A 60,680-nucleotide genomic window follows, 5' to 3' on the forward strand; every position below is an offset into this window, starting at 1 on the left:
AGGTCAGTAGAAACATTTTATTGTTCCAGGCTTTCTGTTTCCACTCTGGTTTTAAAACAGAGCTTCCAACAAACAGAGAGATCGTTTACGACACTAAACACATAATGATGATTTTAGCTGCATTTTAATTGTGAAAAGTTTATTTTATCCCCAGAGTGACAGCTGACAGTTTGGATGGTTTTACTCTCTGATTCCATCACTGCAGCTCAGAATAACATGAGACAACTGTGTGATGATAACTGGAAATAAAAACCAAAGATTGTCTTTTATTAGAAAAAATAATGATTATAAATGCAATATTTGGATCAGATGAACCCCATCAGTCATTAACTACTTTTACACTCTTTGCTTCGGTAGCAGAAACAGTCTGACATTACTTTTAAGGTTTTTTAATTTGACATATTCAGAATGTTTTCTTCATCATCCAACTAAATAGCAAAAAATACTCCACTACGCCCAAATCCTGCTTCGTGGTACAGGTCTCTGGACTAGCGCAACAAAGTCTTCTTTAGGACCTTCTTCCTGTGTTCATGCCACCCCAGACACACCTGACCAATGAGCAGAGAGAATGATCTCACCTGGCTTTTAATGCATTTTCTCATTGTGAGAAGAAACTGAACAAGGTTTACAAACTCATCCACTGATTCAGACCAAAGCAAACAAACTATAGGTTTGAAAACACCATAACAGAAAGCAAAATGTTGGACTATTGAACTATTCCTTTAAGTCACAGGAAGTGAAATGTTTCAGATCATCATCAGATCAGATGTATTTTGGTCATTTCATGCAGCAAAATCTGATTATTGCATGTATTTGAGTGAGGTTGGGAGGCAGCTGTGTATATGTGAGGTGCTAAAAATCACACTGATAATTTATAATCAGCAAAGTGTTTGACAAACTGTTGTGGTAAAAGTTGTGGCCAGAGCAGAGGAAATAAATTTAAACCTAAACTGGTGTTAGACTTGAGGAAATGAAAACCTTTTCACAGATGTATTTGTAGTACATGAGGGTAGTTTCTGGTGTGAACTGTATTCATCTTTGTGAGATGCTTTGAAAATTTCGTATATGTGATTGGAAGTTGTATAGAGGCAGTTAGACCTTGTTTTATGTTCTCTCTAGGTTGATCATTGTTTGACAGGCACCTGTGCTGGTTAGTGGGGCTGAGTCTGTATAGGCCGGTCCTCTTTGTTCAGCTCTCTCTCTCCATCCTGCTGCAGCAGCACCTTTTTTGGTGTTAGGTATCCGGCCTTCCTTTATTCATTCATGTTTCATTAAGTTTCTGTAATAAATTCACATGTAGCACTTTACTACTGGTGTGGTCTCCATTATTATGTTCGGTGTTTGAGCCAGCCGTAACAAGGGTAACAAATGACCAAATTTATTTTCTGGTTTGAAATTAATCTCTGATTTGAAAAACTGAAATTATTTATGTCCTCATTAAATATGCAGAGATAAAGTTGCTGAATTTATGAATTATATTTCGCCTCTACAATAACACCTCACCCACAGTGAGCTTGATCAGTGTGAGAAACTCGGCGACATCTTAAATTGAACATTCACACATACGTGTCATTTTGAAAGAGCTGATGCATTTATACTCACATCATAAGTGTATGTTCTCAGAGGAAGTGCGGCTACGTGATATAGCAAAGTATATAAAGTGTATAAAGAAAAGAGTTTCTCAGAGTGTGGCTTAACCAACATCCTGACATCAAATGGTATTCTGCAAGTTATTCTTGGTTCAGTTTCAGTCAACCTGCTGCAGAGACGGACGAGCTTTACGCACCTATGAGTCTCGCTGCCTTCAGGAGCGATGAGTTTTATGTTTTGCTGTTGTTTTCCCTGCAGATCCTGCAGAGCAAAAGGTAAGAAAAACTGTTTACACTACAACAATAATCAGGTTATTAAAGTTATAGACAGGTTGTATGGAGGTTACATGTTAATACTGATCAAAAAACACATAGTCAGTGATGACGAACATGGCGAACATGGCACATGGCCCAATACTCATGTAAAAATCATCAATAAGATTTTTAACACACTAGCACTTATTGCTTATAAGATTTATGAAATCAATCTGCATAGCTTAATATTGTCTTTAAGCACACCAATGACACTTAATGAAAATACACCACAGATGCTAGATGATGCTTTGTGTTATGATTTAAACAGATTTAATTAATTTATTCACCTTATTGATTTTGATAGAAACAGTAACAGTTTTATTACAGATTTCTCTTTTAATATGTTTTCATTCAACTTTTTTGCTAAAAAAAAAAAAACTAAAGTGTTTGTTAAGGTTTTATTTTTTAAAATAACACAGGAAGCAACTAATGATAGGAGTGTTAGTTAATTGTTTAGCTAAATTTTAAGCTTTCTTTCTATTTAAAATATGAGAAAATACCTTTATGTAGTCATTTCAAGGACCAGTGTGTAAGATTTAGTGGAATCTATGGAACGGTCTTGGCAGAAATGGAATACAATATTCACAAGTATGTTTTAATTAGTGTATAATCACCTGAAAATAAGAATCATTGTGTTTTCGTTACCTTAGAATGAGCCCATTATCTACATAGGGAGCAGGTCCTCTTCCACAGAGCTGGACATGATGCACCGCCATGTTTCTACAGTAGCCCAAAACGGACAAACCAAAACCTGGCTCATTGTAGGTTCTCCTACACGCTTTGAAACGGGAGGGGTATTCAGTTGTTTACAATCTGCAACCTCTCTGCTAGATGCCACTATATCCTAAAAACTGGTCCTTTAAAGATGCAAAGACGGTATTCACAATTTTAAAAATAGTTAATTAAAATATTGAAAAATGGAAAGCAAGTGTATTACACAAAATTAAAATAAAAACTAGCTTAGAGCTTAAAGCAGTGAAACTAATTACAAAACACGTGCAACATATGCTTAAGTCATAGGTTATGCCGTTACTCCATTGCTACTGGTGTGACTTTAAAATGGTGGATAAATTGTTTTGGGCGCAGCCCCCATGAAATTTAGCCGGAAGTTAGCCGCTCGGCCAGCAGAAGTCTCTGGTGTGCATGCTTTACCCATAGAGCATGCTCAGGATGCATTCATCCGGCCACAGCGGGAATGTCAAACTCGACACCAGATTAAACACTCTGTATACTGTGAAAAGAGAGATTTACCTGGCTGTGATAGGCTTAATCAGCATTGTGTGAACTCATTTTGCAAGGGTTTGAATGTAATGGACGTTCATTTATATGTAAAAGTTCCGCACTGCAGGTTTAAATACAACTTGAAAAATATCCCATTTGTTGCTTTCTGATGTTCCTTGTGAATAATGACAGTTAGCCAGGTAAAATATTCACATATTTCTTAAGTTTTTCACTTACTTTTTATTTTTTATTTGGCGGTATTTTGTCTCCACAGATTTGACAGCACCTTTCTCAGCCTGCTGGTCGAGTTTCTTGGCCTGGAGAGCAATGAGGACCCACTCAGACTCAATGGAGACGGATGGTGCCACGGTCAGGTCTCCCCTCAACCCAAGTGGAGGCCCTGCAGGAGGTTGTTTGAATGGGATTAGAAATGTTTTAGCAACAGAGATAAAGTTAGATAATGTTAGATTTCTGTCTCTACAATAAATATAGTCTTATTGTAACGTTTGTATAGTGTAGAAAATAAATGATAAATTATAGATTTTTTTTTTTTTTGTAGAGACAGAATTCTATATAGGAATGAGACAACTGGATTTCTTTGTATTAGAGAAAGAGTGGAAAAGCAAAGTGAATCAGAGATAAATATAGTCACCCTTCATGAAAGTGAAAAACATTCCATCATTCCTAGAAGCAAATAATAGTCAGCAGCTAGCCCATTGTTATTACATATCATGCATATCATGTTTCTTTCCTGGGGAGCCTCCAGGTACCTTCCCACAATCTCTTCTCTACACTTTGGCCATGGCCTTTCTAAACACTCAATAGTCAATTCCCTGCTTGCACTCCCAAGGACTGAGACATTGTCTGTGTCTTCTCACACTTCATGTCCCTTCTGTTACAATTACAGAACTATATACTATACTGTATGATATAATCAGGCTAAGGTTCTCCTAGTTAAAAGTTACATGGAAAGATTCTGAATAATTGACATAGTGGAAATGAAATGTGATTACATGTGCAGTAACTATATTCAGATGTGTGCAGTAGTATATGTAATGTACCTCACAGACCGATCAGACGCCTCCCTGATGTTATTGCATAATGGATAGCAAAGCAAGCAAGCAAGCAAAGTTTATTTATATAGCACCTTTCACAAATCAGTTTACTACCATGAATGATAAAGAAGTAAATCTTCACAATAAAGGAGCTGGAAACAATGAATGTTTGGCATTTTTGAGCCTTAACCGAGTAATCAGTTATCAAAATAGTTGCAGATTCATTTTTTGTCAATTGAGTAATTGATTAATCAATTTGTTGTTTCGGCTCCAATCTTCATTATCATTAATGTGCCCATTATTTTGTTGATTTAGCTAATTAATTGCTTGGTCTCCATATTTGTGAAAAGCCTCTGTCACAGAGGCAAAAGTGAAGTCTGTGCATTGGATGTTTTGTCCAACCAACAGTCCAAAACTATATTTAAGACAAAGAAAGAATACAGTTGAGAAGCTGGAACCTCTGGATTTTTGTTTAAAAAATGTTAAATCGATTGTCCAAAGTGTAGTCAGTAATCTTTATAAAAGGTACTATACAAATATCGCCAATAGATGAACTTTGACAAGGGGACTGCAAACCACTAAATATCATAGACTGACTTCAACATTTAAGTTTTATGCCACATTTTATTGTAAACACCATCTCCAACAGTTCAAAACAAGGTCTGCTCTTTGCTTTTCTAACTCAGTACTCACATTTGAGGAACTCCTTGAGGCAAACCATTTGTTTGAGGCCAGCCAGCTGCTGATAGAGAGAGAGGAGCGTCTGTTTGGGGAGATAACAGAAGCAGAGGCACTTAAACATCGGGAGGAAGAAGTAGACAGCCTTGATGTGGACCGCAGAGCCCTGAAGGACCTTGTAGTACAGATTCTGAAACAGTCTCTCAGCACAGAAGTCAATGTTGTGGCTCTAACATCTGCTGTGAAGGCCATCTGCCAGGAGGAGGAGCAGGACCAGCAGTGGAAGCAGAGGGATGGGACACCGCCAGCCTGGAGGCCCAGTGGCTGGAAGAAGCTCCACGATTCAATGCTCTGCAGCTTGGTAGAGGAGCACATGGACAACACCTCCTCCAGCCCTGAAGACCAGGTGGAGAAGTCTCTCCACATCCGCAGCATGGGCGTGCAGCTGAAGCAGGACCTGCTGTTGGTGGTGGAGGTGGTGAAGAGCTGCTACCCACCAGAGCTGAACATCTGTAATTCCTACGCCAGGTGGTACCACCAAACCTTCAGCACCAGACTCAAAAAGATTGCAGAGTTTGGTCTAGATGACAAGGACTGCACTGCCCTCCTGCGCTGGGTGAACGAGTATTATCCAGAGTAAGTCATTAATTCAGTTTATCTTATTATTATAAAACAATAACATGGTTCAAAATCAACTTTTGGTGAATAATCTTATATTTCTGAATCCATTCTGTTCTATATTGGTGTATTTTTGTTCTGGTGGTGGCAGTGCCCAAACATGATGATGTCTGTCCATGTGTTGGTCCATCAGTCCATCCTCTGTCCAACGTATTAGACCAAGATTTCTCAACAACTACTTGACAGATAACAGTAAATTTATTGGTGGAATAAAGTATACAGTATATAAAGTATCCATTTTCCAGCTTTATATTTGCATTCCACTATATGTTGGAGGCAAATATTGTACTCTTTTACTCCACTATGTTTATTTGTCAGCTTTAGTTAATGGTTACTTTGCAGATATATATTATTAATAGAAATATAATCTACAACTAAATTAATATATATTATTATAGATTACATAAAGTAATTAAAATTGGCCCTACTTTACACATACATCAATAATTAATAATCAGACAATATATTATTTAATTTTATTCTGGGCCATTATTTATTGGGCCACTCTGCATAATGAGTACTTTTCCTTTTGGTACTTTAAGTATATTTTGATGTAAATACTTGTGTACTTTTCTTTCAATAAAATTTTGAATGCAAAATTTTTACTCGAAACTTTTACTGAAGTAAAAGATCTGAGTACTTCACCCACCACTGGTAAATTTAGCATCAATATTCATGATCTCCAGAGGATGATTCCCAATAATTATCTGACATAATGATTGTAACTTCCTGTTATCTGGATGTGTGCAAAATTCCCATGAAATCCTAATCTGTAGAGTTCATGTTTCTTGAATTGTTAATGACTGTGAATGTGATGTCTGCTCTCTGTGTCAGAGTCCTTCGAAAGCCAGAGCTGGCCAGTGAGATCGATCACGAAGCGTTGGGAAAGCTGCTGCCTGAAAAGTTACTGAAACCTCTGGAGGAACAGTACCTGAGCAAACAACAGGTAGATTCATTACATTTTAGTTATGTATAACAGTTTATAGTTTTAGTTTGTTTGGGTTTGGTAGTTTTACTCAAACCTCAGTCAGTCACTATAATCAACACTTTTGTGCAGAGTGAGATATCGCAGCAACTACAGGTTAGATTGTTGTTATACTTGTCATGTATTCATGATCCCCAGTAGATGAATCTCAATGTTTTACAATATAGTATATACAACTTTATTAATCTCACTAGGGGCAATTTGTTTGGAGCAACTTGTTGTTAACACAACACAATAACATAGAAATAAATAATGCAATATACAATACACAAAAGGAATAAAAAAACACAAAGGAGCTGTATGTGGAATCCATAAATGAATAAATAAGCTTAACAGACACAACAAAAAAGATCAGATAAAACATCTACCAACAATGACAATGCTAAGACCTATGGAGCATTTAGTAGTCGGATTGCAGAAGGAATGAACAATTTAGAATAGCAGTTAGTTTTACATCAATGGCCAAAGTGCAAAATCTCCTATCTGCAGAATTTTCTGATTGGCGGATTTCACTTTGGATGATGAGAACAAGGAAGGCTGCTCATATTCAGTCTGTCTGCAAGATAATCCCACCCTTCGTTGTGACAGAAAAGTCACACAACAAAACAAAAACACAGCGCACAGTCCCTGGGTGTGTAGAGAGGCAACAGCACTAGTGGGTTACACAATCACTGAACATTCATTTCCAGTGGACAAGGAAGCAAATACACTGAGTTTAAGGAATTTCCCACTTAAGGAATTCTGACCCTAGTGTACTAGAATGTAGTAACTATTACATTTACTACATCTTTTTACCTGAAAACAAACTTAATTTTATTTTTAATTTAATTCTAATTATTAACTTAATTTAGAGCATCGTTTTGTAGAACCTCTTCCAATTTGCACCAAGTGCAAAAGCTCCTATCTGCACTTTGCGAGGCATTAATATCTAGTCAGTATTGTGAACACATAATATGATAATATAGTCCAAAAACAGTGTATTATGTTTTGGGTATCCTTAACAAATAGCATTCTGCAAGAAAACAAGTTTTTTTTAGTTTTCTCAAAAAAGTGCATTTTTCAGATAGGAGGTTTTGCTCTTCAGCCATCAACATGCAGATAAAACATAACAATGCCCTGATGGCAACAGAGAACATTCACTTTCTAGAACAAGCCCAGATGAAATTATAATACTTGGGGCTTTCTGGAAGATTTTAGATGATCTAATCTCGAGCTCCAGCATCAGGCCACATTTTTCTGCCCTCTAGACAATAATCAATTTTAATTTGATTGACCTGATGATATTTTCGCTAGTGCCACCCTGATAGAATCATAGAAAATTGTGCTTTAAAGAAAAAAGTAGTAGCCAAGAACATTAAGTGCCTGTGAAAGAGTGTCATGTATGTTAAACATGAACAGCTGCATGTTGTTTTTTGTACATCCAGAGTGAGCTGACAACTTGCATCGACAACGTCCTGGAGGAAGCAAAGCAAAAGTGGGAAGATGGAGAGGAGCCGTCAAGAGAGGACGGCTGCTTCGTCAGTCCTGTGGCCTACGATCTCATTCCGGTACAGTATTATCAACACAACATAATGTTAAATCAATTATCATTTTTAAATGCAGTAATTCATTCGTGTCCTCTATCTGTCTTTAGATCATCAATGGTATTGTGACTACAACTGTAAAAGTTGTGGGAGACCAAAGCAAGGCCCAGGATTTAACGTACCAACTGAAAGATTTACTACAAAGGTAACAAGACTGATTACTTGCTTCTAAATATTAGTTAGTTCTATGCTTAATGATATCAGCACTTCATTCAAATACAAACTCCTGCAGGTTCAAGATCTTCCAAGACGACATCATGAAGCGAAGCAAACCGAACAGCAAGCCGTTCATCAAGGCGATACTCAGCTGTGTTGAACATTTCAGGTACTTTTCTGACTTTTAGACAAACTCACAGCTTACATCCACAGTGTGTCCACACAGTCATTTGAAAGTTGATGTGAAGCTTATATGAGGCTTCAGCAGTCTGAGTTAGTCATATCAAGTGGATATCTGACACATTTACAGTCTTTTTAGCATCAAATTCCCTCTTTGTGTTTACTTGGACAGTGTTTCCCTGTTGAGCTGCAGTGGTAGTAACAAAAAGAGGGACTTTGGCACTAAAAACACTGTAACGTTGAAAGATATCTACTTGATTTGACTCATTTGGATGCTGACGCTTCATATTAGCTTCAGATAAACTTTTATATACATTTTTGCAGAGAAGGAGGACTGTGGATTTTGTCCCCCATCACATACATTGTAAGTGCATTATGAAGGGATCTTCTAATGGTCAGTATGAACAGGAGGAATGATTACAGCAAGAAAAACATGTTTCACTGTTCATTTGGGCTTCTGACTGTATTAAGACAGACTTGAAAAATTGCGAACCTGTCCTTGAACATCAGCTAATTTGAGGGTTTTCCTGTGGTCTGCCTGCAGGGACTTCCTCGTTAAGAAGAGTGATCTGTTCTCAGAGGATGTTCGGGAAAGCTGTTTGTCTGTTCTGATGGACATGAAACAATCTGCTCACATGTATTTACTAAGCCCTGTGCACAAGGTCCTCAAGGTAAGTTTATTTACAACCGATTTAAAGGCTAAGTCTGGTCATGTTCTATATTTTTCTTATAGTTAATTAATCCTATGAAAAGATTTATGTTGTCCAAAAACTATTAAAAACACATCAATGAACCACACTGACACACTTTAAATGTTTAACAAGCCACAGAATCAGGAAATTAGCCAAAGCTGACAGACTAAACATATTTTTACTGACTGCTTTCTTCTTCAAACTAAGCTCATTCTTCGATATTACTATATTTCTCTAAGAACAGCATCAATTATAAATACCTACATTTAGACAACAATTTAGACATTTAACTTTTTTTTAATGTGTTCTTGCACCAAACAATTCTTTTCATTTGTTTTCTTTGTTTTTCTATCAAAGAAACTGTCTTGGTAGTGTAATTTAATATAGATATATATATTTATATGGATATTTATAGTAACAAAGTGCAAGAAAATTGAATTCACAAAACAGAAATAACATAAACAAAAAAGCAAAACATCAATTAACAAAATAATTAATTGAACAAAAGAATTAACAAAAGAAAGAAAAAAAAGGGAATAAAGGTGAGTCTTGTTAAGTTGTTTTTTGTTTTTTTTCAGCAGATGTTTCGTCTCCCTCAATTTTTATTTGAGCTCTGGGAACAACCACATTCACAGGGATATGCAGAGTTTTAGTTACTATTTACACAACAATTCACAAAATGTGCTCATGGGTGTAGATGGATAATAAATAAAAAAATTATAAAAATACATTTTAACTCTAACCCTGAGCTGAAGAATTTTTACCAAAAATCCTGAGCAACTGTGGACGATCTGTTTTGCGGTAAAAGTTAGAGATATAAGTATATATAGATATAAGTATTTTACTGTCTCGTGGATTATATTTGTATCTCACACAGCCACAGTACCGCAAGCTGGGAACCAGTGACTGGCTGAATAAGTCAGTGTTTGAGAATCTGCTGGTCAGCATTGAACAACAGATTCAGGATCTTCAAGGTGCAGCTGAATTGTGTCACCAGGTAAACTGAAGAAACCATGACACACACTCTTCAATTTATATTAAAGGACGAGCCACTGTTTTTTTTCTTCAAGTTTTAGCTCCATAAAGGTGCAGTGTGTAGAATTTAGTGGCATCTAGCAGAACAGTATAATATCCAAGTATCCAAGTATGTTTTACTTACTGTATGATTACTTGAAATAAGAATCATTGTGTTTGCGTTACCTTAGAATGAGCCCGTTTTATCTACAAACGGGAGTGGGTTTTCTTCCACGGAGACCATCATGTTGCAACGGCATGTTTCTACAGTAGCCCAGAACGGACAAACCAAACACTGGCTCTAGAGAGGGCCGTTTGCATTTTTCGTAAGTTTCGTGGCCACCGTAGGTTCTCTGCTTGGAAGGGGAGGGGGGGAGGGCTATTCAGTTGGTTGCAATCTGCAACGTCACCACTAGATGCCACTAAATCCTATGCACTGCACCTTTAACTTCATGTTAAATCATGTTAAATCATGTTAACTTTACATTACTACAGAATATATTTAAATATATTTTACCTTTTGGACAGCCATTGGTTTCCATTAATTTATATACAGAGAGATTTTACATTTACATACAGTATGAAAATCAATTAGCAGACCACAAAAATTGAAGTTAACTTTTAAGATTTTCAAACTGTACAAAAGTTAATGGAACCTAATGGCTGCCTGGATGTTAGGAAAAATGCATTTTACAGTATGGTTTGCAAAACAGTTACTAATACGTGAAATATTCATAATTTATGTAGTAAAAGGAGTAAAACATGGATAATTACTGGTGTAGTTCTATAGATTCACAAATTATCTGGTAAGTCAAGTAGTTCTTCAAACAACAAGCACAAAATAGTTTAATTTGAAGCTAAAATAATGTTGTTTTTTATCCTGATTACTGATTTGATTGCAGGATCTGATGGGCCAGCTTCACCAGGAATTGACAGCAGAATATGTGAAGAGGCTCCTGAGAGGGGAAGTCAAACTGAAGGACAAGGAGCGTCAGGAGAAGGCCTACATGACTGTGAAAAACAATGCGGAGAGTTTGCACAATTTATTCGTGAAAATGGTGAGACTAAAGCACAAAATCTAAAAGTATTAGATTTTACAAAGCATTCATTTTTAGTTGCTTATGTTCAACATCAGGAATTCCAAGAAAAAAATACATCACTGAACTAAGTGTGATTAACGTGTTCCTGGGGAAATCCACTTTAAAAACAATTAACACTAAAGATAAAATCCTCCCCAAAACACGTGGCTTGTATATTACTGTTGAAGTAAACTTGAAGACTAAACTTAATTACTTCACAGGGATCAAAGGAGGACTGGTTGAAGGAAATCCTGAACAAGATTGCAGAAGTGCTGAAACTCCAAGACCTCCCTGCCATAAAGTTACAAGTAGTATCACTGGGAACTGATTATCCTGACCTTAGGTAACCTTTACAATCTTTATTATTATTATTATCAAAAGCGAATGTGCACTGTCCTTATTTAGCTGTGATTGACCTGTTAAAGACAGAATCATTAAACCTGGTTTACTTGACATTAGGGTGAACATTAACAAACATATTTTCAGTAAGAGCTGACGGGAAGCAGGGAGTGAACTGAGCTAAAACTTTTCACATGAGTTCAGATGTTTCCGGGCAGCAGGATGATATTATGATATTATTATGAAAGGCTGAAGCTTAATTCTCTGGAGGAGTAACCAAGAAAAACATAACTGAAAGAAAGAGAAGTGCTGCTGTAAAAGGAAAGCTTGTTATGACAGTCTGTAGATGTAGTCACTAATGTTCCCAGTGAGATTCAACAGTTTACAGATGATGAGGTTTACTTCCAAATGTTTCCAAACTGTGACAGTAAACTGTCTTGTCTTTAGTCCTCTGCTCTCTGAGTCAGTGTTGTTACATTTTCACATGCAAACCAAAGAACAAAATCGTTTGACATTTTGGGAAAGACACTTTTTTGCTTTCTTGTGGTTTGCTGACAAGATTCATACCACTTTCACTATACGCTGGATGTGAGGCTAGAGCTGGCAGCTGGTTAACTTATGTAACCTGGGTCACAAAGAGTTAACACAACACAACACAAAAGTGCCTTAGCCAACCACAACACAGGTCCACAGCACTGTAGGCAGGCTACACAGCATATGTTAGTCAGATGCTGGGTGACACTGTTGGGAGAGGACCTGCTGCTGAACACTTGTAAATATGTGTGTGTGTGAGTGGCCTGCTAACTGAAACCTGCCGAGTGACACAGAGGAACTCCCAAATTGGTCAAGTTGATTTGAAGTTGATGGTGAGCCAACCCAAACAAGACCATGAGATCCCTGGATTGAAGAACCCTGAATCGAAGAGCCCCGAGCCGAGAACTGCCAGCCTTACCCCTCTCCTGCCACGGCGGTAGGGTAAACATCCTAAACTGCACAAGGCCAGCACCACTTTCACACTCAACTCCCAGCCCCACTTGCTAAACCCCAAATCCCAGACTTTGACTTTACCTTTCAGTTTATGACCTGACTTGGAAAAGACACTTACCTTCTTCATTCTTCTTCAAACATATTCCCTGTGCCTGTGGAAGGACTGAGTCATAACCATCACTGGTTTAAATGAGTGGACTGCATATTCATGATATTGATATGGTGTATTTTTGTGATTTGGTTAAAGTGATTTTGTTATTGTTGAAGCAGTGAATAGGGAACTATTGTAAGGTTGAAGTGTGTTGTGAAGTGATAATGTTGAATAGGGTATTGTTCTAATATTGTTACCTACCTGACGTTAGATCCAAATATTGGGAATTGAGATTAACTACAGAAGGGTGCACCCAGTCAAACAGAAAAGTATTTGAAAAGAACTCAGTGGTTCAAAATCAAAGAAAAAGTGACAAAAGAAATAATTTGTTGTTGAACTGAAACTTAGGTATCTTTGTGGAATTTAACTATATACTGAACTTAGGGTTATATCTAATTTATTTTGTTTATTTTCAAAAAAACAATACCAGCTCACAGCTCCTTGTCTCATGTGGTCATTGAATATTGCCAATATTATCATGTCTGCCTCCTGTTCGAATCCTCTGATTCTGGTCCAGGATTACAAAATTATTGTAATCCTTACTAACTAGTAGTATTAGGAGGTGTGTGCTACACTTAGCACAAAGACTGGGAACAGGGGGAAACAGCTAGCCTAGCTTAGTCCAAAAGTACCAGCACCTCTAAAACTCACAAATTAACATTAACATATCTCCTTTGTTTAACGAGTGGTTTCACACGTCATGTGTTTGAACTAGTGAGTTTAAGAATCAATCAATCAATCAGCCAAACTTTATTCATATAGCACTGTTCATACAAGCTGAATGCAATTCAAACTGCTTCAGGATGGTGAATATGGACTGGGAGACTAATGCACACCAGGATACAAGTAAGACAGCAAAAATTAAGACAAGGTGTCTTGTAAAATGTAAATGAAATAAATAATACAAGATAATAATAGATTAGACAGAAAAAGATTGAATGAAACCTACTTTAAAAGAATGAATTGAATAAGACAACAATAAAAGATAAATGAATGGTAAGAGAACAGTTAAAATAGTAAAGGAAAGTACGAGAAATAAAAGACACGTAAATAGAATAATATACTACATAAAAGCCAGGCTAAACAGGTGGGTTTTTAGTCTACATTTAAAAATATCAATATTTTATTATTTTTACCTTTGCACAGTCTGATTGCTAAACCAAGAAAACTGTCTACTGGCTCTAGATTCATATTTAGAATGAAGACATGAAAACAGTATCAATCTTCTCATCTAACTATCAGCAAATATGTGAAGGAGAAGGAATATACTGTATACTTCCACACCATAATCTCCTTTATTGTTATAGTAATCCTCTAATAATTAGATTAATGTTGTCCTGGATTAAAAAAGTTCATTTCTAATGTTTCCCTTCCTTCATCCACAGTGTAAAACATGTTTCGGCTCTGCTCAAGCTCAAGACTAACCTCACCAAGGCCGAGAGGAGAACCGTCAAGGCAATTCTGTCAGACGCTTTGAAAGAAACCAACGTCGTCAGCGCTCGCCCTTTTTTCTCCAGAGTTCCCATCAAATGAGACGTTCACTCCAGTGATACATTCTCCTCATTTCAGTCGTTTAAAAGTTGGGTTGTCCAATATAATGTATCATAATGTTTGTTTTACATTAGTATAATGAACACATTGATATGTACATGATGGTATCACAGTGTCTGTACGAAGCAAATGTCATCTGCAGTGAAAGTCTGATCTTGGATTAAATGTTACGTCTATAATGAAATTAAGCTGGAAAAACTATTGTGTAATATAATATATAATAATAATATAAAAATAATGAGAATCACTGTATAAATGTGTACGCTAGACTTAGACGTTAGTGCTGGGAAACGTGGTGCTTCTCCTGTATGTGTGCTTGTGAGTTTTGTTTTTTAGGGAAATGAGAACCAGGTCAGTGTTCGTATGTGTAATATTTTGAAGATGTATTTTTATATCAAATCAGCGTTACTGTATTTTTATTTAATGTACTGTACATTTTGACTCACATGTACAATGAAGGGAGACATTGAGCTTTGATGTTTTAAAAATGTTTGTTTCGTGTCATCTGCTGTACAAAGTATCGTTAGATAAAGTGTTAAATATAAGTTAAGTTTATACATAAAATTTGCTGAAACTGCTGTGTGATTTGACAGTGATTTCCTAAAAATCTACATATTTTCTGTTCATCTGCTCATCTGTTCATCACCTTATCAGGGTGATTAAAGGAATACAAAACTTAAGGTTATGGATATAACCCTGGTTCTCTGATTAGCATGAGTAAGTGTCTCACTATGGGAACATCTCCTGCGTGATCTCATCAGAAGCTCAAATAAGATTACGCCAGCTCTAATTGGCTGGCACCAGTGACGCCTATGTCAGGAGTGGATGGGACCCTCCTCCTATATATTGGGCTGACATAGTGTCATTTGTCATTCAAAACAAGCTCAACTCTTCCTCACTTCCATAGCAAGGAGAGTGGTCTGGTGAGACACTCATTCATGCTTATCAGAGAACCATGGTTATATCCATAACCTTAAGTTCTCTTTCATAGCATTCATTTTGTCTCTCCTTATGAGAAAACATACTGACTCCCGGATTGCCAGACATGCCTGAAAGGAAGACAATGGTCCTCAGTGGAGCTTAACAAAGGGGGAGCCACTTTCTCAGAAGAGCCAGTACTAAGGATTGAATGTGCCAGGGTTGGTGCCATGACATCCAACCTATAAAATCTAGCAAACAAGTGGACTGGGGTCCAGCATGCAGCCGCACAGACCTCTTGAATAGAACCTCCCTTAAAGAGAGACCACAAGGTTGCTAAACCTCTGGTGGAGTGTGCACGTAGGCCAGAGGGAGGCTGGAGACCCTTGCTACTATAAGCCAGGTCAATAGCCTCCACTATCCAGTGGGACAAACATTGCTTGTACACAGGCTTACCCTTGTGTGATTTTGTTCAAGACATGAATAACTGGTCACCCTTTCTAAAACCCTGAGCCCTGTCAACATAAATTTGCAGCGCACAAACTGGACACAAAGTATGCAGACGTCAATGCTCCTCAGAGGAGAAAGGCATGATAAAAAGCATGCCTGACCATGGGATAAGTCTAAGGACCGCACACAGGGGGTGAGTGTCCCAGTTAGAGGTTTTATTGCTGCAGGGGTAAAGCTTTTTTCCAACTTTGCTGGAGTTGTTAGCCATAGCCATGGTTAGCCAGTGGGCTATAGACGCAAGCAGGATCTCTAATTCGTTAAACAGATTGTGCAGCTATAGGCAAGAGTGAGGAGTGGGGTGGTAACATTGCTATTTTCCCCACTAGTGTAGGAGCGAAAAGTGGTGCTACTTTTCTCGAGGTATTGTGACTTGTTGTGTGGTATTGCTACCTTTATTAGCAAAATTATTACTACTTCTGTGTCAGAAAGTATCGCCACTTTCTGAGGTAAAAGTATTGCTTCTTAACTCTTAGACGTAGACGTAGACGTTGCTACTGTTCGTGAACTAGTTTGCAACTGTACAACTGGGAACAAAGCGTCCTTTGACCGAGTTGTGCACTCAAATCCGTCGACAATTTAGCTCAGCACCCAAAAGCGCAGTTGGTGACAGGCTTCTGTGAGAAGCAAGAAGAGGTTTTTGAATGACAACTGACGCCATGTCAGCCCAATATATAGGAGGAGGATCCCACCGCCTCCTGACACAGGTGTCGCTGGTGCCAGCAAGTCAGGGCTGGTGTAATGTTAGAGTTCATGAATTTAAGTACAAGAAGAAACAAATAACTGAGTTTTTAAGGGTTTTAAACAAAACAAGAGCAATTCTAATTACCAACAAAATCAATCTAAATAAAATTCACACACAAAGTCTTTGAGTAGATGAGGTTTTTTTGCAGGTTTATGAAAACATGTTCTTACTCATTAAAATTCATGAGTTAGAGCACAAAATACATGAACATTTAGTGCAGGCAACGACAATGTAGACCTGCATTTTGACACTAAATGATATAAACAGTATTTTGGAAGTTAGCAGACAAAACCTATCAGGGTGAGTTGTGAATGAAAAACAACATGGCAGTTAAAGAATCTTTTTGAAGAAATGTTCCTAAATTGACGTCAGTGGTCAGGGCTTGTAATTCAGGTTCTTCAGATTCTTGATCAGAGGTTGTGCAAGGAAGTGTAAACCACCACCGATCATGTGACTCACCAACATCATAAACAGCCAAGTCAGTCTTGTACAATAGCAGGAAATTATTGACCCTTGTTTGCAGGAACAGAAGCACCCTGGATTGAGGTGTTTCCTAGTTTATTATTATTCAGTTGTAACTGCAGTTAATGGCTGTTGCTCAAAGCAGGGAAGTACATGAATCCGCCGCACATTACCGGTGGCTTTTTTCCCTGAAAGTCTGTCAGTGTTTGTACATCATCAAAAGAAAAGGATGTGCTCAAGAAGACGGGGGTCATAGCTACAAATTCACATTATTCAAAGCTGTGGATGGTAAACTGTACTGGGAATGACCAGGCTGATAAATAACTGGAAGCTGGTTGGTGGAAATCCACGGTGCTTTCCTGCTGTGAGCCACCAACCCAGAGATGACTACTGTTATGTTTACAGTAATCAGGACCACAGCCAAAGAGATGTTTGAGGTTTATCAGCCTGACATTGGGAATTTATTAAGTTTTTAGTTTTATCAGTTTTTAATTATTCATATTTATTGACTGAGCTTAAATTAAAAAGAAATTCAAAGCAATACTGGAAGAAGTACTCGGATCCTTTACTTCAGTAAAAGTACCAATGCAGCAATGTAAAAATACTCCATTACAAGTATTATGAGCTTGATGTAGTTAAAGTATTGCAGTAAAAGTAGTGGTTTGGTCCCTCTGACTGATATATTATTATATATGACATCATTAGATAATTAATACTGAAGCATCAGTGTTAGAGCAGCATGTTACTGTTGTAGCTGCTGGAGGTGGAGCTAGTTTTAACTACTTTATACAGTTAGTTAGTTTAGTCCAGTGGTTCCCAACCTAGGGACCTTTCTGATCAAAGGTCAGGTTGTGGAGTTTTAGCTGAATATTAAATATGATGGTAATTACCTAACCTGTGCAATGAAATATCAATTTCAAGACCTTTTCTGTCCAAGTCAGAAAGTGGGATGTGTCAGTGTCAGTGTCAGTGGTGTGGAGCATTTCCCATCAAGTCTTATTTTAGTAAGTGGGTGTTAGTCTCCATCTTGTGGTAGCAGGATGAACAAACAGCCAAAAACAGACTTTTTACTGAATTGTACTGAAGTTTATTAATTATATTGCTGACTGAAAAAGAGGAAACTGTCTTCCTGCAACCCAAACTGTAAGTTTCTGAACATAAAGAAATCACCGAAGAAGAATACAGCATATAACATTTAAAAAACACACAAACATCAACTTTTACATTGAGGCTGAACTTATTGAGAATAAAGTCAGAATTAAAATAAGTAAACCAGCACAGTATACTTCACAAAAATAGTTTCATCGTTCAAAAGTCAAAAACTCAAATGTCAAAAAGTAAACTCTATTGTACCGCAGATTAAACACCAAAACACTCAACTTAAACAAGTTAACAAAATACCCGTAAATATCCCCTGAAATAGAGGAAAACAGAGATATTGTTGCTTTTAACAGTAAAGTTTGATATTGTGTGATTAATCGTAACTTGGTGAAAACTGGAACATTTTTGCAAAATGTATGTTGTACATTCATATCAATAAGTAAATTAAAACTTAATAAATAGCATAAAAATAATTATAATAATGTAAAAATTTCAACAACAGTGGATAAAGAGTGCATCTTCATCAGTGCAGTTATTTTTTTACTTTCAGTACCAACAGTACACAAAGCAAAAGAAAGTAAGTACAAAAGTAAACAAAAAACTGAGCAAGAGTGCAAAACAAAGCTAAGCTTACCTTTAATTTAACCCAGTTAAATTGTTTGTGCTTGTTTATGTTCTTTTTAGCATTAGATAGGGCTAAACATACAAATCTTTTCTTTTATAAATATAATACAGCTAAAGTTCAGCTAAAATATCACTTTGGTCTTTTGCACAAAACCAAATTTTACTGTTAAATCCTTAAAAACTGAAAAACATCCTGAAGCATCATGTCATATTTCCCTCAACCATAAACTACCTAAAGACTTAAAAAAGAACTTAAATATTTAGAAATGTACATAAAACTTTAACAACATATAAAACCAACGTATATTTTGTTTATTCTTCTGACGTTTGTGTTGATTTTTAAGCTATAGGGAAAAAAACACCTATCACCTATCCATGCATAGCTTAGCTTCGTAGCAATTCCACTGCGTTGTGATGAGAAGATAAATCAGGAGATCGGAAGATAAAATTGCAGTGACAGAAGCACTGAAATACAGCATGTGTTTTTCTTTTTACATAAAATGTAAAAGGAAACTTTGAAAAAAATTTTGGCAAGCAAGATTTAAAAAAAGAAAATCTAGTTTACCTTTCCTGAAATGACAACAACATTTGAAATGAAATCAGTCACATATAGGCTAACTCATTAGCAGCCTCTTGTGCACAATATCAACCACAGTTGTGTCAAAGCTTATAAAAAAACCTCTGTCCACCCCGTCTGCTTCTCTTTTATCTACATTTCTGTCAAAAAATTAGATTTGGGGTTAGCGAGTTAACTTCAACGACGGTGGTTCACTTTTAACGGGGTATATCACCATGGTAACAGTTAACCTGCTCTGGAGCATCAGATCACAGTCTGTCAACACCCCGATCACTGACAGATCAGATCACTGAAAAAAAGGAGTCATTATTGCTACAGGATCTCAACATGAACAAAAGTCCTGAATTACAACAAAGTGACAAGTAGAGAAGAGCAACATACATTTTTGTGGGTCAGTAGAAACATTTTATTGTTCCAGGCTTTCTGTTTCCACTCTGGTTTTAAAACAGAGCTTCCAACAAACAGAGAGCTCGTTTACGACACTAAACACATGATGATGATTTTAGCTGCATTTTAATTGTGAAAAGTTTATTTTATCCCCAGAGTGACAGCTGACAGCTTGGATGATTTTACTCTCTGATTCCATCACTGCAGCTCAGAATAACATGAGACAACTGTGTGATGATAACTGGAAATAAAAACCAAAGATTGTCTTTTATTAGAAAAAATAATGATTATAAATGCAATATTTGGGTCAGATGAACCCCATCAGTCATTAACTACTTTTAAACTCTTTGCTCAGTAGCAGAGACAGTCTGACATTACTTTTAAGGTTTTTTAATGTGACATATTCAGAATGTTTTCTTCAGCATCCAACTAAATAGCAAAAAATACTCCACTACGCCCAAATCCTGCTTCATAGTACAGGTCTCTGGACTAGCGCAACAAAGTCTTCTTTAGGACCTTCTTCCTGTGTTCACGTCGTTGCTGCTACCCCAGACACATCTGACCAATGAGCAGAGAGAATGATCTCACCTGGCTTTTAATGCGTTTTCTCTTTGTGAGAAGAAACTGAACAAGGTTTACAAACTCATCCACTGATTCAGACCAAAGCAAACAAACTATAGGTTTGAAAACACCATAATAGAAAGCAAATAAGTGTACTTTCCAATGTGTTGAACTATTCCTTTAAGTCACAGAAAGCGAAATGTTTCAGATCATCATCAGATCAGATGTATAATGGTAATTTCATTCTATTTGAGTGAACTTGGAAGTCAGCTGTGTGTATGTGAGGTGCTAAAAATCACACTGATAACTCATAAATCAGCAAGGTGTTCAACAAACTGCTGTGGTAAAAGTTGTGGCCAGAGCAGAGGAAATAAATTTAAACCTAAACTGGTGTTGGACTTCTCTGTTTTCTGAGGAAGTGAAAACCTTTTAACAGATGTATTTGTAATATATGAGGGTAGTTTGTGCTGTGAACTGTATTCATTTTTGTTAGATGCTTTAAAAAAGTTTGTATATGTGATTGGAAGTTGTATAGAGGCAGTTAGACCTTGTTTTATGGAGAGTAACAAACGACCAAATTTATTTACTGGTTTGAAATTAATCTCTGATTTGATTTGAAAAACTGATCACCCTCACCCACAGTGAGCTTGATCAGTGTCAGAAACTGGCCGACATTTTAAATTAAACATACACACATAGGTGCAGTTTTGAAAGAGTTGATGCATTAATTCTCGCATCATAAGAGTATGTTCCAGAGGAAATGTGGATACGTGGTAAAGCAGAGCACAGTTTCACATGGTGTGACCAACATCCTGACATCAAATGGTATTCTGCGAGTTATTCTCGGTTCAGTTTCAGTCAACCTGCTGCAGAGACGGACGAGCTTTACGCACCTGTGAGTCTTGCTGCATTCAGGAGCGATGAGTTGCAGAGCAAAAGGTAAGAAAAACTGTTTACAACACAATAATAATCAGGTTATTAAAGTTATAAACAGGTTGTATGGAGGTTACATGTTCATACTGATCACAAAACACATAGTCAGTGATGATGAATATGGCTGATGTGATTTTACTGCGACTAACTGACAAACATATCATAATCTATATTAGAACCATACATACTGAAAAATGTCATTACTACATAGGACCATTATAACTTTAATTCTGATTTAGTTTAGTTACAACATTATAATCATTATCCCATGTTTTCTAAAAATACTGTATACTGTATGATATACTGGTCTAGTACATTAATTACTCTATTGAGTAAGCATAATGTACAAAATCTGTATCTGTATGAAATGATAAAATACACAGACATTGTATGTTCATATAAGTGTATCATAAGATATATGTGTAGCATATATATATGTGCTAATAGATTATTTTCTATGTGTTACTTTTAACACTAATTATTATTTAGTTGTTTATTTTTACAGGAACAGATATAAGAATGACATTTTCACTAAGCAGACTAATGCCGTATATACTAGCAATCAGACGCATTGTGGTGCTGCCTCCTTAAAATATTTGAGATTGTATGACATCATATTATATAAACTACAGCCGCTTTTCTGTATGTTTTAACTCTGCCTGATACACACATTACTGGTGGTCACTTTTACTGTACAACATCCTTAAAAAAACCCAAAAGTACTCCTGTTGATACACATAAGTGTTGTGGATATTTTGAGTGATGGTCAGCACCTCAGTGGAGAAAAGCGCACACGAGCCTTTGATGTCTTAAAGCTGAAAATGTTTATTGAAGTACTTGGCCGAGGAGAACTGAAATGGCGAACATTGAAGTCATCTGCAACTCGGATGCTGTCTCTTTCTGTTTTACCCCTGAAAGTCTGAGCCTTAGTCTTTAACCTCAGCAGATCAACCTACAATATGAAAATTAGTCTAATTGGTTCACTAGTTTCTAAACGGGGAACTGTATTTTACCCGTGTCAGTTCAGGTCACGTTGCATGGAACTTCAGGTCGCTGTCAGGTCACACTCTGGTTACGCGTTCACCTATCTGTGTTGTCTAGGAAGGCCTCCCCCGACCTTGGTGACCATGGCAACGCTGATTTACCCTCTATCAGAGTGGTTTCTGGTTTCCCCAAAACATCACAGACAGCTGGACTCTCAAGGAGAGGAGAAAATGTCCCCTTTCTGCTTAAGAATTACAGTGTGACCTCAAGGCCCAGGCTTGACCCAGTGTAACTCAAAAAGATGGAAAATTCCCTAACAATCCCCTCTTATTGATCATAAGATCAATACCAACTAATCATTAGATTTACAGACCGTCAGAGTGCATCTACAGAGCAGAAACAACATGCACATTACAGAATCATTCTGCCACCGAGGGCAGTTATGAGGCAAATCCTCAAAGAAGATCCCCTGAAACACCAAGGTGTTAAAGGAGGTCATGACAGAGGTCACCGGTCACATGAACCTACAGACAGAGGCCAAGACACTTTCTGCCTCCTACTAGATGAAACCCTGGCAATGTAAAGGGGGTTCACACAAACATACTTGATTACATCAGAACAATAAAACAAATGATTAAACAATCGAGATGACCAACTTCAATCAAATACAAAATCAATCACAATAATCATCATCATCATAATCAATCACATTGTGAAGTCTTCAACCCATATGCATTACGTACAGTAGAGGGTCACCACCATGGAGAGGTTACTAGCACATACGATGCATGGTCCATCCTCGTGGAGCAATCATCTTCACGTTCATCAACTATCAATCACAAACATTTCACGATAATCAAGATACAATCATGTCTATGAAAAATATGAGTTCTAGATCTAGATCTTAAACAGATTACTAAAATTACTAATCCACTTGATTACTAGACTTACTTTCTTTATTCAGATCAACAATTACACACACCATCAAAGCAAGAATCATCAAAAAGCTATGTTGAGATGTTGCCTGCAAATAGAAAATGATATGTTTTTTTTTCAACTTTATTCAGTACAGACAAACATACCTCTATTCTATTCAGCTCTCTGTTTAATTTCCACTTTTTTAGAAGTGTTTTTTACAGGTTTGAAGTTTCCTCCTCCTCATCTTCCTCCTCTGAAGGAATGTCATCCAGGTCAAGGCGCTGAATCCACTCATGGAAGTCTGCAAAATCATAATACCTCGTACCCACATTATTAGTAGCTGTAGTGTCCACAGTTATACGCACCTTTGGTTCAGATTCAGCTGCTGCGATTGTGTTTATGGATGCAAAGTAACCACTCCAGAGATAACTATCATCCTCATCAGTTTCATCATTCCCACTGATCTTACAGCTTTTCAGCTCTCCCGTACCCTCTTGAAAATTAACACCTCACAGTCTACAATCAGGATAACTTTTCAGCTACTGTTTGGAGAAATACCACAATTCCAGAGGTCTGGTCAAAGATACAGTAGGTGTGAACGTTACCTTCATTAACCTGGGTGCACTCTGCTTTGTCTTAGTTAGGGCTTTATCATCCGTGGTCCATCACCATTTACCTCGAGAAAAAGTTAAGGGATATGCAACATAACATTTACTTTACATCTGTCAATGGGACATTCAAACACAACAGAGTTCACAGTTCGTTTTGCTCGGGAGAGAGCTGGAAACACATGTCCATCAGTCTTTTCTGACTCTTTTTCTTCAGACTCTCTCACTGCAACATTGTCAATATGTCTCTCAGTTTTGTCTGGACTTACAGTGATGCTGAGTCCAGAGGGACTCGTTTATCTGTCTTTACATTTTTTATTAGCAACATTTGGTGGTATTTTGTCTCCACAGGAGAGGAACCAAGTGGCAGACCTGCAGGAGGAAGGTGGTTGAGGAAACAGTTCCAAAAGTTATTTAGAGGCAACAGAGCTCAAGCTGGTCCAAACACCATCTCTGTAACTGATGGACACCTCTCACCTGGCGATAAGGAACCCCAAAACGGTCAGTTAATGGAGCTAACATCAGAAACATCCAGCCATTAGCTAGCCATTAGCCAGCCATTAACCGTTAATGTTTGAATAGGACTGCACTTCCCTGCAGAAAACAGGAAGAAACAGAAATATTTTAGGAACAGAGATAAAGTTAATGGTTGAATTCTGTTTCTACAATAAACATGTGTTCAAGGCCACAAACACTATATGTATACATACATACTGAGAAACATTTTACTGGTACTGCTTTCAAAAATAATGCCATGAATAGTTTTTATTCATACCATATCTTTGAATTTTGGACTGTTGGTCACACTAAAAAGCAATTCGAAGGGTTTGTAATGAGCATAAATATCATCTGTATTTTGGAAAGTTATCACAGGAAGTTTTATGCCACACTTTATTGTAAACACCACCGCCAGCAGCTCAAAACAAGGTCTGCTCTTTGCTTTTCTCCCTCAGTGATACTCACATTTGAGGAACTCCTTGAGGCAAACCATTTGTCTGAGGCCAGCCAGCTGCTGATAGAGAGAGAGGAGCGTCTGTTTGGGGAGATAACAGAAGCAGAGGCACTTGAACATCAGGAGGAAGAAGTAGACAAGTTTGATGCAGACCGCAAAGCCCTGAAGGACCTCGTAGTGCAGACTCTGAAACAGTCTCTCAGCACAGAAGTCAACGTTGAGGCTCTAACATCTGCAGTGAAGGCCGTCTGCCAGGAGGAGGAGCAGGACAAGCAGTGGAAGCAGAGAGATGGGACACCGCCGGCCTGGAGGCCCAGCGGCTGGAAGAAGCTCCACGATTCAACGCTCTGCAGCTTGGTGGAGGAGCACATGGACAACACCTCCTCCAGCCGCCCTGCAGACCTGGTGGAGAAGTCGTCTCTTCAGGTAGACATCTGCAGCATGGGCAGGCAGCTGAAGCAGGACCTGCTGTGGGTGGTGGAGGTGGTGAAGAGCTGCTACCCACCGGAGCTGAACATCTGTAATTCCTACGCCAAGTGGTACCACCAAACCTTCAGTGCCAGACTCAAAAAGATTGCAGAGTTTGGTCTAGATGACAAAGACTGCACTTCCTTCCTGCTCTGGGTGAACGACTATTATCCAGAGTGAGTCATTAATTCAATGTATCTTATTATTATAAAACAATAACATGGTTCAAAATCAACATTTGGTGAATAATCTTATATTTCTGAATCCATTCTGTTCTATATTGGTGTATTTTTGTTCTGGTGGTAGCAGTGCCCAAACATGATGATGTCTGTCCATGTGTTGGTCCATCAGTCCATCCTCTGTCCAACGTATCAGACCAAGATTTCTCAACAACTACTTGACAGATAACAGTAAATTTATTGGTGGAATAAAGTATACAGTATGTAAAGTATCCATTTTCCAGCATTTTCCAGCTTTATATTTGCACTCCGCTATATGTTGGAGGTAAATATTGTACTCTTTTACTCCACTATGTTTATTTGTCAGCTTTAGTTAATGGTTACTTTGCAGATATATATTATTAATAGAAATATAATCAACAACTAAATGAACATATATTATTATAGATTATATAAAGTAATTAAAATTGGCCCTACCTTACACATAATAAATCAATAATTAATAATCAAATAATATATTATTTAATTTTATCCTGAATTGGGCCATTCTGCATAATGAGTGCTTTTACTTTTGGTACTTTAAGTATATTTTGATGCTAATACTTGTGTACCTTTCTTTCCATAAAATTTTGAATGCAAGATCTGAAGTAAAAGATCTGAGTACTTCACCCACCACTGGTAAATTTAGCATCAATATTCATGATCTCCAGAGGATGATTCCCAATAATTATCTGACATAATGATTATTCCTTTATCCTGTTATCTGGATGTGTGCAAAATTCACATGAAATCCTAATCTGTAGAGTTCATGTTTCTTGAATTGTTAATGACTGTGAATGTGATGTCTGCTCTCTGTGTCAGAATCCTTCGAAAGCCAGAGCTGGCCAGTGAGATCGATCACGAAGCGTTGGGAAAGCTGCTGCCTGAAAAGTTACTGGAACCTCTGGAGGAACAGTACCTGAGCAAACAACAGGTAGATTCATTATATTTTAGTTATGTATAACAGTTTATAGTTTTAGTGTGTTTGGGTTTGGTAGTTTTACTCAAACTTCAGTCAATCAGTATGATCAACACTTCTGTGCAGAGTGAGATATTGCAGCAACTACGGGTTAGATTGTTGTTACACTTGTTGTGGATATCCATGGTCCCCAGTAGATGAATCTCAATGTTTTACAATACAGTACATAAGACTTTATTAATCTCACTAGGGGCAATTTGTTTGGAGCAGCTTGTGGTTAACACAACACAATAACATAGAAATAAATAATGCAATATACAACACAAAAGGAGTAAAAAACACAAAGGAGCTGTATGTGGAATCCATAAATAAATAAATAAATAAGCTTAACAGACACAATAAAAAAGATCAGTTAAAACATCTACCAACAATGACAATTGCAGAAGGAATGAACAATTTAAAATAGCGGTTAGTTTTACAAGCAGGTAAAACATAACGATGCCCTGATGGCAACAGAGAACATTCACTTGCTAGAACAAGCCCAGATTAAACTATAATACTTGTTGCTTTCTGGATGATTTTAGATGATCTAATCTCGAGCTCCAGCAACAGGCCACATTTGTCTACCCTTTGGACAATAATCAATTTTAATTTGATTGACCTGATGACATTTTCGCTAGTGCCACCCTGGTAGAATCATAGAAATTCATGCCTTAAACAAAAAAGTAGAGTAGAGTAGTAGAGTGTTATGTGTGTTAAAAGTAACAGCTGCATGTTGTTTTTTGTACATCCAGAGTGAGCTGACGACTTGCATCGACCGCGTCCTGGAGGAAGCAAAGCAAAAGTGGGATGACGGAGAGGAGCCGTCAAGAAAGGACGGCTGCTTTGTCAGTCCTGTGGCCTACGATCTCATTCCGGTACAGTATTATCAACACAACATAATGTTAAATCAATTATCATTTTTAAATGCAGTAATTCATTCGTGTTCTCTATCTGTCTTTAGCCCATCAATGGTATTGTGACTACAACTGTAAAAGTTGTGGGAGACCAAAGCAAGGCCCAGGATTTAACGTACCAACTGAAAGATTTACTACAAAGGTAACAAGACTGATTACTTGTTTCTAAATATTGTCATTTATAAATGCAATTAGTTCTATTCTTTATGATATCAACACTTCAAATACAAACTCCTGCAGGTTCAGGATCTTCCAAGACGACATCATGAAGCGAAGCAAACCGAACAGCAAGCCGTTCATCAAGGCAATACTCAGCTGTATTGAACATTTCAGGTACTTTTCTGACATTTATACAAACTCACAGTTTAAAGGACAGGTTCACTTTTTTTCAAGTCTGTCTTAAAACTACAGTCAGGTGTCCATATGAACAGTGAAAGAGGTTTTCCTCGCTGTAATCATTCCTCCTGTTCATACCGGCTATTAACCATTTATTGTACTTCCATATCTGTGGTGTACTGTGGTTTTATGATGATAAAAACTGTATATTAGCAATAGCTATAAACTCTCTGATGTGCAGCACATCAGTTTCATGCTCTGTATTGGAACTATGTAGAATTGCATTGTCCATATCAAAAAAAATAAGGAAGATCCTTCAAATGTGCTTTCAGTGTAAGTGATGGAGGCCAAAATCCACAGTGTGTCCACACAGTCATTTAAAAGTTGTTGTGAAGCTTATATGAGGTTTCAGCAGTCTGAGTTACTCATATCAAGTGGATATCTGACACATTTTTCAGTCTTTTTGGCATCAAATTCCCTCTTTGTGTTTCCCTGTTGAGCTGCGGTGGAAGTATAGTAACAAAAAGACTGTAACGTTGAAAGATATCTACTTGATTTGACTCATTTGGATGCTGAAGCTTAATATTAGCTTTAGATAAACTTTTAAATACATTTTTGCACAGAAGGAGGACTGTGGATTTTGTCCCCCATCACTTACATTGTAAGTGCATTATGAAGGGATCTTCTAATAGTCAGTATGAACAGGAGGAATGATTACAGCAAGAAAAACATGTTTCAATGTTCATTTGATCTTCTGACTGTTTTCAGACAGCCTTGAAAAATTGCGAACCCGTCCTTGAACATCAGCTAATTTGAGGGTTTTCCTGTGGTCTGTCTGCAGGGACTTCCTCATTAAGAAGAGTGATCTGTTCCCAGCGGATGTTCAGGAAAGCTGTTTGTCTGTTCTGATGGACATGAAACAATCTGCTCACATGTATTTACTAAGCCCTGTACATGAGGTCCTCAAGGTAAGTTTATTTACAAGTGATTTAAAGGCTGGTCATGTTCTATATTTTTCTTATAGTCCACTAATCCCATGAAAAGATTTGTGTATCCAGAGTCTGATATATCTTAGTCCTCTGTGTAATTTACCCTCATTGTTGTCCAAAAACTATTAAAACACATCAATGAACCACACTGACACACTTTTGTTTAACAAGTGTTTAACAAGCCACAGAATCAGGAAATCAGCTAAAACTGACAGACTAAACATATTTTTACTCACTGCTTTCTTCCTCAAACTAAACTTATTCTCCTGTTGCCCTGATATTATATTATTTCTCTAAGAACGGCATCAATTATAAATACCTACACTTAGACAACAATTTAGACATTTAACTTTTTTTTATGTATTCTTGCACCAAACAATTATTTTCATTTGTTTTCTTTGTTTTTCTATCAAAGAAACTGTCTTGGTAGCATAATTTTAGCTTCAGTGAGATATTCATTGTAACAAAGGGCAAGAAAATTGAATTTACAAAACAGAAATAACATAAACAAAAAAGCAAAACATCAATTAACAAAAGAAGAAAATAAGAAATAAAGGTGAGTCTTGTTAAGTTTTTTTATTTAATTCAGCAGATGGTCTCCCTTAATTTTTATTTGAGCTCTGGGAACAACCACATCCACAGGGATTTGCTAAATTTTAGTTACTATTTGGACACAACAATTCATAAAATGTGCTCATGGATGAATTTTTACCACAAATTCTGAGCCACTGTGGACGATCTGTTTGTGGTAAAAGTTAGAGATAAAATATTTCACTGTCTCATGGATTATATTTGTATCTCACACAGCCACTGTACCGCAAGCTGGGAACCAGTGACTGGTTGAATAACTCAACGTTTGAGAATCTGCTGGTCAGCATTGAACAAGAGATTCAGGATCTTCACGGTGCAGCTGAATCGTGTCACCAGGTAAACTGAAGAAACCATGACACACACTCTTCAATTCAAATTAAGAACAAGCCACAGTTTTTTTTTTTTTTTTCAAGTTTTAGCTCCTTAAAGGTGCAGTGTGTAGAATTTAGTGGCATCTAGCAGAACAGACTTGGCAGAAATGGAATATAATATGCATAAGTATGTTTTAATTACTGTATGATTACTTGAAAATAAGAATCATTGTGTTTGCGTTACCTTAGAATGAGCCCTTTATATCTACAAACGGGAGTGGGTCCTCCATCATGACGCCATCATGTTGCAACCCCATGTTTCATTTCTACAGTAGCCCAGAACGGACAAACCAAACACTGGCTCTAGAGAGGGCCTTTTGCATTTTTCGTGAGTTTTGTGGCCACCGTAGGTTCTACGCTTGGAAGGGGAGGGGGAGGGGTATTCAGTTGGTTGCAATCTGCAACGTCACCACTAGATGCCACTAAATCCTACGCACTGCACCTCTAACTACATGTTAAATCATGTTAACTTTACATTACTACAGACCATTTTCCAAAGCGGACTGCAGTTTAAATGTTTTGAATATAATTTTTACCTTTCAGGTGGCCATTGGTTTCCATTAATTTACATTCAGAGAGATTTTACATTTACATACAGTATGAAAATCAATTACCAGAACACAAAAATGTAAGTTAACTTTGATGGATTAAACATCTCAAGCAAGATTCAAGAGTCTGCCAAAGATTTTCAAACTGTACAGAGGTTAGTGAAACCCAATGGCTGCCTGGATGTTAGGAAAAATGCATATTACAGTATGGTTTGCAAAACAATTAGTAATATGTGAAATATTCATAATTTATGTAGTAAAGGGAGTAAAACACAGGAAATTACTGGTGTAGTTCTATAGATTCACAAATTATCTGGCAAATCAAGCGGTTCTTCAAACAACAAGCACAAAATAGTTTAATTTGAAGCTAAAATAATGTTGTTTTTTATCCTGATTACTGATTTGATTGCAGGATCTGATGGGCCAGCTTCACCAGGAAGTGACAGCAGAATATGTGAAGAGGCTCCTGAGAGGGGAAGTCAAACTGAAGGACAAGGAGCGTCAGGAGAAGGCCTACATGACTGTGAAAGACAACGCGGAGAGTTTGCACAATTTATTCGTGAAAATGGTGAGACTCAAGCACAAAATCTAAAAGTTTTAGATTTTAACAAAACATTATTTTTTATTGCAGCATGTTATGTTCAACATCAGAAATTCCAAGGAAAAAATACATCACTGAACTAAGTGTTAACGAGTTCCTGGGAAAATCCACTTTAAAAACAATTAACAATAAAGAAAATCCTCCCTAAAACACGTGGCTTGTATATCACTGTTGAAGTAAACTTGAAGACTAAACTTAATTACTTCACAGGGATCAAAGGAGGACTGGTTGAAGGAAATCCTGAGCAAGATTGCAGAAGTGCTGAAACTCCAAGACCTCCCTGCCATACAGTTACAAGTAGTATCACTGGGAACTGATTATCCTGACCTCAGGTAAGCATTACAGTCTACTTGTTGGATTCATTTTATTATTATTATTAGCAAAAGCAAATGTGCACTGTCCTTATTTAGCTGTGATTGACCTAATAAAGACAGAATCATTAAACATGGTTTACCTGACATTAGGGTGAACATTAACAAACATATTTTCAGTAAGAGCTGACAGGAAGCAGGAAGTGAATTGAGCTAAAACTTCTCACGAGTGCAGATGTTTCCTGGCAGCGGGATGATGTTGATGACAGATGACAAGTGCTGCTGTTAAATGAAAGCTTGTTACGACAGTCTGTAGATGTAGTCAGTAATGTTCCCAGTGAGAGTCAACAGTTTACAGATGATGAGGTTTACTTCCAAATTTTTCCAAATTGTGACAGTAAACTGTCTTGTCTTTAGCCAGGTTGGCTGTTTCCCCATGTTTACAGTCTGTTTGCTAAACCAAGATAACTGTCTACTGGCTATAGTTTCATATTTAGCATGAAGACATGAGAATAGTATCAATCTTCTCATCTAACTATCAGCAAGTATTTGCAGGAGTAGGAATATGTTGTGTACTTCCACACCATAATCTACTTTATTGTTATAGTAATCTTCTAATAATTAGATTAATGTTGTCCTGGATTAAAATAGTTCATTTCTAATGTTTCTATTCTTTCATCCACAGTGAAAAACACGTTTCGGCTCTGCTCAAGCTCAAGACTAACCTCACCAAAGCCGACAGGAGAACCGTCAAAGTAATTCTGTCAGACGCTTTGAAAGAAACCAACGTTGTCAATGCTCGCCCTTTTTTCTCCAGAGTTCTGGTGAAATGAAACGTTCACTCCAGCGATACGTTCTCCTCAGCTGGGAACAAAGCGCCCTGTGACCGAGTTGTGCACTTGAGTCCGTCGACAGTTTAGGTTAGCACCTGATAGCACAGTCGTCGACAGGCTTCTGTGAGAAGCAAGAAGAGGTTTTTGAATGACAACTGACGCCATGTCAGCCCAGTGTATAGGAGGAGGATCCCATCACCTCCTGACACAGGCGTTGCTGGTGCCAGCCAATCAGGCCAATCAGTGTAATTCATGAATTTAAGTACAAAAAGAAACAAGTAACAACAACAACAACAACAACAAATCACCAAAGAAAAATACAGCATATAACACTTAAAAAATACACATATGCATTGTGATGAGAGGATAAATCAGGATAAACCTGCAGTGACAGAAGCCCTGAAATACAGCATGTGTTTTTCTTTTTACATAAAATGTAAAAGAATTCTTTGAGAAAAATTTTGGCAAGCAAGATTTAAAAAGAAAATTTAGTTTACCTCTCCTGAAATGACAAATTTTACTGTTAAGTCCTTAAAAACTGAAAAACCTCCTGAAGCATCATGTCATATTTCCCTCAACCATAAAGACTTAAAAAAGAACTTAATTGTTTAGAAATGTACATAAAACTTTAACAACATATAAAACCAACGTATATGACGTTTGTGTTGATCTTTAAGCTATAGGGACAAAAACACCTATCACCTATCCATGCATAGCTTAGCTTCGTAGCAATTCCACTGCGTTGTGATGAAAAGATAAATCAGGAGATCGGAAGATAAAATTGCAGTGACAGAAGCACTGAAATACAGCATGTGTTTTTCTTTTTACATAAAATGTAAAAGGAAACTTTGAAAAAAATTTTGGCAAGCAAGATTTAAAAAAGAAAATCTAGTTTACCTTTCCTGAAATGACAACAACACTTAAAAGGAAATCAGTGACACTTAGGCTAACTCATTGGCAGCCTCCTGTGCACAATCCTAATCACAGTTGTGTCAAAGTTCATAAAAAACCTCTGTCCACCCCGTCTGCTTCTCTTTTATCTACATTTCTGTCAAAAGATCAGATTGAGGAACTGAAATCAGTAAATAACAGACTTGGTTTTAATGGAATTCATGTGATCAGAAAAGTTCATGAATAGTCCAGAAGCCTGTACTACGAAGCAGGATTTGGGGTTAGCGAGTTAACTTCAGGTTTAACTTTCAGTTTTCAGGTTTTCGACGGTGGTTCACGTCTTAACGGGGTACATCGCCATTCATTGACATTTAGGCTAACTCATTAGCAGCCTCTTGTGCACAATCCTAATCACAGTTGTGTCAAAGCTTATTAAATAAACCTCTGTCCACCATGTCTGCTTCTCTTTTATCTACATGTCTGTCAAAAGATCAGATTTAGGAACTGAAACCAGTAAATAACAGACTTGGTTTTAACAGAATTCACGTGATCAGAAAAGTTCAAGAATAGTCCAGAGGCCTGTACTACGAAGCAGGATTTAGGGTTAGCGAGTTAACTTCAGGTTTAACTCTGTGTTTTCAATCCTAGAACGGTGGTTCACTTCTTAACAGGGTACATCACCATGCTAACAGCTAACCTGTTCCAGAGCAGGTTAACTTCAGAGGATCGGATTACAACCTGTCAATGCCCTGAACACTGACCAATCAGATTCACTGGGAAAAAAGAGTCATCATTCCTACAGGATCCTAACATGGACAAAAGTCCTGAATTACAATAAAGTGACAATATATATATTTTATAGGTCAGTGGAAACATTTTATTGTTCCAGGCTTTCTGTTTCCACTCTGGTTTTAAAACAGAGCTTCTAACAAACAGAGAGATCGTTTACGACACTAAACACATAATGATGATTTTAGCTGCATTTTAATTGTTTAAGTTGATTTTATCCCCAGAGTGACAGCTGACAGTTTGGATGATTTTACACTCTGACTCCATCACAGCAGCTCAGAATAACATGAGACAACTGTGGGATAATAACTGGAAATAAAAACCAAAGATTGTCTTTTATTAGAAAAATAATCCACACACTGTTAATTGGCTCCCATGATTATAAATGCAACATTTGGGTCAGATGAACCCCATCAGTCATTAACTACTTTTACACTCTTTGCTTCGGTAGCAGAAACAGTCTTTACTTTTCATTACTTTTAAGGTTGTTTAATGTGACATATTCAGAATGTTTTCTTCATTATCCAACTAAATAGCAAAAAATACTCCACTAAGCCCAAATCCTGCTTCATAGTACAGGTCTCTGGGCTAGTGCAACAAAGTCTTCTTTAGGACCTTCTTCCTGTGTTCACGTTCTTGCTGCCGCCCCAGACACACCTGACCAATGAGCAGAGAGAATGATCTCACCTGGCTTTTAATGCGTTTTCTCTTTGTGAGAAGCAACTGAACAAGGTTTACAAACTCATCCACTGATTCAGGCCAAAGCAAACAAACTATAGGTTTGAAAACACCATAATAGAAAGCAAATAAGCGTACTTTCCAATTTGTTGAACTATTCCTTTAAGTCACAGAAAGTGAAATGTTTCAGATCATGATCAGATCAGATGTATTTTGGTCATTTCATGCAGCAAAATCTGATTATTGTATCTATTTGAGTGATCTTGGAAGTCAGCTGTGCGTATGTGAGGTGCTAAAAATCACACTGATAATTTATAAAGTAGCAAGGTGTCTGAGAAACTGTTGTGATAAAAGTTGTGGTCAGAGCAGAGGAAATAAATTTGAACTTAAACTGGTGTTAGACTTCTCTTTTTTCTGAGGAAGTGAAAATCTTTTCCCAGATGTATTTGTAGTACTTGAGCGTAGTTTGTGGTGTGAACTGTATTCATCTTTTTTAGATGCTTTGAAAATCAAAGTTCATATATGTGATTAGAAGTTAGACTTTGTTTTATGGAGGGTAACAAACAACCAAATTTGTTTTCTGGTTTGAAATTAATCTGATTTGAAAAACTGAAATTATTTATGTCCTCATTAAATATGCAGAGATAAAGTTGTAATCATCGTAAGATTTCGCCTCTATAATAACACCTCACCCACAGTGAGTTTGATCAGTGTCAGAAACTGGGCGACATTTTAAATTGAACATTCACACATATGTGTCATTTTGAAAGAGCTGATGCATTCATTTTCACATTATAAATGTAAGTTCCAAGAGGAAATGTGGATACGTGATATAGCAGAGTTTCTCAGAGCATGACTTAACCAACATCCTGACATCAGATGGTATTTTGCAAGTTATTCTCAGTTCAGTGTTCAGCCGACCTGCTGCAGAGACGGACGAGCTTTTCACACCTGTGAGTCTTCCTGCCTTCAGGAGCGATGAGTTTCAGAGCAAAAGGTAAGAAAAACTGTTTACAACACAACAATAATCAGGTTATTAAAGTGATAAACAGGTTGTATGGAGGTTACATGTACTAACCACAAAACACAGTCAGTGATGATGAGCATGGCTGATTTTACTGGAACTAACTGACAAACATACGATATTAGAACCATACACACTGAAAAATGTCATTACCACATAGGACCATTATAACTTTAGTTATAATTCTATTTTCTTTTTACTTTACTCCCATAGTACACATATGATGTATATTTAGCAGCTGCTGCACCATTATCAGGCATTGCGGCACACCTCTGCAGGTTTGCGTGGAGGTGCGGGGTGGGCATGTTTATTTGAGAACCACCATGAAACAATCAGGAAATGACAAAAAGGAAAGAAAAGGAAAGGAAGTCAATTTCTTTTAATGAAAAATGTAGTCTCCTTGAAGCTTATGACAAACTGACAAAAATGAGCCAACGAGATGCAGCAGTGAAACAAGCGTTTGAAACAGCTGTTCCGTATTTTGAAACAGTCAATAAAATTAAGTAAATAGTGAAACTGTCCGTTTCATTACTTCATATTCATGTAATAAATATAAAATTGTTAATTAAATGGTAATTGTATGAGAAATTAAGAAAAAGAAAAAAAATCGGTTATAATAATCATCTGCTTATAGTGATCAATTTGACCTGGTTAGAAGTGATCTCTGTAAGCAGTTTCCAATGTAGCTGAGTTTAGTAACAACATTATAATTATTATCCTATGTTTTCTAAAAAATACCGTATATTGTATTATATACTGGCCTAGTACAAAATATGCACTGTAGAATCAGCATAATGTCTGATCCGACTGTGAGATTGGGGTGAGTAACACTGCTGGAGGAGTTAGACAAAAACACTATACAACAGATATTTGTCTGCCTGTCTGGACTGGTTGATAGAGTGTTTACTCTTATAAAAGTTTCCTCCCGTGCTTTGTTAAATGTGATATGCAGGGAAAGGCTGACACTTTAGTACTTTCTTGTTATATGAATCATCAACAGGCTTTTTTAGTTATTGATCAATGAAGCTGAAAGGTGAATTTTGTCACTGAAAAGTAATATTCTTATTAACTGTCATTTCCATGGTCTGTTTTTTCATAAGAAAAATCATGATGATGTGGAACAACTGGATGCTAGATGATGCTTTGTGTTACGATTTAATCAGATTGAATCAATGTATTTATCTTATTAATTTTTGATAGAAACAGTACAGTTTTATTACAGATTCCTCTTTTAATATGTTTTCATTCCACTTTTTTGCTCAAAAAACTAAAATGTGTTTGTTAGGATTTGATTTTGAATAACATAGCACACGTAACAACTTATGTTAGTAGCAGTTAGTGAATTGTTTACTTAAATTTGAATCTCTCTTTTTATTCAAAATATGAGAAAATACCATTATAGTCATTTAAAGGACCATTGTGTAAGATTTAGTGGCAACTAGTGAATGGACTTGACAGGAATGGAATATAATATTCATAAGTGTGTTTTAATTAGTGTATAATCACCTGAAAATAAGAATAATCGTGTTTTCGTTAACTTAGAATGAGCCCTTTATATCTACGTAAGGAGCGGGTCCTCTTCCACAGAACCCGCCATGTTGTTGTACCGCCATGTTTCTACAGTTGCCCAGAACAGAGAAACCAAACACTGGATCTAGAGAGGGCCTTTCCCGTTTTTCGCGGCCATTGTAGGTTCTGCTACACACTTGGAAGGGGAGGGGGAGGGGTATTCAGTTGGTTACAATCTGCAACCTCACTGCTAGATGCCACTAAATCCTACACACTGGTCCTTAAAAAATGCAAAAACTGTATTCACAATTTTAAAAATAGCTAACTAAAACATTAAAAAACAGGAAAGCAAGTGTATTACACAAAATTAAAACAAAAACTAGCTTAAAGCAGTGAGAGTAATTACAAAACACATGTGAGACGTGCGTACGCCATGGGCTCCACCATAGCCTACTCCTAATGCTAATGTTGCAACTGTAAAATGGTGGATAAATTGTTTTGGGCAACACCTGCAGAATTACTAATTTCACAATCAAAATTTGATCCATTTGGTCTGATAACATTTGGAAAGTCTAGCTGAGCTGCACACATAAGGTGTTAACAGAGAGCTAACCAGAAGTTAGCTGCTCGGCCGGCAGAAGTCTCTGGTGCGCATGTTCTATTTTTAAGCTTTTCACTTAGCTATTCTTCTTTTTCTTTCTTTTTTTATTAGCAACATTTGGTGGTATTTTTTCTCCACAGGAGAGGAACCAAGCAGCAGACCTGCAAGAGGAAGGTGGTTGAGGATAGAGTTCCAAAAGTTATTTAGAGGCAACAGAGCTCAAGCTGGTCCAAACACCATCTCTGTAACTGATGGACACCTCTCACCTGGCGGTAAGGAACCCCAAAATGGTCAGTTAATGGAGCTAACATCAGATACATCCAGCCATTAGCCAGTTGTTAGCCAACCATTAACTGTTAATGTTTGAATAGGACTGCACTGCAGAAAACAGGAAGAAACAGAAATATTTTAGGAACAGAGATGAAGTTAATGGTTGAATTCATGTCTTCAAGGCCACAAACACTATATATTTACACATACTGAAAAGCATGTGCAAAAGTATATGAAAAGTAGGCACTAAAAGTAAACTGAGGATGCTTTCAAAAATAATGCCATGAATAGTTTTTATTTATCAATTAACTTAGCTTTGCGTTTAAAACAGCAGCAGTACACCTGCACACAGTTTTTCAGGTACTCGGCAGGCCAGTTGTTCAGTTGTTCCTCAGCTTGGATACTGACGGGACCGTCCTCACGCTCTGTCCAGTGAGGGGAGAACCTTCCAGTTGGTGGCGAAAAAAGGATTTGCATGGGGTTAAGTCCTTTAGCAAGCTCTCACACAGAGAAAGCAACGCTTCCTCCTGCACATTTACAATGGAATGGCGGTGTTCGTGCAGCTGCTTCTTAAAGCCACAGTGATATCACGGCTGCGTTGCCAGGACTCCCGGTGGTGTTGATGTGTCTCTGCCAATCAGAGACGAAACTGTAATGCGTCCCACAGAGTTCACACCAAGGTGCGAACTGAGCAAAACATGCTGGGAGATGGAGTCCATTTTGGACCCTTTGTTTGACTGGGTGCCATTCTTTGTTATCAGGCTTTGTGACTGAATGCAGGCCTGTCTTTGTCTCATGCACATGGAGTATGAGGTCCAATAGAAAGTGATTCCAGGAAGTTTAGATGCCACATTTTATTGTAAACACCATCTCCAACAGCTCAAAACAAGGTCTGCTCTTTGCTTTTCTCCCTCAGTGATACCCACATTTGAAGAACTCCTTGAGGCAAACCATTTGTTTGAGGCCAGCCAGCTGCTGATAGAGAGAGAGGAGCATCTGTTTGGGGAGATAACAGAAGCAGAGGCACTTGAACATCAGGAGGAAGAAGTAGACAGGCTTGATGCAGACCGCAGAGCCCTGAAGGACCTCGTAGTGCAGATTCTGAAACAGTCTCTCAGCACAGAAGTCAACGCTGAGGCTCTAACGTCTGCTGTGAATGCCGTCTGCCAGGAGGAGGAGCAGGACCAGCAGTGGAAGCAGAGGGATGGGACACCGCCAGCCTGGAGGCCCAGCGGCTGGAAGAAGCTCCACGACTCAACGCTCTGCAGCTTGGTGGAGGAGCGCATGGACAACACCTCCTCCAGCCCTGCAGACCAGGTGGAGAAGTCTCTCCACATCCGCAGCATGGGCAGGCAGCTGAAGCAGGACCTGCTGTGGGTGGTGGAGGTGGTAAAAAGCTGCTACCCACTGGAGCTGAACATCTGTAATTCCTATGCCAGGTGGTACCACCAAACCTTCAGTGCCAGACTCAAAAAGATTGCAGAGTTTGGCCTAGATGATAAGGACTGCACTTCCCTCCTGCTCTGGGTGAACGAGTATTATCCAGAGTGAGTCATTAATTCAATTTATCTTATTATTATAAAACAATAACATGGTTCAAAATCAACATTTGGTGAAGAATCTTATATTTCTGAACCCATTCTATTCTATATTGGTGTATTTTTATTCTGGCGGTGGCAGTGCCCAAACATGATAATGTCTGTCCATGTGTTGGTCCATCAGTCCATCCTCTGTCCAACGTATCAGACCAAGATTTCTCAACAACTACTTTCCATTTTCCAGCATTCTCCAGCTTTATATTTGCACTCCACTACTTTGATTCAAGATTCAAGATCCTTTTATTGTCATTCAGCAAAACATCAGTGATGCAAAGTAGAACGAAACTACGAGCATGATACCATTAAAAACACATTAAAAACTGAATAATAAATAATTTCTGGACATTGCACAGGTATGAGAGAAAAAGACTAAAAACACAAGAGCACAGTCAGCAGTGTGTTATTTTGTTGAGCAGTCTTATAGCAGCCGGGTAGAAGCTGTTACTGAACCTGACAGTGCTGCTACGCAGGCTGCTGTACCTCCTGCCTGAGGGCAAGAGGGAGAACAGTCTATTGCAGGGGTGAGTGGAGTCTCTCAGGATGCTGGTCGCTTTAGCCAGAAAGGTGCACACTTAAATAAACAATTCAATCAATCAATCAATCAATTATAGATTAAGCTACCAAGCTATACATAAAGTAATTAAAATATGTTACACATAATACATCAATAATTAATAATAAAATAATATATTATTTTTATTTTATTCTGAATTGCATAATGAGTGCTTTTACTTTTGGTACTTAAAGTATGTTTTGATGCTTATGCTTGTGTACTTTCAATAAAATTTTGAATGCAAGATTTTTTTCTTGAAACTTACCGAAGTAAAAGATCTGAGTAATTCATCCACCACTGGTAAATTTAACATCAATATTCATGATCTCCAGAGGATGAAAAAATTCACATGAAATCCTAATCTGTACAGTTCATGTTTCTTGAATTGTTAATGACTGTGAATGTGATGTCTGCTCTCTGTGTCAGAATCCTTCGAGAGCCAGAGCTGGCCAGTGAGATCGATCACGAAGCGTTGGGAAAGCTGCTGCCTGAAAAGTTACTGGAACCTCTAAAGGAACAGTACCTGAACAAACAACAGGTAGATTCATTACATTTCTAGTTATGTATAGCAGTTTTTAGTTTTAGTTTGGTAGTTTTACTCAAATTTCAGGTCTCATTTTTGTGTTTTTTACACTAGCAGCGATATCTAACAATCCAGATGTTTGCCAGTCAATGAGTATGATTAAAACTTCTGTGCAGAGTGAGATATCGCAGCAACTATGGGTCAGATTATCTAACTATGGGTTAGATTGTCATTACATTTGTCATTACATTTGTTGTGGATATTCATGGTCCCCAGTAGATGAATCTCAATGTTTTACAATACAGTACATACAACTTTATTAATCTCACTAGGGGCAATTTGTTTGGGGCAGCTTGTTGTTAACACAGCACAATTACATAAAAATAAATAATGCAATATACAACACAAAAGGAGTAAAAAAAAACACAAAGGAGCTGTATGTGGAATCCAAAAATAAGATAGATAAATAAACTTAATAGATGCAATAAAAAAGATCAGATAAAACATCTACCAACAATGACAATGCTAAAGAACATTTAGTAGTCGGATTGCAGAAGGAATGAACAATGAACATTCACTTGCTAGAACAAGCCCAGATGAAACTATAATACTTGTGGCTTTCTGGAGGATTTTAGTTGATCTAATCTTGAGCTCCAGCAACAGGCCACATTTTTCTGCCCTTTAGACAATAATCAGTTTTAATATGATTGTCCTGATGACATTTTCACTAGTGCCACCCTGATAGAATCATAGAAATTCATGCCTTAAACAAAAAAGTAGAGTAGAGTAGTAGAGTGTTATGTGTGTTAAAAGTAACAGCTGCATGTTGTTTTTTGTACATCCAGAGTGAGCTGACGACTTGCATCGACCGCGTCCTGGAGGAAGCAAAACAAAAGTGGGATGACGGAGAGGAGCCGTCAAGAGAGGACGGCTGCTTCATCAGTCCTGTGGCCTATGATCTCATTCCGGTACAGTATTATCAACACAATATAAACATAATTATCATTTTTAAATGCAGTAATTAATTTGTATCCTTTATCTGTCTTTAGCTCATCAATGGTATTGTGACTACAACTGTAAAAGTTGTGGGAGACCAAAGCAAGGCCCAGGATTTAACTTACCAACTGAAAGATTTACTACAAAGGTAACAAGATTGATTATTTGCTTCTAATACTGTTATTTATAAATGCAGTTAGTTCTATTCTTAATGATATCAACACTGCAGATGTGAAAATCAACTGTTTTCATTCAAATACAAACTCCTGCAGATTCAGGATCTTCCAAGACGACATCATGAAGCGAGGCAAACCGAACAGCAAGCCGTTCATCAAGGCCATACTCAGCTGTGTTGAACATTTCAGGTACTTTTCTGACATTTAGACAAACTAACAGCTTAAAGGACGGGTTCACAATTTTTCAAGTCTGTCTTAAAACAACAGTCAGGTGTCCACATGAACAGTGAAAGAGGTTTTCCTCGCTGTAATCATTCCTCCTGTTCATACTGGCTATTAAAAGATCTTTCAAATGTGCTTTCAATGTAAGTGATGGAGGCCAAAATCCACAGTGTGTCCACAGAGTCATTTAAAAGTTGATGTGAAGCTTATATGAGGCTTCAGCAGTCTGAGTTAGTCATATCAAGTGGATATCTGACACATTTACAGTCTTTTTAGCATCAAATTCTCTCTTTGTGTTTCCTCGGACAGTGTTTCCCTGTTGAGCTGCAGTGGAAGTATAGTAACAAAAAGACGAACTTTGGCACTAAAAAGAAGTTTATCTGAAGCTTCATATTAGCTTCAGATAAACTTTTAAATACATTTTTTCACAGAAGAAGAACTGTGGTTTTTGACCCCCATCACTTCCATTGTAATAGTCGGTATGAACAGGAGGAATGATTACAGCAAGAAAAAAAACTGTTTCAATGTTCATTTGGGCTTCTGACTGTTGTTTTAAGACAGAAATATTGTGCACCTATCCTTCACTATCACAATAAAATATTGCGGTGAGCTAATTTGAGGGTTTTCCTGTGGTCTGTCTGCAGGGACTTCCTCATTAAGAAGAGTGATCTGTTCCCAGAGGATGTTCGGGAAAGCTGTTTGTCTGTTCTAATGGACATGAAACAATCTGCTCACATGTATTTACTAAGCCCTGTGCACAAGGTCCTCAAGGTAAGTTTATTTACATAATACATAATAATTCACAAAATGTGCTCATGGATGTCACTGTGTAGATGGATAATAATTAAAATTTTAACCCTAAACTGAACATTTTTATTACAAATTCAGCACTACTGTGGACCCTACCTATATCTGTTTTTGGTAAAAGTTAGAGATAAAATATTTCACTATCTCATGCATCATATTTGTATCTCACACAGCCACAGTACCGCAAGCTGGGAACCAGTGACTGGCTGAATAAGTCAGTGTTTGAGAATCTGCTGGTCAGCACTGAACGAGAGATTCAGGATCTTCAAGGTTCAGCTGAATTGTGTCACCAGGTAAACTGAAGAAACCATGGCACACCCTCTTCAATTCAAATGAAAGGACAAGCCACTGTTTTTTTGTTTTGTTTTTTTCAAGTTTTAGCTCCTTAAAGGACCAGTGTGTAGAATTTAGTGGCATCTAGCAGAACAGTCTTGGCAGAAATGGAATATAATATCCATAAGTATGTTTTAATTAGTGTATAATTACCTGAAAATAAGAATCGTCGTGTTTTCGTTGCCTTAGAATCCTGTTTTGTTTTTATTAAGCTTTTAATTTTAGAAAATCAAAGTGTTACAATAAGTGTTCATGAATAAACTACCTTACAAAGGAGGTCCCCACACCAGGTCTTGAACTGGAGTCTCGCAGATCAAAGATGACTGTGCTGACTAATGAGCTAAAACTTTACTCATCGCCTCATTGCAAACAGACCTCTACCTACCTATTTATACACCCATAACACAGAGACAGCACACCGTGTAACATGGAGGAAAGGCCTTCAAAGCTTTGCACTTTTCATTTATTGCCTATTTTTTACAACCTAACTTTGTGGAAAGGAGAGTGGGAACAACAGGTTATGGAGAGTCCCTTGGGAGCACTTCACTTGTGTCAGTAGATCAGCTTTATCTCTGAGGAACATCCCTCAACTCCAGGAGTGATGTCCATATTAGGAAATGTGCATCATGTAGCAGGTGGATGTGACTCCCCTCATTGAGATCTGCTGATAGACATAACAGCGGAGCAGAGGAGAGAGACTGAGATAGTGATGTAACCAACCGTTTTTTTTCTTCTTCCTGAAACAAATAATTTTAAAAAATGTTTGTATGAAACAAATATTCATAAAAACCCACTATTTGTGCTTTGCCAAATAACGTATTTGTATTCTGGCACACCCCTAGTTTCTACAGTAGCCCATAAACGGACAAACTAAACACTAGCTCTAGAGAGGGCCATTTGCGTTTTTTCACAAGTTTCACAGCCACCGTAGGTTCTCCTATGTGCTTAGAAGGGGAGGCGGAGGGTTTTCAGTTGGTTGCAATCTGCAACCTCACCGCTAGATGTCACTAAATCTTACACACTGGTCCTTTAACTACATGTTATGTTAACTTTCATGTTAACTTTACATTTCTACAGAATATATTTAAATATATTTTACCTTTCGGGCGGCCATTGGTTTCCGTTAATTTACATACAGTGAGATTTTACATAAACATATATGATATATGATTTTCAAACTGTACAGAAGTTAATGGAACCCAATGGCTGCCTGGAGATGAAATGCATACTACAGTATGGTTTGCAAAACAGTTAGTAATACATGAAATATTCATAATTTAAGTAGTAAAGGGAGTAAAACATGGATAATTACTGGTATAGTTTTATAGATTTGCAAATTATCTGGTAAATCAAGTGGTTCTTCAAAGAACAAACAAAAAATAGTTGTTTGCTAAAATTTGTCGGAATTACTGATTTGATTGCAGGATCTGATGGGTCAGCTTCACCAGGAAGTGACAGCAGAATATGTGAAGAGGCTCCTGAAAAGGAAAGTCAAACTGAAGAACAAGGAGCGTCAGGAGAAAGCCTACATGACTGTGAAAGACAACGCGGAGAGTTTGCACAATTTATTTGTGAAAATGGTGAGACTCAAGCACAAAATCTAACAAAACATTAATTTTTGGTTGCATCATCTTACGTTCAACATCAGAAACTCCAAGGAAAAAAATATATCACTGAACTGACCGCAGAGTGTGATTAACATGTTCCTGGGAAAATTCACTTTAAAAACAATAAACACTAAAGATAAAATCCTCCCCAAAACATTTGGCTTGTATATTACTGTTGAAGTAAACTTGAATACTAAACTAAACTACTTCACAGGGATCAAAGGAGGACTGGTTGAAGGAAATCCTGAACAATATTGCCGAAGTGCTAAAACTCCAAGACCTCCCTGCCATAAAGTTACAAATAGTATCACTGGGAACTGATTATCCTGACCTCAGGTAACCTTTACAATCTGCATGTTGGATTCACGTCATTATTATTATTATTATCAAAAGCGAATGTGCACTGTCCTTATTTAGCTGTGATTGACCTAATAAAGACAGAACATAATCAGTAAACATTGAACATTGACAAACATATTTTTCAGTAAAACCTAAGGGAAGCAGGAAGTGAACTGAGCTAAAACTTCTCACATGAGTTCAGATGTTTCCTGATATTATGATATTATTATGAAAGGCTGAGGCTCAATTTTCTGGAGGAGTTATCAAGAAAAAACAAAAGTGAAACAAAGAAAAGTGCTGCTTTTAAATGAAAGCTTGTTATGACAGTCTGTAGACGTAGTCAGTGAAGCTTTTTTTGCGAAATTGAGGAAGTTTTTTCAAATTTTGGCGTTTTCATTAAGCTTTTTTTAATGCGATAATTCAAAATGCGCATAAAAATAGGTTAATGGAAACACGGCTAGTGTTGTAAGACTTTCACATGCAAACCAAAGAATAAAATAGTTTGACATTGGGAAATATATTTTTTTGCTTTTTTGTGGTTTGATAAGAAGATTGATACCACTTTCACTGTGCTCTGAATATGACGCTAGAGCTGGCAGCTGGTTAGCTTAGCTTAGCACAAAGCCTGGAAACAGGGGAAAACAGCTAGCCTGGCTCAGTCCAAAAGTAACATAATCCACCTGTACCAGCACCTCTAAAACTAACAAATTAACATGTCATATCTCTTTTGTTTAATGAGTGGTTGTCCTGGATTAAAAAAGTTAATTTCTAATGTTTACCTTCCTTCATCCACAGTGAAAAACATGTTTCGGCTCTGCTCAAGCTCAAGACTAACCTCACCAAGGCCAACAGGAAAACCGTCAAAGCAATTCTGTCAGACACTTTGAAGCCAGCCAACGTTGTCAACGCTCGCCCTTTTTTCTCCAGCATTCCGGTCAAATGAGACGTTCACTCCAGTGATATGTTCTCCTCATTTCAGTTTTAAAGTTGAGTTGTCCAATATAATGTATCATAATGTTTGTGTTGCATTAGTATGATGAACACATTGATATGTAAGTGATGCTGCTCATGTGTTGAGAATCTTATCTGGGTAATTAAAGGAATACAAAACTTAAAGTTAAGGATATAACCCTGGTTCTCTGATTAGCGTGAGTCAGTGTCTCACGATGGGAACAACTCCCGTGTGACCTCATCAGAAGCTCAAATAACATTACACCAGCCCTAATTGGCTGGCACCCGTGACACCTATGTCAGGAGTGGATGTGACCCTCTTCCTTAATATTAGACTGACATAGCGTCAGTTGTCATTTAAAACAAGTTCACCTCTTCCTCATTTCCATAACAAGGAGGGTAGTCTGGTGAGACCATAGACTGTAAAAAAAAATGGACGTAGTCACTGTGACCTCACCCATTGGTTTGTGAACCGCCATTTTTGAAGCCTCGAGTGTAGTGATTTGACCATCGCCATCTTGGATTTGACTGTCGCCATGTTTGATTTTTGCAGCCAGAAGTGACCATATTTACAAGAGGGTGGAGCTGACCATAGTGACCATACAATCTATGGTTAACAGTGACAACGCTAATGCTAATGCTAATATCTGCCAGTGCAAAACAGGCCTAAAACCATTAAAACAACATGTACTCACCAAACAAACTGAAAATCTGACTCCTTAGAGGATATTTTATCACAACCAAATGCTGGACAAGACTTTTTTGGGTGACCAAAATGTTACAATTAACTTTCATGAACTGCAAACACACTGTGAAATAGCAGAAGCTACGCCTATACTCTGCAAATCCATGGGTTACGCCATGGTTACATTAATCAACGTTGTCGTTGTGGTACTGACTTGTCAATCACAACATAGCCACGCCCTAAAGCATACGCTGTTTTATCATCAATTTTACTCTAAATGGGGCCATCATTTACAAAATGAACATTATGATCCATTGAAGAAGACTTGATACTAGCGATTGAGACCATAAATTCATTAGGAAAGTGTTTACTCGGATCATAAATCAAGTGAGAAGTAGCGTCATTTTCTCATAGACTTCTATACAATCAGACTTATTTTTGCAGCCAGTGGAGTCGCCCCCTGCTGGCCATTAGAAAGAATGCAGGTTTAAGGCACTTCACTTTTCAAACCAGGAGCTACCAACTTGGGTGAGACACTCACTCACGCTAATCAGAGAACCAGGGTTATATCCATAACCTTAAGTTCTCTTTCATAGCATTCATTGCATACTGAGAAGTGAATGTGCCAGGGTTGGGTTGGTATAGACATCTAGCAAACGTGTGGGCTGAGGCCCAGCATGCAGCCGCACACACCTCTTGAATAGAAACTCCCTTGAAGAGAGACCACAAGGTTGCTAAACCTCTGGTGGAGTGTGCACGTAGGCCAGTGGGAGGCTGGAGACCCTTGCTAGTATAAGCCAGGTCAGTAGCCTCCACCATCCAGTGGGACAGAGGTTGCTTGGACACAGGCTTACCCACATGTGGTTTTGTCTAAGACACAAATAACTGGTCGCCCTTTCCAAAACCCTGAGTCCTGTCCACATAAATTTTCAGGGTACAAGCTGGACACAGAATATGCAGACGCCGATGCTCCTCAGAGGTGAAAGGCATGATAAAAAGCATGCCTGAGCATGGGATAAGCCTAGGGGCTGCACACAGGGGGTGAGTGTCCCAGTTAGAGGTTTTATTGCTGCAGGGGCAAAGCTCTGGGCTGACATAGACGTCAAGGGTGCCAGCCAATTAGGGCTGGTATAATGTTATTTGAGCTTCTGATGAGGTCACGGAGGAGGTGTTGCCACGGTTAGACACGAAACGCGTTATGAAAGAGAACCATTATATGCTGCATAGAGGCAGAAATAAAATTAAAAAAAATAGAAAATAAATAGGAACAAGTAAACAAGTAAACCAGTATACTTCACACAGATAGTACATACTGTCAAAAATAAACTTTGACATATACCCACATTAAATCCAGATTAAATCAGTTAAAAAGTACACAACATATCTCCTGAAGTAGCTGAAACAGTTCAAGTTAAAAAGCAATCTGTAGTTCAAGTAAAATTAGAAAGTATTGTAAGTTTGTAATGTAATTAACACAGAAATACCTGCTTTCAACAGTTTAATATTGTCTAATTGATTGTAGCCGAGTGAAAACTATACCACATTTTCATCTGATTTGTACATTTGTATAAATAAATTAATTAAACCTTAATAAATAAACAACAAATTCAATCTAAATAAAATTCACACACAAAGTCTTTGAGTAGATGAGCTTTTTTGCAGGTTCATGAAAACATGTTCTTACTCATTAAAATTCATGAGTTAGAGCACAAAATATATGAACATTTAGTGCAGGAAACAACAACGTAGACCTGCATTTTGACACTAAATGATATAAACAGTATTTTGGGAGTTAACAGACAAAACCTATCAGGGTGAGTTATGAGTGAAAAACAACAACATGGTGGTTGAAGAATCATTTTGAAGAAATGTTCCTAAATTGGTTCCTAAAATAATTGAAATTCTTCAGATTCTTCATCAGAGGTTCTGCAGGAAGTGTAAACCACCACCGATCATACAGTTACTGTGAAGTTTTCCATTAAGTGACTCACCAACATCATAAACAGCCAAGCCAGTCTTGTACAATAGCAGGAAATTATTGACCCTTGTTTGCGGGAACAGATGGACACTGGATCAAGGTGTTTCCTAGTTAATTATTATTCAGTTGTAACTGCAGTTAATGGCTGTTGCTCAAAGCAGGGAAGTACATGAGTCCGGCGCACATTACTGGCGGCTTTTTTCCCTGAAAGTCTTTCAATGTTTGTATATCATTGAAAGAAAAGAATGTGCTCAGGAAGACGGGGGTCATAGCTACAAATTCCCATTGGAGAGGGAGGGAAGATAAACTATTGAAAGCTGTGGATGGTAAACTGTACTGGGAATGACCAGGCTGATAAATGACTGGAAGCTGGTTGGTGGAAATCCATGGTGCTTTCCTGCTGTGAGCCACCAACCCAGAGATGGCTACTGTTATGTTTTCAGCAAGCAAGAACCTCTGCAGCTGTAAAATGAAGCCAATACGAAAGTGCCAAAAACTGCGGTTCCTTGAAGGCTCCAAAAGCGAGTCATTCCCCATAGACCCCCATGTTAAAATGCCCAACTTTACAGCAGAAATAAACATGTTTACAGCCTGGTTCTCTATAGCTAATTTCCCCTTTCATGCCAACTGTACGGGGGGTGAATTTTTTTATAACTCACTCGTTTAAATTTTATTAAATAACAATTTAACATAAAGTTATGCATAGTAAAGGACATGGCTGCTTTGAGTGACAGGTCTGCCAGCCGCTAGGTGGCTTGTTTCAGCCATTCGGCCCGCCTCTCTGCCCATTTTTGATTGGCTGGGAGTTAGGCAGCTTCACGCATTGCCAAGATGGCAACAGCCGGAGCGGCTCACTTTAAGCACTTTAAGCACTTTAAACCGCCCTTCAGAAACCAACAGGTGACGTCACGGTAACTACATCCATATTTTTATACAGTCTATGGTTTTCAGTAACCAGGACCACAGCCAAAGAGAAGTTTGAGGTTTATCAGCCTGACATAGGCCATTAATTAAACATTTTTAGTTTTATTATCAGTTTTTAATTATTCATATTTATTGACTGAGCTAAAATTAAATGAAAAAGAAATTCAAAGAAATTATTAGCCATGCTAGTGGAGGCTCTATGACCAGACTGGTCCAGACTGAAATATCTCAACAACTGTTGGATGAATTATTATGACCTTTGGCGATTCCTAACTTTTCTTCCAGCACCATCAGATTTTAATTAGCTAAATACTTTTGTTTATGATTAAATACCTGTAAAACTAATGATATCCTCATCATCCTCAGCTGTACTTTGTGTTTTGTGCTAATTAGACAGTGGAGGAAGAAGAACTCAGATCCTTTACTTCAGAAAAAGTAACCAACAATACAACAATACAACAATGTAAAAATACTCCATTATAAGTACAAGTCTTGCCTGAAAAATCCTACTACAGTAAAAGTACGTAAGTATTATGAGCTTGATGTAGTTAAAGTATTAAAGTAAGCAGCAAATGCAAATCCTGCATTTCAAATCCTTCTTAAGTAAAAGTACAGAAGTATTATCTGCTAAATTTACTGTAAGCATTAGAAGTAAAAGTCCTGCCGCTGTGACTGACTGACTGTTACTGTTATAGCTGCCGGAGGTGGAGCTAGTTTCAACTGCTTTCCAGTTCAGTCCAGTGGTTCCCAGCCTAGGGATCGGGCCCCTCCAAAGGGTCAGCAGATAAATCTGAGGGGTCGTGAGATGATTAATGGGAGAGGAAAGAAGAAAAAACAAAGTTCTGATACACAAATCTGTTTTCAGTTTTTGGACTTTTTCTCTGAAAAGACTGTAACATTGAAAGATATCTACTTGATTTGACTCATTTGAAGTTGAAGCTTCATATTAGCTTCATATAAACTTTTAAATACATTTTTGGAAAGAAGGGGGACTGTGGATTTTGTCCCCCATCACTTACATTGTAAGTGCATTATAAAGGGATCTTCTGATGGTCAGTATGAACAGGAGGAATGATTACAGCAAGAAAAATGTGAACCTGTCCTTTAAACATGGTATAAAAGAAACACAAGATCATATAAAAAGATGCATATCAATGGGATTTAAAAAGAGTAAAATAAAATACATATTAAAATAAACTAAAACAGATAAATTGAACAGGAGAATAGATTTTAAAAATCAGCCTAAAAACTTCTGCTTTTAACATAGTTGAAGCTTTCACTCTGACCTTTCTGATCAAAGGTGAGGTTGTGGAGTTTTAGCTGAATATTAAATATGATGGTCTTTACCTAACCTGTGCAATGAAATATCAATAAATCAATAAAATTTCAAGATCTTTTCTGTCCAAGTCACAAAGTAGGATGTGTCAGTGTCAGTGGTGTGGAGCATTTCCCATCAAGTCTTATTTTAGTAAGTGGGTGTTAGTCTCCATCTTGTGGTGGCAGGATGAACAAACAGCCAAAAACAGACTTTTTACTGAATTGTACCGAAGTTTATTAATTATATTGCTGACTGAAAAAGAAGAGACCGTCTTCTTGCAACCCAATCTGTAAGTTTCTGAACAAAAACAAATCACCAAAGAAGAATACAGCATATAACATTTAAAAAATAGAATTAAAATAAGTAAACCACCACAATATAAAGTCAAATGTCAAAAAGTAAACCCTAATGTACCACAGATTAAACTCAGAAACACTCAACTTAAACAAGTTAACAAAATACCCATAAATATCTCCTGAAGTAGCGGAAACAGAGAAATCGTTGTTTTTAACAGTAAAGTTTGATATTGTGTGATTAATCGTAACATAGTAAAAACTGGGACGTTTTTGCAAAATGTATGTTGTACATTTATATCACTAAATTAATTAAAACTTAATAAATAGTATAAAAATAATTATAATAATATAAAAAATTTCCATCTAACAAATTGTAACAGTGGATAAAGAGTGCATCTTCATCAGTGCAGTTATTTTTTTACTTTCAGTACCAACAGTACACAAAGCAAAAGAAATTAAGTACAAAAGTAAACAAAAAACTGAGCAAGAGTGCAAAACAAAGCTAAGCTTACCTTTAATTTAACCCAGTTAAATTGTTTGTGCTTGTTTATGTTCTTTTTAGCATTAGATAGGGCTAAACATACAAATCTTTTTATAAATATAATACAGCTAAAGTTCAGCTAAAATATCACTTTGGTCTTTTGCACAAAACCAAATTTTACTGTTAAATACTTAAAAACTTCCTGAAACATCATGTCATATTTCCCTCAACCATAATCTACCTAAAGACTTAAAAAAAGAACCTAAATATTTAGAAATGTACATGAAACTTTAACAACGTACAAAACCAACATATAGTTTGGTTTTTGACATTTTTTTGAGCCATTCAACTATCTATGCAGAGCTCAGCATCTTAGCAATTCCGCTGCATTGCGATATGAGGATAAGACACAAGCATTGAAATACAGCATGTGTTTTATATAATTTCTTTTTACATAAAATGTAAAAAGATGAATAAGAAATTTTGGCAAGCAAGATTTAAAAAAAAAATCAAGTTTACCTTTCCTGAAATGACAATAACATTTAAAAGGAAATCACATATAGGCTAACTCATTAGCAGCCTTTTATGTACAATCCTAATCACAGTTGTGTCAAAGCTTATAAAAAAACCTCTGTCCATCCTGTCTGCTCCTCTTTTATCTACATCTCTGTCAAAGGATTAGATGGAGGAACTGAAACTAGTAAATAACAGACTTGGTTTTAACGGAATTCACATGATCAGAAAAGTTCATGAAATGTGAAATCTCCCAAATGTCTTTTTTGCTTGTTGAAGTTGATCCTCTGTAGAGCATGTCGGCTTTCAACAGCAGATAAAACATCTATACCAGGATACAGATCCATGTTTGGGTTGGTGGTCAGGAAGGGCCTCCAGCACCTCTCTGACCTCTCGTTTAGAGAGACCTTTCCATCGCAGTAGGAGCTCCAGGTCCTTTCTGCAGCTGAGGGCAAAAAAAGCAGCAAGAGTTAGCGGGATGCAGTTCCTTTCATGCCCACTAGGATTTAAGATTTAAGTCCAATACAAGCGTAGACATACAGGATAATGTTTTTAGGCAGAAGAAATTACAGCTAAAAAGATGGAGAGATGTACCAAACTTTTTTGCTTGAATCTTGTCCTTTGTCACATGAAAAATTTACTACAAGTTGTAGACGTTAACAAATTGTTATTTCACTTTGGTAATATCACAAAAGGGTAAAATTTTAATGGCAAGGTTCAATTTATTCATCCATAACAACATTACAGCACTCTCAATCAACCAACACTTATAATCAATGGAGTGCTGTAGTAGATACTCGTATATTGATAGTAAACCCCAGGAGTACGTTTCTGTTTTTCAGAAAAGAAGATGGTAAAAGAGGTTCAATAAGAAGCTATTGATGCTGCCTCGCCATAGTTTTCCTTTAAGGTCTAAGGAAGGCCTTGTTTTAAGGTATGATTGTCTTCCTCGACCCACCTAAGCTCCTCCAAAATTCAGATTTTCTTGTTCCAGCAACTGACACATATGACAACTACCAGTGAACACAAACACCAAAGGCTTGTCTATACAGGAGACATTTCAGACACTTTTTTCAGTCATCCCAATCTAAAGTGCGCCAAATGTCAAATGGAAGAGATACGCTTCAACCTAAAGCATATTTTTACCCTTCAAATCAGTTTGGTTTTTTTTTTGCTGAAAACTCTGCAGCACTAAAAAAAGTCAGAAACTCCACAGGGTACCTTTAACTGATTCTCACATGTAAAATTGGTGGATTGTCCCTTTTATAACAACAGTTTTTAAGCTTTGCCTGTTTCTGGTTACAATATGGTTCCTTTAAACATCAACACAGAGGGCCATAGCAATGTTTTGGGGGGGGGGGGGGGGATTGGATAAGAAACATCTGCCATCAGCATGATTTACCTCTTTGTGATACATTTCTGCTGCATGCTCGCAACTACGATCTTCAGTGCATCGTTGTCCTCGCACTCCAATGTTTCTGTGATTTTCAGCAGAATGCGGTTCCACTGTTTGACACCAGGGGCCTGATACAACACAACACACACAGGTAATGAATTCATGTTGTAACCGATAAAGAGCTTATCCAGTTTCTAATGGGTAAATGTCAGTTTCAGTTCACTGTTTCCAACAATTAACACCAAATCTCACCATGTCTGAGATGATGTGGTGAAGCAGCTCAGCATCTTGAGTCACTTGTTGCCCAACGTTAGAGCCCCAGCACCTCCTCAGCTTGCTCTGGTTGCTTTGGACAAGATTTTTGAAGTAAAGGTGAATGATGAGCTTATAAGTCTCATCCATCACTCTCTGACAAAGAAAAACACAGATGCAAAGTTTAGTTATTCATGTATCATACTCAATATATTTTATAAATTTTCCTCTGCTACCAGATAGACAGATGTACATTTTTCTACAGGTAAAATAGCTGCCTTTAGTGTTACTTTTCTACGCTTCCAATCAGCAAATACATAAATCTGCGGCTGAACGCCACACCGCCTGATTTGGTCTGAATACGGCCTTAGGTCAAACATCTTGACTTAAGATTCGAGTGCAAATGCTGAAGCTCAGATCTTACACGTACCTCTAGTACATCCTGACAACACAACAGTTTGGGGAAACGCGTCTTTACTTCTTCCGTCAACAAGAAGAATTGCTTGTTCTCCTTTTTGAAGTACTTCTTAAGGTGGCTCTGTGTGACAGAAATTGTGATTTCTTGTCAAACTGTTATTTCCAATGTAAAAAAAATGACCTCAAATGACCTTCAAATTGATGAAAATGGTATATTTATGTCAATAAGTTGAACAGCTACCTCTGTGAAGTCAGCAACAATCTCCAACAGGAGCTTCAAAGTCAAATCCTCCATCTCTTGAAGCGTTTCCACAGTGTCCTTAACAAGGGACGTTTTGATGTCTTGACTTTTGGTCTGGACGTGCTGCCTGAAAAGAGAGTGCGTATCATCAGCACAAAACAACTCATAATCATTATTTATCATCATCACATTCAAATCTGCACACTACAAAGGTGCTCGAGTACTCACTTGAGTGCTCCACAGGTTTGCAAAGTCTTCAGGAAGTGTATGATGTCTGGCTCGGCCTTATCTGTTTGTTTTCTAAGGATCTCAGTCTGCTCGGTGTTGTACCTACAAATCAAAGAGAATGCTGTCAGACGTAGTCTAAACAAGACAAAATGTTGAGTTTAATATGTGATATTTATGTTCATTTCATCATATGTTTTTATGTAGAAACGGACTCTCACCTCCTCACAAACACCAGCAGTTCCTGGAAACAAACGTCCTGCACACGGTCGGACACTGTTTTGTTGATTGTTTGTGCACCTTTGTACATGGCATCGATGCACTTAAAGACAGATAGAAGAACAGATGTCTGTTAATTCAGATCTAATATCATTACAGGACAGATAAACATAAGACTAAAATAAATTAGGAACAGAAAAGCCAACAAATAACTGAACAAACATACAGAGATACATTTAACTGATAAAACAATAATCAAAGTTAAATCACACAATAGATATAAACTAGACTCCTTTTCCATGTTCTCTTAAAGTAACAGTTAAAATAAGCTTTATGTTACTGAATACCTGGATAGTGTCCACATTCATTTGAATGAAAGCTTCGTCACTATCGCAGCCTTCTTGGCTTCTCTCGTTCTGCAGGATTTTCTCCAGAGACACGCTGACCTCTTTCTGTGAACAAAAGGAGACACAGCAAGTCCTAATAAGCATATACAGTTTTCCAAACTACTTGTACATGATGTAGGAATAATTGTATCAAAGCAACAATCAGATATCATGTTTCTCTGTTTATCTTTGTGTGTCCATTCCAGACAGGTGGCTTAAAATAAACCAAGCTGTTTTATTCACAGCTTATGTTTTGCATGCATGGACAGATAGAAAACGTCACTTGGGGAATTCAGGACCGGTTATATCACATTCATGTCATTTTATACAGGCCACAAGCGGCTGAGTAGGTGGCCACAATTTCTCTCTTAGCAGTGACTCAGCATTAACTTGGCCACATACTGAGATTTGGGGCTTTTTTTTTTAATGTCACCACTACTTTCTTTTATCTGTCTTCTGGACTGAGACAAATTTCCTTCCTGCTTAAAAGGTGATTCACACCCATCCCTGTAACTAAGCGTGGGCAGCTGTGGTTCAGGAAGTAGAGCGGGTCTGAGGAATGGCAGTTCAATTCCGGGTTCCTGCGGGCCACATGTCAAAGTGTCCTGAGGCAAGATACTGAACCTAAAATTGTGAATTTGTGTGTGAATGATTAGATCCTCCTGATGAGCAGGTTGGTAGCCATCAGTGTATGAGTGTTTGTGTGTTAACAGGTGAATGTGGCTTGTAGTGAAAAAGTGCTTTGAGTGGTCAGAAGACTAGAAAGGCGCTATATAAATGCAGTCCATTGTCACCATTGCGATGCTATGAAGCGTTGTGCTTTTGGGAGTTAACCTACTTCCACTTATACACATGATTAATAGTTGAAGAAGTTGATTAGGGGTTTGAATTTTACAATTTATAAACAGACACATTTAGAGCACAAGAAGTTTAATACAGATTGATTTTAAGAAAAGTTGAAAAATGATTACAGTTATTAATGTTGGTCATTTGTTTTGTGAGGTATGACGCCCCTTAAGGCCTCTGAAAACATGGTTTCAAATCTTAAATTTTTATAACAATAAATAGTCATGACTAAATATGTTAAAGTTCAGAAAGAAACATGCTTAGATATTTATTAAGTGTAAATAAATTCTGATAATTTGCTTCTTCAGCACTGTTTGGGTTTTGGGTTTTCATCAGATTTGATTGACAGCAGCCAGGCAACATAAGGAAACCACCCACCAACTGTCACCAGATTTTGATTCACATATTTCCAAATCTGCTAATTGGTGTGTGGAAATATGTGACATCCCCTTTTTTTTTCAACTGAGCCCCGCCCATTTCAAAGACAAAAAAAAAAAAAACAAATACGGAAAATGGTGTGATCATGTTAAATCTCAAAACAGGTTTTCAGGGACTTTAAAGCCTTTAAATATCTATAAGATTTGCTGGTTTCTTACCTGCACAATTTCAAGCAGTTTGTCCTTTGCTTTTGCTGCCAACTCTGTGAACAGCATGAGGTCGACATCTTTGATGTGATCCACTTCTTGTGGGGAAGCAGCGCCCAGCAGGTCCTGACTGGGAAAGTACCACAAATACCAATGTCAGAAGCGAGCCGCAGCCTGTTTCACTGCTGTATCTCATATTCTATCTAGGAACAGTGGAAGAGTAATTCAGAATACAAAAGAGAGGCATGTCTGAGAATGTTTACATGCACACTCATTTAACAACCTAATTCACGTAACTGCCTACTGAAATTGTAACGTTAACCTAAGTACCAGGGTATAGTCATAAGAGGAGTAACTACAACATGTTTTTCTTATGCTTGGGCTAATTAACTAGTACCCACTTGACTATCAGCCCAGTCAACTTTTCTAAGTCTTGACCTTGTCCGGGACACATTAGACTGTGCAAATCATTATTAATCATTGCTTGATGTTGAGTCATTGGCTGACTTCTAAAGACAAATGTATCCCAGAAGAATTTGGAAAATCCCCACAGCTGATGTGCAGCAGGGTCTTTAAGAGAATAGTGAATGTTGACATGATCCCAGGTTAATTTCCCTTTTGTGCTGTTGGGACATATTAGGGAGATACCAGCCATGAAAAAATGTCAATGACCTGCTTTTCAAGTGTGCACTGTGCTGAAATTAAGATGCAAAGACAGTTCGGGAAAGGTTTCTCTCAAGGTTACGTTGTCTAGGTGACCTTTGGCCTCAGTAAGCCTTTGGCAAAAGTTTGGGATATTGTGTGACATGACTCAGTCGTGGTTCTCACTCACGGTTCTCACTCAGAAGCTAAAGGAATTTGGAAAAAAAATCTCAAAAATGATGCTTAAACTTTTGATTTATTTGATTGCATCATATTGCTGTACAGGTAAAGAGTTAGATGACAAGATTGACTCTCATATCTGTCCGTCAAATATAAGTCAAGTAGCCGATTAGCTTAGCTTAGCACAAAGACTGGAAACAGGAGGAAACAGCTAGCCTGGCTCAGTCCAAAGGTCACAAAATTAACATGTTATATCCTGTTGGTTTAATACGAAGAACCAAAGTGTAAAAATGACAATTCACAGTTGACGGTAGATTATAAATCAGGTGAGAACGGTCCTCTCATCTAACCTATGCCAGAAAGCGAATAAGCATATTTCCCAAAATGTCAAACTATTGCTTTGAGCTTTACCGTATCCAAATATAAAAGGTCATTGGATGCACAAAACAGTTTTGAAATATGTCAGTGTTTGAAGCAAAATTAGCCTTTATGACAGTTACTCCCACCTCTAAGTGGATTAGTGTGCATGTAAACATGCTCTGTATAAATGAAAACGAGTAAAGGAAGTTACAGGAGGTGGTAGATAAATACCTCAGATATGTGTGTAGGACCCACTTCAACAGCATGAAGGAGTTCTTGGAGGTGCTGATGTGCTGGAGTAGACCATGCAAGTGATCAGATATCTGACGATGGTAGCAGTCGAGCAGATATCCAATCAACCCTTTAGATTTAAACAGGGGAGCCAGCCTGGCAAGCTCAGTGTGGACAGCCGTCTCCACTTCCAACAGGTGCCGCTGAAGGTTCTTGTCCAGCTCTGCTGGTGGCGTCGGAAAGTGCTGGTACACGGATCTTTGTATCAGTTGAACGACACTCTGCTGCTTCTCCTGTCCCGAGTTACGGATTGCACAACAAGATCCATTCTCAGAGGTGTCAGACCCCACAGAGATGGTGTCAGGGGCCACCTTAAGAAGCTCAGCTAGTTCCTGAAACGTGAGATCTCTCTCAAACTGCAAACGCTGTTCCTCGATGGTGTTGAAGATGTTCTGAGTTGAAGGGTTGTCGTACCCCTCACCTGCCTGGTCACCTCCTATGACAGAAATATATTTGAAGCTGTTTAGATCATTGCAAATATAACATGAAAATACAAAGGAACTATACATGCATGTCACAGTTATGCAGATTCAATCCCTATGAGTTTTAACAGAACGACATTGGCAATGTCGTTCTGTTGCTTGGTCCATCACTTTTGTTCACACTGAAATATCTCAACCTCAACATCTAATAGATGAATTTGTGCAGAATTTTGGTTCAGACATTCATGGATTCTCAGATGATCGATCCTAATGACCTTGGTGATCTTTTAGTTTATTAGTTTATTTAACAGGGACCATGCCGATAAACATTGTTACATACAGATAAGCAACGCATCAGATGTCATATATACAAGGTGTCTATCTGAAGCTAATTTGCAGCCCTTGTCCCTGATTAGGCTTTTAAAACTGTGCAAACAATCAATCCCCTCACTTTTGTTGTAGCGCCACCATGAGGTTGAAATTCATGGTTTTGTGTGAAATGTATCAAAAACTATCGGATAGATCGCTATGAAATTTGGTGCAGACATTCATGTTCCTCAGATGATGAACTGTAATGACTTTGGTGATCTCCTGACTCTTAATGTAGCGCCACCACAAGGTCAAAGTTTACACTTATTGTGTGAAATATCTCCACATCTACAAGATTGTAGATGAAGGTTTGTGGTTTATGACCAAATATCTGCAAAACTAACAGCATTTCCATCAGCCTCAGCTGCACTTTGTGTTTACTGCTAATTAGCACATGTTAGCATGCTAACACACTAAACTAACATGATAAGCTTTACACCTACTAAACGTATAATATGTATAATAATATATAATTGCCACTCACAGCTTGCCAGTGTGCTGATGAAGGATTTAGCTCAAAGCACAGCTGTGCCGCCCACATGGGGGTGGAGTCTTAGTTCTTTTCTAATAATAGCAGCTTTTACACTTCATACATTCATAGCCAAGCACTATAACAGGTTTGTTTGCTAAGGAGGAAGGATTGTAATCAAGTATGAGGCAATGAGAAGTGCACACATACAAGGGACTAGCACGTACCTAAGGAACATTTATTAGAAAGTGTTCCTCTAAATGTTTGTGCATTTGGGAATCCCCTACATGTCCCCAACAGCACCAGAGGTGACAGTTTGATCTGGTCTCATTTGAACCACAATATCACAGTTTTCCGAATATGACTGAAAACAGAGGAGACGTCCAAGTAAGAGAGTAGTTTTTCTGCATTTCTACTTTTTCTTAAAATTGTTGCTACTGCTCTAATGTGATCCTGTGTCATCTGTCTCCTCTTGATTTGCTCATGTGAAGCATTTCATTAGTCTGTTTTGAAGACGATTGCTCTGTGTATTATCTAGTATGTGAATTAATAAATGTCTGTCAGGCAAAAATGACTGATGATGTATCTATATCAACAATGCAGATACCAGTAGTAGCATAATAACACTGTTGTCAAGATTTTAGACAGTTAATAATGAACTGAAAGAGAGGAAAGTGAGGAACTACCTCTGTGAATCAAACCGTCAATAAACCTTTACTTTAATAAAAGTATTAAAGCTAAAATATGACCAGAAAGGTGCAGACAAATGAATTAACAGACGCATGCAGGTGAGCAAAACTGTTTAGAGGTCATATTTACTTTCATTTATCTTACCTACGTTAGTTGCATCAAGATATTGCACTCACATTTACAGTATTTATGATAGTACAAATGACTCATTAAAGATCTTTGATTTCACTTTTTCCCCATGCAGTATTTATCACTCCAACACATCTTGTATGCGGAAATTGGACTAAAGATAAGTTATGTGTTTGTCTCTGATGTTACAACCTGTTTTCAGAGGCTCTGTACTGTGCAGAAAACAAATAGCATTATTATAATCATAAAACAGACTCTTACCTTCCTGTATGTCATTGTTGTTGTTCTCTATTAAAGGTCTCCTGCTATCATTGCTCCTTCTTCCCAATTTCCACCTTTTCACCATTTTTAATGAAGTTTGAATGGTTCTGCTGATGCCTGAATGAGTCCCAGTGGATTAATGTGGCACGTTTCTACACAGAGCTAATGTGTGAATCTGTGAGTCGGCAGCTCTCAGAGCACTTATAGAGACACACGGGGAGGGGAGGGGAGGGTGAGGGGGGTTCCCATTACATCAGCATTACTGTACTTTCATTTTCGTTCGTCTGGGCCTGGGCACTTTCCTGAAGTGAAAGTTGTTACATCATGTTGTGAAGAGCCCCAGTAATAATATAAACATTACTATTACTACTGCTAATGATGATACTACTACTACTACTAATAATAATAATAATAATAACAATAATAATGATAATAATAGTCATAGTAATTGAAAGTTCAGTGTTTGACAACAGAAATCTTTCTATAAGATTCATTTAGTAACTCTCCTGTAGCTTGTGGTCACTTATCTGAGCACTTTAGGGATGTGTTGATGCAGCATTTTTTCTGA

The 60,680-nt window shown here is 37.6% G+C and overlaps 4 protein-coding genes across 4 annotated transcripts; 3 read left to right on the forward strand and 1 right to left on the reverse strand.

The window, feature by feature from the left end:
• The first annotated feature begins 1,773 nt into the window (after positions 1–1,773).
• Positions 1,774–14,267, forward strand: LOC122998443 (tumor necrosis factor alpha-induced protein 2-like). Its single transcript, XM_044375349.1, has 12 exons — positions 1,774–1,865; positions 3,400–3,534; positions 4,867–5,494; positions 6,371–6,482; positions 7,946–8,068; positions 8,155–8,249; positions 8,337–8,429; positions 8,985–9,111; positions 10,010–10,129; positions 11,049–11,204; positions 11,447–11,568; positions 14,088–14,267. The coding sequence occupies exons 1-12, from the start codon at positions 1,814–1,816 to the stop codon at positions 14,233–14,235; spliced, it is 1,911 nt and encodes a 636-aa protein (XP_044231284.1). The 5' UTR covers positions 1,774–1,813; the 3' UTR covers positions 14,236–14,267.
• A 9,410-nt stretch (positions 14,268–23,677) lies between these two features.
• LOC122998445 (tumor necrosis factor alpha-induced protein 2-like) lies at positions 23,678–33,313 on the forward strand. The gene is made up of 11 exons (XM_044375351.1): positions 23,678–24,079; positions 24,532–25,174; positions 26,039–26,150; positions 26,930–27,052; positions 27,139–27,233; positions 27,332–27,424; positions 28,269–28,395; positions 29,224–29,343; positions 30,339–30,494; positions 30,738–30,859; positions 31,524–33,313. Exons 1-11 carry the CDS (start codon positions 23,821–23,823, stop codon positions 31,669–31,671), a joined length of 1,998 nt encoding a protein of 665 aa, XP_044231286.1. The 5' UTR covers positions 23,678–23,820; the 3' UTR covers positions 31,672–33,313.
• Positions 33,314–34,939: 1,626 nt separating this feature from the next.
• Positions 34,940–45,984, forward strand: LOC122998444 (tumor necrosis factor alpha-induced protein 2-like). Its single transcript, XM_044375350.1, has 12 exons — positions 34,940–35,026; positions 37,304–37,453; positions 38,350–38,980; positions 40,011–40,122; positions 40,953–41,075; positions 41,157–41,251; positions 41,376–41,468; positions 42,146–42,272; positions 42,482–42,601; positions 44,066–44,221; positions 44,463–44,584; positions 45,383–45,984. Exons 1-12 carry the CDS (start codon positions 35,008–35,010, stop codon positions 45,528–45,530), a joined length of 1,896 nt encoding a protein of 631 aa, XP_044231285.1. The 5' UTR covers positions 34,940–35,007; the 3' UTR covers positions 45,531–45,984.
• Positions 45,985–51,118: 5,134 nt separating this feature from the next.
• Positions 51,119–60,260, reverse strand: si:dkey-196h17.9 (exocyst complex component 3). Its single transcript, XM_044375512.1, has 11 exons — positions 60,113–60,260; positions 57,713–58,208; positions 56,312–56,429; positions 54,831–54,935; positions 54,486–54,586; positions 54,268–54,369; positions 54,040–54,166; positions 53,812–53,919; positions 53,382–53,537; positions 53,136–53,257; positions 51,119–52,178 (listed from the first exon to the last, which is right to left on the reverse strand). Exons 1-11 carry the CDS (start codon positions 60,195–60,197, stop codon positions 52,040–52,042), a joined length of 1,659 nt encoding a protein of 552 aa, XP_044231447.1. The 5' UTR covers positions 60,198–60,260; the 3' UTR covers positions 51,119–52,039.
• Positions 60,261–60,680: the final 420 nt, after the last annotated feature.

This window comes from Thunnus albacares, chromosome 15 (genome assembly GCF_914725855.1).
Source record: "Thunnus albacares chromosome 15, fThuAlb1.1, whole genome shotgun sequence".
In the NCBI taxonomy this organism is placed as follows: domain Eukaryota; kingdom Metazoa; phylum Chordata; class Actinopteri; order Scombriformes; family Scombridae; genus Thunnus; species Thunnus albacares.

Bases quoted from the DNA above. Each gene is read 5' to 3' on its own strand.
- LOC122998443 (XM_044375349.1), top strand. From the start codon at position 1,814: ATGAGTTTTATGTTTTGCTGTTGTTTTCCCTGCAGATCCTGCAGAGCA. The intron at 9,112-10,009 runs GTAAGTTTATTT...TATCTCACACAG, and splicing joins CTGTGCACAAGGTCCTCAAG to CCACAGTACCGCAAGCTGGG. The intron at 11,205-11,446 runs GTGAGACTAAAG...ATTACTTCACAG, and splicing joins ACAATTTATTCGTGAAAATG to GGATCAAAGGAGGACTGGTT.
- LOC122998444 (XM_044375350.1), top strand. The intron at 38,981-40,010 runs GTGAGTCATTAA...TCTCTGTGTCAG, and splicing joins GTGAACGAGTATTATCCAGA to AATCCTTCGAGAGCCAGAGC. The intron at 41,469-42,145 runs GTACTTTTCTGA...GTCTGTCTGCAG, and splicing joins AGCTGTGTTGAACATTTCAG to GGACTTCCTCATTAAGAAGA.
- LOC122998445 (XM_044375351.1), top strand. From the start codon at position 23,821: ATGTCTCTCAGTTTTGTCTGGACTTACAGTGATGCTGAGTCCAGAGGG. The intron at 27,053-27,138 runs GTACAGTATTAT...ATCTGTCTTTAG, and splicing joins TGGCCTACGATCTCATTCCG to CCCATCAATGGTATTGTGAC. The intron at 27,234-27,331 runs GTAACAAGACTG...AAACTCCTGCAG, and splicing joins CTGAAAGATTTACTACAAAG to GTTCAGGATCTTCCAAGACG.
- si:dkey-196h17.9 (XM_044375512.1), bottom strand. From the start codon at position 60,197: ATGGTGAAAAGGTGGAAATTGGGAAGAAGGAGCAATGATAGCAGGAGA. The intron at 54,936-56,311 runs GTAAGAAACCAG...TTTTGTTCACAG, and splicing joins AACTGCTTGAAATTGTGCAG to AAAGAGGTCAGCGTGTCTCT. The intron at 54,587-54,830 runs GTATTCAGTAAC...TCTGTCTTTAAG, and splicing joins TGAATGTGGACACTATCCAG to TGCATCGATGCCATGTACAA.